This window comes from Coregonus clupeaformis, chromosome 24, assembly GCF_020615455.1.
Source record: "Coregonus clupeaformis isolate EN_2021a chromosome 24, ASM2061545v1, whole genome shotgun sequence".
Taxonomy (NCBI): domain Eukaryota; kingdom Metazoa; phylum Chordata; class Actinopteri; order Salmoniformes; family Salmonidae; genus Coregonus; species Coregonus clupeaformis.
Genome location: NC_059215.1, coordinates 42312925 through 42383399, shown reverse-complemented (window position 1 = coordinate 42383399; position 70475 = coordinate 42312925). Strand labels below are relative to the sequence as shown.

Genomic DNA, 70475 nt, shown 5'->3' with positions numbered 1-70475 from the left:
ACAGGGCCTTCAGCAACCTGAGGGTTCTGTTCACCTCAGCCCCGGTACTGGCCCATCCCGATCCATCACTACCGTTCGTAGTGGAGGTGGATGCATCCGAAGTAGGGATAGGCGTTGTCCTATCTCAACGCTTGGGCATTCCACCCAAGCTCCGCCCCTATGCCTTCTTCTCCAAGAAGCTCAGCCCGGCAGAGCAGAACTACGACGTTGGTGATCGGGAGCTGTTGGCGGTTGTCCGAGCCCTGACCGTGTGGAGGCACTGGCTCGAGGTGGCGAAACACCCTTTCCTCGTCTGGACGGACCACCGTAACCTGGAGTACATCCGGGCAGCGAGGAGGCTGAACCCTCGCCAGGCCAGGTGGGCCCTATTCTTCACCCGCTTTGATTTTACACTATCATACATCCCGGGTACGAAGATCGTGAAGGCAGACGCACTGTCACGGCTGTACGACACAGAGGAGAGGCCCATAGACAACACCCCCATACTCCCGGCCTCCTGTATTGTGGCGCCAATAGTATGGGCGATGGACGCGGACATAGAGCGGGCGTTACGCACAGAGCCATCTCCACCTCAGTGTCCAACTGGGCTGCAGTACGTGCCGTCTCTTATCCGTGACCGTCTGATCTATTGGGCACACACGTCCCCCTCCTCTGGTCACCCAGGTATCGGTCATACAGTGCGCTGCCTGACCGGAAAGTACTGGTGGCCTACCTTGGCTAAGGACATGAGAGTGTATGTCTCCTCCTGCTCGGTGTGCGCCCAGAGTAAGGCACCTAGGCACCCCCCAGTGGGTAAGTTACAGCCCTTACCAGTTCCACAACGGCCATGGTCCCACATGTGTATTGACTTTCTCACTGATCTTCCCCTCTCTCAGGGTAACACCACCATCCTGGTCATTGTGGACCGCTTTTCAAAAGCCTGCCTCCTCCTTCCTCTGCCCGGTCTCCCCACGGAACGTCTAGGGGTCTCGGTCAGCCTGAGACTAATGGGCAGGTGGAACGGGTGAATCAGGATGTGGGTAGGTTCCTGCGGTCCTACTGCCAGGACCGGCCGGGGGAGCGGTCGGTGTTCTTGCTTTACCCTCCTGCACCTGACTCCTTCGACATCACCTCATCACACACCCACACCACTCCATGTGCATCTATGCACCATATGTATCTTCAACGGTTCTAGTCTCCCAGAGACAGTGGTCCCAGAACACATAGACAATTCAGAAATGCCTATAGACTGCTACTTCCTATACATATAAAACAACACCGTGTTCAATAACACCACGTGCTATTATTAGTAGCCCAGACTATGATGGATGGTGGTGGACGGAACACATAGATAACGTTATAGATGGAAAAACTATCTCACACAGAACTAGTCCCCTGACAGCTCTCATTCACTCAGTACGTTATAGCTAAATTTCAATTTCCTATTATCCAAATTTCAATCAGCTTAATCTTCAAATTTCAATGACTTATTATCAAAATGTCTTAATAGTAATAATTTAAATGTAACGATCCCGGCAGTCTGAGTCGGGTCCTGTCTGTGGACTAGTTTTTCTGCTCGTGATCTCCAGTTTCCCGAGGGTTCTGGAACGCTCCGGGGAGCTCTCTTGATTTCCGCACCTGCATCCCATCAGCAATCTGCACACCTGGTCCTGATCATCACCCTTCTTAGGCTCTGGCCTAACATCCATTCCCTGCCGGATCGTTAGCCATGAACAGTAGGTTTACCAGAGTATCAGTCTTAGAGCTTCTAGCGTTAGTTTTGTTGTTTTGCACCTTGTTGGTTTGTTGTTTACTTACCTCCGTTTTGTTCCATCTGCAGTCACTCGTCCGGAACCTTCATCCAACCTCTGCCTGGTGGTCGGCGGCTGCCGAGCCATGATTGGATCAACCACTGCACCCCTAACAACTAATCAACGCCGCCCGCTCTGTTCCCTGGATTATTCAGCATCACTCTTGAATTTGTAAATAAACACTCACCTTCGTTTCAACTTACCTTGTCCTGGTCTGCTTCTGGGTTCTGGCTTAGTAACTCGTGACAGAACGATCCGGCCAGTAATGAACCCAGCGGACCTGGACTCTGTTCGCCATGCCATTACCCATCAGGAGAAGATGTTGGGCCATCATAGCACGGAGCTACAGGAGATCGCGTTGGCAGTTCGAACCTTTCTACCGGTCTGACGGAGGTCCAGAACCAGCGCAAGTTTCCGGTGGAGGATCCACTACCGGTTTCACCCATCTCGCCTGCCGCGTCTGGAGCGGTGTCCTTCCGTGAGCCCAAGGTTCCGACGCCGGATAAATATGAGGGGGAGCTGGGAAGATGCCGTTCTTTCCTTATGCAGTGTGGGTTAGTGTTCGATCTACAGCCCTACTCTTATGCCACAGACAAGGCTAGGATAGCCTTTGTGATTGAGTTGCTGCGTGGTCGAGCGCTGGAGTGGGCTTCAGCCGTTTGGGAACGACAAGACCCCTGCATGGCTTCATACCAGGGGTTCACGGCCGAGATGAGGAAGCTTTTCGACCATTCCGTCCGAGGGAGGGACGCAGCTAGGCGCCTGTTTTCGCTTCACCAAGGAACTCGCAGCGTGGCCGACTTCGTGATCGAGTTCAAGACGTTGGCTGTGGAGAGTGGGTGGAATGAGGAGTCTCTGCAAGCGGCCTTTTACCAGGGTCTGTCGGAGCAGCTCAAGGATGAGTTGATCTCCTATCCGGAGCCTAGTGACCTGGACAGCTTGGTAGCCTTGTCTATTCGGGTGGATAATCGAGTCCGAGAGCGAAGGAGGGAGAAGCAATGGGGTCCGTCCAATCGATCAGCTTCTCAGGTTCCAGTCGGGTCGGGATTGGACCAGAATACGTCGATCATCGTCCACCACACAGGATTAGTGGAGAGGTCCTGTCTCCCGATTCGGAACCAATGCAAGTAGGGCGGCACGGGTTAACCAAGGAGGAACGCCAACTCAGACGTAGGACTAACTGTTGCCTCTACTGTGGTGGTTCGGGACATTACCTCGCCACCTGTTCCCGGCGGTCGTCAAACTGCGCGGCTCGCTAAAGTTGGGAGGACTTTTAGCGAGCCAGTTTCGACCTCTCAATACCTCTGTCAGACCCCGTTTCCCGGCTACCCTTGTGAACAGGAATCAGAGCTTAGCGATTAACGCTTTTATCGATTCAGGTGCCGATGGAAGCTTTCTTGATGCCGAAGTTGGTGGAACAGCTGGGGCTTTCCAAGGAGCAATTGCCGGAAGCCATTGAAGCGACCACTCTGAACGGCAGTAGTCTGGCACGTATCACGATGAGGACTGAACCGGTTAAGATGCTGTTGTCGGGGAATCATTCGGAGATGATTTCATTCTTCATTCTGCCGTCTTCCCATGTTCCTCTGGTCCTTGGATACCCCTGGCTGAAGGAACACAATCCCACGTTCGATTGGGTGACGGGCAAGGTAACGAGTTGGAGCCTTGATTGTCATGCTAACTGTCTCAAGACTGCCTGTCCCCATTCGGTTCCCAGTCAGGTGATTGAGGCTAAACCCCCCAGATTTGTCCCTGGTTCCCGAGACATATCACGATTTGGGGGAAGTGTTCAGTAAGCAGAAGGCTCTGTCACTCCCTCCCCACCGACCATATGATTGTGCCATCAACCTGTTCCCTGGAGCGGTCTACCCCAAGGGAAGGTTATACAGTATCTCCCGCCCTGAACGTGAGGGCTTTGGAGACCTACATCAAGGAGTCCCTAGCTGCTGGTCTCGTTCGTCCCTCGTCATCACCCCCTGGGGGCAGGATTCTTCTTTGTGGGTAAGAAGGATGGCTCTCTTCGACCGTGTATTGATTATCGGGGGTTGAATGACATCACGGTCAAGAACAAGTATCCCCTGCCCTTGATGAGTTCTGCCTTCGACTCCTTACAGGGTGCTACGGTGTTCACCAAGCTAGACCTACGCAATGCGTATCACATGGTCCGGATCAGAGAGGGAGACGAGTGGTTGACGGGTTTCAATACACCGATGGGTCACTTCGAGTATCAGGTGATGCCGTTTGGACTGACCAATGCTCCAGCGGTATTCCAGAGTATGGTGAACGACGTCCTGAGAGATATGATCGGTCTCTTTGTGTTTGTTTATCTGGATGACATTCTGATCTTCTCGAAGGAACCTTCCGACCACGTCCAGCATGTCCGGCAGGTTCTGCAGCGATTGTTGGAGAATCGCCTGTTCGTGAAGGCCGAGAAGTGCGAGTTTCACGCCCACACGACATCCTTTCTCGGGTACATCATCTCCAGGGGAGAGATTAGGATGGACCAGGAGAAGGTTAGAGCGGTTCTGGAATGGGCCCAGCCCGGTACGAGATTGCAGCTCCAGAGATTTTTGGGGTTTGCGAATTTCTACCGCAGATTCATCCGGGATTACAGCCGTGTGGCCGCTCCGTTAACTGCCTTGACTTCCAGTATCAGGAGCTTCAAGTGGAATCCGGAGGCGGATCGAGCGTTTCTGGATTTGAAGAGGCGATTCACCAACGCACCAATTCTCTCTCAACCGGACACGGCCCGTCAGTTCGCTCGTTGAAGTGGACGCGTCTGATGTGGGAGTTGGCGCCATCCTGTCGCAGCGATGCTCCACGGACAGTAAACTCCATCCCTGCGCCTACTACTCTTGCCGCCTTTCGCCTGCGGAGAGGAATTACGATGTGGGTAACCGGGAGCTTCTCGCGGTGAAACTTGCCTTGGAGGAGTGGCGCCACTGGTTGGAGGGGGGCGGAGCAACCGTTTATTGTCTGGACTGACCACAAGAATCTTGCTTACGTGCAATCGGCTAGACGTCTCAACTCCCGTCCAGGCCAGGTGGTCGTTGTTTTTCGGACGATTCAATTTTTCCCTGACGTTCCGACCTGGATCTAAGAACGGCAAGGCGGACGCCTTGTCTCGGATGTTCTCCAAGACGGAGGAGAGTGGGTCCAAGACCGAGACAATTCTCCCCCGGAACTGCGTCGTGGGAGCTGTTAGGTGGAAGATTGAGGAGGAGGTGATGGCGGCCCTTCGGACGCAGCCCGGTCCCGGTAACGGTCCACCCGGTCGGTTGTTTGTGCCTGAGTCGGTTCGTCCTGCGGTCCTCAAATGGTCCCACGCCAGCAAGATGGCTTGTCACCCTGGCGTGGCTCGGACGATGGCGTTTCTTCGCAGACGTTTTTGGTGGCCTGCCATGGCCGAGGATACTCGGGGTTATGTTGCTGCCTGTCCAGTGTGTGCGCAGAATAAGAGTACCAATCGGCCCAGCTCTGGACTACTTCACCCCCTTCCTATTCCCCGGCGACCATGGTCGCATCTGGCCCTGGACTTTGTCACTGGGTTGCCCGCTTCTGAGGGGAACACGGTCGTTCTGCAAGATTCAGCAAGTTCGCCCACTTTGTGCCAATTGCCAAGCTTCCCTCTGCCTCGGAGACGTCCGAGATCCTGGTTAGGGAGGTTTTCAGGGTCCACGGTTTGCCCAGTGATATCGTTTCCGACCGTGGCCCTCAGTTTACCTCTGCTGTCTGGAAGTCCTTCTGTTTGGCCATTGGAGCTACAGTCAGTCTCACATCTGGTTTTCACCCCCAATCTAATGGTCAGGCGGAGAGAGCCAACCAGAAGATGGAATCCACGCTACGCTGCCTGGCCTCTTCCAACCCCACCTCCTGGGTCTCTCAGTTGCCTTGGGTTGAGTATGCCCACAATACTCTCCCCTACATCTGCCACTGGGATGTCTCCCTTCCAGTGCCTGTATGGCTACCAACCTCCCTTGTTCCCTTCTCAGGAGAAGGAGCTCTCAGTGCCTTCTGTTCAGGCCCATATTCGTCGTTGCCACCGGACCTGGCATCGGGCCAGAAAGGCACTCCTTAGAGTTTCGGACCGGTATCAGCTCCAGGCGAATCGTCGCCGGATCCCCGCTCCCACCTATACCATCGGAGATAGGGTCTGGTTGGCCACACGGGATCTTCCTTTACGGACTGAGTCTAGGAAGTTGTTACCGAAGTTCATTGGTCCGTTTGTGGTGGAGAAGGTGATCAATCCGGTGGCAGTTCGACTCAAACTCCCGAGGACGCTCAGTGTCCACCCCACCTTTCATGTCTCCTGCCTCAAGCCTGTTTTCCTCAGTCCTCTGTTGCCTCCTCCGCCTCCTCCTCCTCCTCCTCGGATGATCGGAGGTGGTCCTGCCTACACGGTGCGACGCATCATGGATTCCAGACGGCGGGGCCGGGGTTTCCAGTATCTCGTGGACTGGGAGGGGTATGGTCCTGAAGAGAGGAGTTGGATTCCGCGGCGACAGATCCTAGATGCTGACCTCATCCGTGACTTCTACCGCCTCCATCCTGGCGCTCCGGGAGTCCGCCCGGTGGCGTTCGGCCGGAGGGGGGTACTGTAACGATCCCGGCAGTCTGAGTCGGGTCCTGTCTGTGGACTAGTTTTTCTGCTCGTGATCTCCAGTTTCCCGAGGGTTCTGGAACGCTCCGGGGAGCTCTCTTGATTTCCGCACCTGCATCCCATCAGCAATCTGCACACCTGGTCCTGATCATCACCCTTCTTAGGCTCTGGCCTAACATCCATTCCCTGCCGGATCGTTAGCCATGAACAGTAGGTTTACCAGAGTATCAGTCTTAGAGCTTCTAGCGTTAGTTTTGTTGTTTTGCACCTTGTTGGTTTGTTGTTTACTTACCTCCGTTTTGTTCCATCTGCAGTCACTCGTCCGGAACCTTCATCCAACCTCTGCCTGGTGGTCGGGCGGCTGCCGAGCCATGATTGGATCAACCACTGCACCCCTAACAACTAATCAACGCCGCCCGCTCTGTTCCCTGGATTATTCAGCATCACTCTTGAATTTGTAAATAAACACTCACCTTCGTTTCAACTTACCTTGTCCTGGTCTGCTTCTGGGTTCTGGCTTAGTAACTCGTGACATTAAATCCATTTATTATCCAAATTTCAATCAGCCAAATTTCAATCAGCTTAATATGTCAAATCTCACAATCACACAACTTTCACATCCACATTCACTTAGTACTATTCCCAAACACACTCGGTAATCTCCTCATTACCCCATGTGCATCTTCAACGATTCTCTTGTCGTTACTTGCTATGCAACATATGGATCTTCAACGGTTCTCTTGCCGCTACTTCCTATACATATAAATAACACCCTGTATTCAAAAATACCTTGTGTTATTTTGTAGTGGCTGCAGACCATGTAGACATTTCTTATAAATGCCTACAGACAGCTGTCAGTGGGGCTTTCCATGGTACCATTACGCCCTCAGTCTAGTTTTCTCATAAAACTAATGAATAGTCTTCTCTCTATAAGACTATGGGTAACTTTTTATGCGTTACTCGCCTTGATTTTATTTTGTATCATTTATTTTTGATTTATATGGATTCATTTAAATTGACTTACTGAAATCAGTTGCTGTCCCTCAATTGTTTGCGGATGATGTGTCTCCTCCTGGGTAGCTCACAGTATGGGTCTGGTCTGGGCGGGTCTCGTCGTCTTTTGGTCAGACAGGAATTTCCTTCACGCTTCATAAAATGCGCCACCAGTTTTCCTCGCAGACCCCCACTGGAAAGCTCTGCAGGCAGAACCAATCATCCTGTTCATTGACGCCAAATTGTAGTGGAAATTCTTACACAGGGACACCTGATGTCACGACTTCCTCCGAAGCTGCCTCCTCTCCTTATTCGGGCAGGCTTCAGCGTTCGTCGTCACCGGCCTTCTAGCCACTGCCGCTCCATATCTCATCATTCCATTTGTTTAGTCTTGTTTACTACAGACACCTGGTTCATATTCCCCTCATTAGTCCATGTATAAGTGTTCCCTCTACCCCCCTTGTCCTTGTGGGTGATTGTTTAATGTGAGGAGAGAGTAGCTCGGTTGAGCTACGTGTATTTTGTATTGCCGGGGTATATTTTCCCAGTGTGCGTTTTGTTCCAGTGCACCTGTTTTGCGCACTGGACTGTTTGACGCTATCCAGCGTAACGCTGTACTATGGAATGAACTCTGTATTCTGTGATTTACCCTCCTGCGCCTGACTCCTTCAAATCACCTATCACACCCGAAGTAAATCTTAAATGAATCATTGTTTGTTGTCAGCGTGCTGGAGAGGTTCCAACAAACTTAATGCACCATAGTGAATGTCTGTCAGAAGCTCAAACGGGGCAGTCCCGTTAGTTCTCTTATATACTGCAGACAAGTCATATTTGCATGATTTAGCTTATTCATAATTAATTCATCATTAACGTTTGCTTCATTCATGTGACCGACCAATACTGGGTCATGCATGTGACAGACCAATACCTCACGAAACTTCTTCGCTAAGCTGAGAACTTGAAACTGAGATATCAAAACAAGGGTCTGGGCGTACTGCCAAATTGCAGATACTGATAGTGAGGGTTCATTCAATCAGTCACTTGCATGAACACAGAAAACGGTTATTAGAAAAACACAACATAGAACACAGAAATGTATAAAATAGAAAAGCACTGCAATGATCTCTGTTGGGACCCGCAGGTCCTGCAGGCATCCCGCGGGAATGCAACACTTTAGTACACAACACTGCTCATCATGTCTTAGCAGGATCAGATGGTGATAGGGGTCCCAGCAGGGTCAGACAGCCAGGGAAGACCAGTCTACGGAGCTCAGGTGAATTTTGCAGTACATTAACAATATCAGTGAATGATACAAAGTTCCATCTTTAATTAATGGGTAGACCTACAGTAGCTACAGGACAGCAGCTTAAGCTTAAAGCTACAGTCTGGGATCTGGGAATAATGGTCATTTCAATTATTGAACCATTGATTCTATTCCTGGATAATATACAGTGAGGGAAAAAAGTATTTGATCCCCTACTGATTTTGTACGTTTGCCCACTGACAAAGACATGATCAGTCTATAATTTTAATGATAGGTTTATTTGAACAGTGAGAGACAGAATAATAACAAAAAAATCCAGAAAAACGCATGTCAGAAATTTTATAAATTAATTTGCATTTTAATGAGGGAAATAAGTATTTGATCCCTCTGCAAACATGACTTAGTACTTGGTGGCAAAACCCTTGTTGGCAATCACAGAGGTCAGACGTTTCTTGTAGTTGGCCACCAGGTTTGCACACATCTCAGGAGGGATTTTGTCCCACTCCTCTTTGCAGATCTTCTCCAAGTCATTAAGGTTTCGAGGCTAACGTTTGGCAACTCAAACCTTCAGCTCCCTCCACAGATTTTCTATGGGATTAAGGTCTGGAGACTGGCTAGGCCACTCCAGGACCTTAATGTGCTTCTTCTTGAGCCACTCCTTTGCTGCCTTTGACGTGTGTTTTGGGTCATTGTCATGCTGGAATACCCATCCACGACCCATTTTCAATGCCCTGGCTGAGGGAAGGAGGTTCTCACCCAAGATTTGATGGTACATGGCCCTGTCCATTGTCCCTTTGATGCGGTGAAGCTGTCCTGTCCCCTTAGCAGAAAAACACCCCCAAAGCATAATGTTTCCACCTCCATGTTTGACGGTGGGGATGGTGTTCTTGGGGTCATAGGCAGCATTCCTCCTCCTCCAAACACGGCGAGTTAAGTTGATGCCAAAGAGCTCCATTTTGGTCTCATCTGACCACAACACTTTCACCCAGTTCTCCTCTGAATCATTCAGATGTTCATTGGCAAACTTCAGATGGCCCTGTATATGTGGTTTCTTGAGCAGGGGGACCTTGCGGGCGCTGCAGGATTTCAGTCCTTCACGGCGTAGTGTGTTACCAATTGTTTTCTTGGTGACTATGGTCCCAGCTGCCTTGAGATTATTGACAAGATCCTCCCGTGTAGTTCTGGGCTGATTCCTCACCGTTCTCATGATCATTGCAACTCCACGAGGTGAGATCTTGCATGGAGCCCCATGCCGAGGGAGATTGACAGTTATTTTGTGTTTCTTCCATTTGCGAATAATCGCACCAACTGTTGTCACCTTCTGACGAAGCTGCTTGGCGATGGTCTTGTAGCCCATTCGAGCCTTGTGTAGGTCTACAATCTTGTCCCTGGCATCCTTGGAGAGCTCTTTGGTCTTGGCCATGGTGGAGAGTTTGGAATCTGATTGATTGATTGCTTCTGTGGACAGGTGTCTTTAGACAGGTAACAAACTGAGATTAGGAGCACTCCCTTTAAGAGTGTGCTCCTAATCTCAGCTCGTTACCTGTGTAAAAGACACCTGGGAGCCAGAAATCTTTCTGATTGAGAGGGGGTCAAATACTTATTTCCCTCATTAAAATGCAAATCAATTTTTAACATTTTTGACATGGATTTCTCTGGATTATTTTGTTGTTATTCTGTCTCTCACTGTTCAAATAAACCTACCATTACAATTATAGACTGATCATGTCTTTGTCAGTGGGCAAACGTACAAAATCAGCAGGGGATCAAATACTTTTTTCCCTCACTGTAATGTATAAATGTACACCAAGGTAATTCTTTGTCATGCCTGAATCAGATGGTGGCGACAGTGGTCTCAGCAGGGTCAGGCAGCCAGGGAAGACCAGTCTGTGACGGAGCTGAGGTTAATTTTTGCAGATACATCACTTTATTTGCATATGTTATGGTCTTGTGAAGGCTGGCTGAATTCTGGCAAAGAGTATGTTATTTTATCTCAGCATGTGTACAGATTCTCCCTTCTCCCTGTTTTTGTTTGCTTGGAAATGTTGATACTGGAGACTTATCTGAAGGAACTGTGTAACCAAGCATTTAAAGCGGCTAAGAAATGCATTGCCATTCATTGGAAGGTTGGTTATCCTCCCACAATGTCAAGTTATGTATCACTAGATTTGATTTATTACAAGATTAAGGGTATACTGGGCAACTTTCATAAGGTCAGGATGCCTTATATGGAATACAGTACGACTAAAGGAGTCTGTATTGAAAACATGCCCACGTCAGGGGAGATACAGTACCAGTCAAAAGTTTGGACACACCTACTCATTCAAGTTATTATTATTATTAATTTTTTTGGGACTATTTTCTACATTGTAAAATAATAGTGAAGACATCAAAACTATGAAATAACACATATGTAACATATGGAATCGTGTAGTAACCAAAAAAGTGTTAATAACATATTTTATATTTGAGATTCTTCAAAGTAGCCACCGTTTGCCTTGATGACAGCTTTGCACACTCGTGTTTCTGTATATTACATTTTGCATTCCATTATTTTTCATGAGGTGTTTGTATTGAAGAAACATTGAGTTTGCCCCATAACATTGAGTTTGCCCCATAACTGAATAAGTATATGAGAAGTGCTTTTGCATTGCTTTTTCTTTATATTTTCTTTGAGCCCATGGTACATTTTGGCTTTTGACAATGTTGTTTTGAATTTGAATTTGCCTGTGCTTTTCAAGATGAAACTGTTGAGGGGAAAATACCTTCAGGTCATTTTTGTGTTCCAGGTATTGTAAATATTACTTATTCATATCATTATAAATAACTTAATTTCAGACCAAATGTCTGCCAGAACTAATGAATCCCTATGTATTGGTTTGTTTTCTATCATTCTTAGCAAATTAAGTGATGTTAAATTGTTACAAATGTAATAAACATGGAAAATTGCTGATTCACTTGTTCTTGTTAATTTTCTCTGTCAAATTATAGTAACTGAAAGTTGTAGTTTAAATACAGATATTTATTCATTGCAAGAATAAGGTAAAGTCTTACGTTTGCATATGGTCGATTAGGGCAGCAGTGTTTCTCAATCCATTTCATTGGGACTCCCAGGGTGGGAGTAGTTTTGTTTTAGCCCAACGCTAGTCTCGGCACCCAGAACAGTCTATCCCAGCACTACCATATCCTACCTGATTCAGCCAAACAAGAGCCTGGTGATTAGTCGAATCAGGTGTGGTAGTGCTGGGCTAGAACAAAAATATGCACTCCTTAGGAGTCCCTCCAGCATTGGATAGAGAAACAATGAGATAATTAATGTAAACAATGAGATTCCTGATGCAATATTTAAGATGGATGAAGGCATGTTTGGTTATGACTTCAATCAAAAAGAGTATTCATGTTTTCTTCTTTTGTTTCTCTGCTTCCTCCTTTTCCTTTTCAATAGCCGTGACATATTCCTCAATTTCCTCTTGGACCAGAATCTATTTACAGTAGAAAAGAGGTCGTTAGGGGAGCATTTAAGTTGCATCATTACACAGGTGAGATCCTCTGACGGATTTGCGGAGGTGTCATGATTTCAAACCTTCATTGATTCATCCCGCTTCATAATGGCCAGCTCAATGTTCTTTCCCCCTGACTGGACAACCTGTGAACACATGGAGCAAACCTTGTGACAAGAATATCTGAGATTTCAACCATTAATAGCAGGTGCTCATGCAATATCGTTGCTGCCAATCAAAAGGTTGGATCTAGACCGGCATAAGCCTCACCTCAAGTAGCGCTCTGACGGCCAGTTTAATGGTGTCTGTATCGGACTCCATATCCTCCTCTTTATAGTTCTTCTCTAGAAACTCACGTACAGTCTTGGCAGATCTTCCAATGGCATTTGCCTATGTACACAACCACATTTAGGTTTTCATATTATGCTCATATTTGATCACATTCCAACTTGAGGTACATTAGGTAATTCATTGGGGTGATGACAAACATGTCAAAGCACCTTTTAATGATTCAGATGTATGGGTCAGAATTACACCCCTACCTTCCAGGCATGATATGTTCCTGAAGGGTCAGTTTGGTACAGATGGGGTGTTCCATCAAAATCAAACCCCACAAGAAGGGAGGAGATGCCAAAGGGCCTTCGCCCATTGCTTTGCGTGTAGCGCTGAAAGTGGGAATATGTAGAAATGATATATCTGCACGTGTATTGTACTGTAGTGTGTGTGTGTGTGTGTGTGTGGTACCTGTTTGATGCTGGAGATGAAGCGTGTGATGTACTCCACAGTCACAGGGTCTTCCACTGTAAGCCTGTGACTCTGACACTCCACCCTAGCCCTGTTAACAACTATCCTGGCATCTGCTGTCAACCCTGCAGGCCATGGGATAAGGAGATAAAGTATGTTACACCAATTAAACACCTCACCCAACAAGGTGAACAAACAATCAAATTGCTCGATTTCAGCAGTAAAATGTAATGTATCATTCAAAGTAGGCCTACATCAACAAATGTTGATGACATAAATTATACCATTCAAATGGTAAGCTAATTACATACTTGCAATCAACCACTTCATACCATCTGTGGCTTGGGTGTGTACTGTGCCTTATTGGTCCTATGTTGGTCTTATTGCCTTATTGGTCATGTCCTAAATTACCTGCAAAGGCCATGAAGACGTTATCGTCCAAGGCGCAGATTTTGCGCACTGTTCTGTCATCTTGGAGCTTGGCCACAGTTTTCTTCTCCACTCCTAGCACAACAACGTTTTTTCCTCGTACTCCAACCTGTAAATGAATTAGGCCCAAGTGATACAGTTGCGCCCGTCCTGATAGGTTACATTTAGCATCGGCACAGTGCTTGACCCATTGTTTTGACCTCAATCAACATTGATATAAATGATAGGCTTACTTACAGCCGTTGAACCTTTTTTGACCGCCTCCTGTGCATAATCCACCTGGAATAAGTGGCCATCAGGTGAGAACACTGTGATGGCACGATCGTAGCTCATCTTCCAAGCACTTCACCTGTACAGAAAAGCTGATTTATTTGTGTCCTCGACTTGCCGACGCTCTTTAACAAAAGTGAAAGTAATCAGACTGAATGAAACAGCAAATTGAAGTTGAACACAGCGCCTCATCCGGACTTTTGTGTGCAACAGCCTTGATTTATTGCGGCCATCATCGGTTTACGTTGGAGAGCGAGCGCATTGGCTGTCGTGAATCAAAGAACACCCCTACTACTGTGAGAAATTCTACTGTAGCCTATAGGTGACTGCATGGGTTATACCAACAAATTACTGAGTGAGAGTCTCGACAAAGACGATATTTTCATAGACATGATGGAATTCTGATCAACTCTCGATTTTACAACAGAACCAAATGAAGAGTATCAATTTGTATCCAGGGGAATAGTGGTTTACTGATAATTTATTTTCATTTTGGAGTAATCCAGGGGTTCACACACCCCTACTATTTTCTGAAAATGGAAAACCTAACTATGTCATACTGTACGCAAGATAATAGGCTAAATATTATAATAAAAGGAGCGTTTCTTACCATTTCCTTATATCACAATGTCGGTGGCATTTTCATCGGCGCGCCCAAGGAGCAAAGGGGAGGTGACACAACAAACGATACAAAAGGTATGTCTTTCTCCATTACGTTGTCTAATAGGAAATATTTTATTCTGGTCGATTTGAGAGCGTGCACAGAGTCAGTCAGTGCCAATGGTGGGAAAGTAGTCAACATCAGCACATAACTGGTACAGTAGAGCGAGCCAAACAAAGCGAGGTGATCATAGGACGCTAATGAAAACAGATTGACATTCATCAAAGGCTACTTTTTATTGCGATGTTACTGTTGTCCTCTACACTGCACAGTGTGGCTTTTCATGGAAGCCTACATAACGGCTACTACGTTATGCGTTAGAACAACAACACATGTTGTCTAATAATAGCCTATAGCATCCGATAAAAAAAAAATCAAGTTTGTCCCGAGTCTGACTGAATGTTTGCTTATTCTGGTGCATGCACTTCATGAGATTTTTTGTTAACTGTTATTTGAGTGATTTCTTTTTCTTCTTGAAGCAACATTTTATCCTTTACAAAATACACTCCATATGATAGGCTATTGTTACCAAAAATAGCCAAAGATGTGAGTAGACTAGTGAGAATTATTTAGACAGCCAGTGATAAGAGGCAGGTACACTCGATGAATGGATAGTCTGACATTGGCGGAGATGATGGAAGGTGTGTGGATCACCGGACAGTCTGAGCCTACGTGCAACATCATTGGACCTTTGTTTATTCTCGAAGGAACGGGGAAGACTCTTATTGGTGCTTGTCAAATTGTTGAGGGCATATAATATATATATATATATATATATATATATATATATATATATATATATATATATATATATATATATATATACATATATTTGTTTTTTACACGGTTAGAGAGCCTTCTTTGGATCGTAGTATCCTATAGAGGACAGGTTCCCCTTTCTTGTTCACACTCGCTTTTTGTCACTGATGTCAGAATGTTGTGATTGGTTGAAGATAATGGAGGCTTTTAGAGTTGCAGGAAAAAAGGAAAAACCATGGCTCTGTCCGACTTAAACAGTCTCTTCTGCCCTAGGCTCTTTCTGGCAACGTTAAATATACTCCAAGAAAAACAGCTGACCCAGATAATTTTGTTCAGAGAGTTGGAATGTAGGAAGGGGGGGGTCGCAAGTCCCGAGAATTCAGGACACTTTATTATAGTGTCATAACACTGTTATAATAAGCTGCTTGCCTAACATGATTATTTTTTTTATCTCCCCAAGATGTTGGATGAAAATCACCATCTGATACAATGCATAATGGATTACCAAAGCAAAGGAAAAACAGCAGAATGCACACAGTAGGAGTCACACCTGTCCTCATAGTGTTGTCACAGATGCATGTTATGTAGGTTACTATAGCAGATGTGTACTTGTATGAAGATGTGTTTTAAGCATGAATATAGTATATCACAGTTTAATGAAAGTCATTATGTTGAAGGCTCCAAGTCTTGATGATCGACTTGTGATTAACCTGTCTTTCTGTGCTTTGACAGGTATCAGCAGATCCTTCACAGAAACCTAGTCTATCTGGCCACGATAGCAGATTCTAATCAGAACATGCAGTCACTGTTACCTGCAGTAAGTCTGTGTGGAATTACGCAACACAATAGAGCCCCATGTTGGTCTTCTTCACTCTCTCTCTCTCTTCCTTACCCGGCCTCAATAGCTGTTCTTTCCTGTAATACAATTCCCAGAGCTGTAAATTCACGTCTCTCCTCTCCTCCTGTTCTCCCAGCCTCCTACCCCTAACATGGGGAGTATGGGTCCTGGAGGAATAGGGCAGAGCGGAGGCAGCGGGCCTCTACACTCCCAGAGTAACCTCAACGACACCATGGCCCCTGGCCTGCCCCCTACCTCTATGATGCAGAGTCAGATGAGCAATGGTGAGACCTCCATCTCCACACGCACGCACGCACGCACGCACGCACACACACACACACACACACACACACACACTCACACACAATATCCACTGTACCTGTACGTGTGTACTATCTAACTGCTTGCCTCTCTGCCCAACTGACTGTCTGCTGCATGTATGTATGTCGTCTGTCTGTCTACCTCTCCTATGGCAGCATATTTGATCTCGTCCTCTGCTCTGTCCAGACATCATTCTATGGGTGCATCTCAATATTTTAAAGTGGCTTCCTCTTCTGCACTGATCACTTAAGACAGGATACTGTAAGTGGATGCTAACTGCACATTAAGTAATGGAGACGAGGAAAGAAAGCCACGTTAGACTATTGAGATACACCTCTTTGTATCCATACAGGTCTTTGTCCATTTGTCGCTCCACTAATTCTTCTCTCGTAGTCTCTCCTCATAATATACACACCCTTGATTCAAAACTTCATTCTAGTCCTCCACAAGCCTCCTGTGGTGTAGCGATGAACTGAATGTGTTGCGTTTCCGTGGCGCCTGTGACCATGCTGGCGCTGCGTGTGCCTGAGTGGCTGGCTGCTCTGACTGCTCTGTGTGTCGTCAGGCCCCAGCCACGCTCCCATGCAGCAGCAGGCGGGTCAGACACAGTCGGCTGGGACCTCATCCACGTCCCTCAGCCTGCCAGCCACCACCCATGGCTCAGCCTCCGGCTACAGCCACCCCATGCCCCCCTCCTCCCAGGGCAGCATGATCCAGGGCCCTGGCCCAGGCTACGGTTCCTCCTCTTCCTCTTCTACCTCCTCCCGCAGCAACCTCAACATGCAGTCCAACACAGGTGAGCCAGCCAGGTGCAGAGGAACCAGCGACAAGGGATAAGCGGCATAGCAATACACCATCAAAGCCAATTAAATGAAATCGTTATTGGAAACACTATTCCTTTGGGAATACCTAATTGCTAATTCCGCTATTCTATTTTGTTTTCTCCAGCGAGTCTTGTTGCTAAGTGCATTGGTAACGAATGTTGAGTCCACTCATAGCGTATTGTGATTGGCAGGAAGTGAGCAGGGAGGGTGAGAGGCCAGCCCCCACTTGAGTAAATGTCAGAGCTCTGGAAGGGAAGGGGGGGTGATCAGGGAGGAAGGGAAGCAAAGAGGTTGAACAATAGAGGATGAAATCATAGAGCAGGGATCATCAACTTGATTCAGCCGTGGGCCAATTTTTCTTCTTGAGCGGATGGTCGTGGGGCCGGAACATGACCGCAAGAAGGCCAAACAGATATAATATTTTGACTAAAACATAATAATTTTAAACCGTACTTATATTTGTATATGATCACGTCTCTCGCTATTATGCGTGGGAATACTTGGGAACAAATTTCCAAAATTAAAATCACTTGGAGCTGATTTCCTGGTGTTTTTACAGTCTTTTTTTGTCCCCCAAAAAAACAATAATAAAAAAACTACGATATACTGGATACTGAACAAAAATATAAATGCAACATGTAAAGTGTTGGTCCCATGTTTCATGAGCTGAAATAAAATATCCCAGAAGTTCTCTAAAATGTTGTGCACAAATTTGTTTACATCCCTGTTAGTGAGCATTTCTCCTTTGCCAAGATAATCCATCTACTTGACAGGTGTGGCATATCAAGAAGCTGATTAAACATCATGATCATTACACAGGTGCACCTTGTTCTGGGGACAATAAAAGGCCACTCTAAAATGTGCCGTTTTGTCACACAATACAATGCCACAGATGTCTCAAGTTTTTGAGAGAGTGTGCAATTGGCATGCTGACTGTAGGAATGTCCATCAGAGCTGTTGCATGATAATTGAATGTTAATTTCTCTACCATAAGCTGCGTCCAATGTTGTTTTAGAGAATTTGGCAGTACGTCCAACCGGCCTAACAACCGCAGACCACGTGTAACCACGCCAGCCCAGGACCTCCACATCATGCTTCTTCACCTGCGGGATGGTCTGAGACAAGCCACCCGGACAGCTGATTAAACTGCGAGTTTGCACAACCAAATAATTTATTTACAAACTGTCAGAAACCGTCTCAGGGAAGCAGTTCTGTGTGCTCGTCATCTACACCAGGGACCTGACTGCAGTTCAGCGTCGTAACCGACTTCAGTGGGCAAATCCTCACCTTCGATGGCCACTGGCATGCTGGAGAAGTGTGCTCTTCACGGATGAATCCCAGTTTCACCTTTACTGGGCAGATGGCAGACAGTGTGTGTATGGCGTTGTGTGGGCGAACAGTTTACTGATGTCAATGTTGTGAATAGAGTGCCCCATGGTGGCGGTTGGGTTATGGTATGGGCAGGCATAAGCTACGGACAAAGAACACAATTGCATTTTATCACAGATATACCGTGACGAGATCCTGGGGCCCAATGTCGTGCCATTCATCCGCCGCCATCACCTCATGTTTCAGCATGCACGGCCCCAAGGATCTGTACACAATTCCTGGAAGCTGAACATTTCCCAGTTCTTCCATGGTCTGCATACTCACCAGACATGTCACCCATTGAGCATGTTTGGGATGCTCTGGATCAACGTGTATGACAGCGTGTTCCAGTTACCGCCAATATCAAGCAACTTCGCACAGCCATTGAAGAGGAGTGGGACAATATTCCACAGGCCACAATCAACAGCCTGATCAACTCTATGCGAAGGAGATGTGTCGCGCTGCATGAGGCAAATGGTGGTCACACCAGATACTGACTGGTTTCCTGATCCATGCCCCTACTAGGTATCTGTGATCAACAGATGCATATCTGTATTCCCAGTCATGAAATCCATAGATTAGGGCCTAATTAATTTATTTCAATTGACCGATTTCCTTATATGAACTGTAACTCAGTTAAAATCTTTGAAATTGTTGCATTTATATTTTTGTTGAGTGTATAATTCATTATTTTTGCTCAGAAAACTTGGGGGGCCAAATAAAACCGCCAGTTTGCGAACCCTTTCTTAGAGTGATACATGTGTATCTGAGAGTGTAGTGTGGAGGTTGGGATTGAGGGTGTACTGTCATTTTCCCTGTATCAGTAGGGCCAAGAGAGGGAGGGAGAGATAGGGAGGGAGTTCTGCTCTCCGAGGATTCTAGAAAATGAGGATTGTATTGATTTAGACAGGAGACAGGACACCGGTGGATGATTCACTGATCCAAGGAACCCCTGAAGGTATTCCACCTCCACAGCTTTTCAACATCATTCTCAATAACCTCCCCTCTGCCCTCTCTGTTAGAAAAACTTCTCTAGTCTTTATACACTTGAACTTCACACTCCAAAACCTGTGAATGTCTGCATTTTCCTGTATGAACGACAAGAAGAACCAAACACATTCAGTTCATCAGACTGGTAGGCAGCCCCATCCTCCCTCTGGAGTCTAGTATCGTCGCTAGTCTAGCCCCAGTCACCTCCCTGCTTCAGGCTCTCCTCTCCTGACATCTAACCCTGACATGCAGCCCTGCAGCCCACCCACGTCTCCCTGGTTGTCCATGTGTATTTATCTCTGTTTTATGCACTGACCCCTCTCTGGCTTCTTTTCCATTTACTCCAGAGCATTTTAAAGCCTCTCTCTCTCCCAGATTCTTTGAGTTTTGAAACAGACCCCCTCCCTTCCTGGCTACTCTCTGACTGTCATGGCCCCTCCCTTTTGGCTTAATTTTTCTCTTTTGATTCTGCCTATTGATGACAATGATGAAGATGTTGACATTGTGTGTGTGTTAATGTATAAGATCCCTCCCCATAACGCCCCTTCCCCCACACCCCCTTTTAGTCTCCATGATGCACCAGCAGTCGGCCACACCTCATTACCCGTCATCCCAGACTGGGGGCGGACAGCAGCAGTACCAGGGCCAGCAGGCTGCTATGGGCATGTTGGGGCAGAGTGGACAAGGCAACAGCATGATGAGCCAGAGGCCCATGGGGACCTACCGACCCACACAGCAAGGTAGGTGACCGTGGCTTTCTCTGTCTTTCTCCAGGCTGCTGCGGTTTGGTTATGGGCTGCAGATGAATGCTACGTCTGCAGGGATGCATGGGGCTCACTGTGGTCTAAATGTGGAGAAAATTGCTATATGGTTCTGGGTGAAGAAGGTGACTAGGTTTTAGGTGGAGATGATTACTAGAGGAACTCCTGAAGATATAGCCACAGCGGATGCAGACGACATGGATGTTGGCTGAAACGTGGAGATGTTAATGGTTAGCAGGTGTTTAGGAGGTGTGAGCCTAAAAATCAGACTATGATATTTATGGTGGATATAATCTGTCACGGATACGCATACGTTACCATGGTATCGCAGGTGTGTAGCCCAGATGATCTGACCCATAGTAATGGCCTGCCTGTGACTTTAAGAGGCAGACTGAAGATTTATGGCTGTTGTCACATGGAGTCCCAGTCACTGTAAATCACTTTACCCATGCTGTGTCAGCATGTGCCTAAAACTAGTCCCTCAACGTCCCCTTGTGTTTGGTGTGGGACGTGGGCTAGGCACGTACCTCACAGAGACTAATCAGTAGCTCGTCTGTAGGATGTCTGAGAAAATGTCTCCAGGGCAACAGAGGTCACTTGCCCTGGGTTGTATGTTGTGGCTTGGTCTTATCCCAGCTTGTCCAGGTACAATCACTAGATATTGTCTACAAGGAGTCTATTGTTCCAGTGTATAGTTCATCACTGACAATGGATATTTTTCAATGGGAAATTGAATCGTTTATTTTTTTTGCCATGGAAGGTTATTTGTTCACTAGCCGTTGACTGCTGTGATAATGGTCCTTTTTGCATTACGTTATAAGATCAATATGTTGTAGAATATTTATATTTAGCGAGACTGTGAGTTGCTGTCTTGCAGATACAGCGATATTTCTAGCAATACTTCTGGCAACGGAAATACATATATTTGGTTTCTGATTCAATTGTTTGTGAAGGAATGGCATCTGGAGTTTCTGCACACCACCACCACAGCGTCTCCCATATGATTGGCCCACTGGGATTTCTAAAACCACTTTGTCATTGGTCCTTTCAGAAAGTCATATTTCATTTAATTCTCATAGGATTCTATATTTTTTCAGATCATGGTTTGGATAGGGCTGAACATTCTGAAATTAGATTGATTGGACTCAAATGGAAGCCAAAATGATGAATTTTCTTCCCATGACAAACATTACCAATTCCCATTTCAGATACAGTAGGGAATAGTAGTAGTAGTAGAATAGTAGAATAGAACAAAGTAACTGAAATACCGATTACGTAGGTTTCCACAAGAGACTTCAATCTACTCTACTAATAGGACCTCTTGAACTTGAGTCATTCAACTACAAAAAAGCTTCTCATTACGTAATTAGCACCCATGAGACACCACTTCTCTCTCTCTCTCTCTCTCTCTCTCTCTCTCTCTCTATCTTACACACACACACACACACACACACACACACACACACACATATACACACACACACACACACACACACACACACACACACACACACACACACACACACACACACACACACACTCCCCTCCAACTGCCAAAGCGCCCTGCCCCAGCCCACTTTAGTCACCAACACAGAGGCCCATTGGTCCGACCAGCTGATTAACCAATCCTGGTGTCGACTGTCTTGCAGGATCTGCACCGCAGTACATGGGACAAGACGATTTCTACGGAGAGCAGTACGGACACACTCAGAGCTCCAGCGAGCCCATAAACCAGCAGTATTACCCTGATGGTAATCATTTAGAGCCTTGACCCTCACACACACAACCCCTCCAAAACACACACACACCCATACATGCCATACCGTCTCAGTGTTATCCCACTGCCCTGTCTTCAAGTTATACTGCAGTGCTGAACTCCATATTCCAATCCTCTGGCTTCTTGTCTTTCCTTTCCCTTTATGTGGGAGTTCAATTGGAGTCTTTTGTACGGTGGATTTTTGTGGATGGATTATGATTGTTATGGCAAAGTGCTGAGGTTGGTCTTAGAACTGTTTCCTCCCGGTGTGTCTCTGTCAATAGTGTTCCCCTTTGGTGTGCCGAAATGTGAGATTTCCCATTTTTGAAAATCGTTCAGGGCAGAGCTCCAACTGATTCTAGGGTGTTTTTGTGTGCTTTGTGTCTGCAAATGTCTGTTTGTGCTCTTGCCATCTTATGGGTGCACACCTATGTATGTAAGCTTTTTACAAACTGTGAGAGGACCAAGCTCTCTACTGTAACTGTGTGAGGAGCCACATTGTTTTTGGTAGATTGGTTTTGTCATGTGCTCATTCCTGCCCCCTCCAGGTCATGGCGAGTACTCCTACCAACAGTCGTCCTACGGTGAACAGGGCTATGAGAGGTCCTTTGACGAGTCCTCACAACACTACTACGAAGGAGGTATGTTCCCAAAACACACAGACTCATGCCTAATAAGCATAAAGGTTGTGAACTTGTGATAGTATTGTAGCTGCTAGCTATGTGCCACAGTAGGCCTAATCTCGGACACCCAGAACTAAAATCTTGCGTAATTGCGTCAGATGCTCGATTACTATTTATGTTACATGCATCTGTCCACGAGAGATTACAGTATGAAGTTAAGCCTTGATGTGGTTAAATTACTACTCCCGACCCCCAGGCAACTCCCAGTACAGTCAGCAGCAGCCTCAGTACCAGCAGGGGTCAGGCCAGCAGCAGCCCTTCAGCCAACAACAGTACCCCTCACAGCAGGGCTACAGTGGACAGCCACAGGGCTACGGTAAGGAACACACACATAGGCGCACACACACACACATGCTTGCATGAACGCACAGACATACAGTGGCTTACGAAATGATTCACCCCCCTTGGTATTTTTCCTATTTTGGTGCCTTACAACCTGGAATTAAAATGGAATTTTAGGGAGTTTGTATCATTTTGATTTACACAACATGCCTACCACTTTGAAGATGCAAAATATTTTTGATTGTGAAACAAACAAGAAATAAGACAAGAAAACAGAACTTGAGCGTGCATAACTATTCACCGCCCCAAAGTCAATACTTTGTAGAGCCACCTTTTGCAGCAATTACAGCTGCAAGTCTCTTGGGGTATGTCTCTATAAGCTTGGCACATCTAGCCACTGGGATTTTTGCCCATTCTTCAAGGCAACACTGCTCTAGCTCCTTCAAGTTGGATGGGTTCCGCTGGTGTACAGCAATCTTTAAGTCATACCACAGATTCTCAATTGGATTGAGGTCTGGGCTTTGACTAGGCCATTCCAAGACATTTAAATGTTTCCCCTTAAACCACTCGAGTGTTGCTTTAGCAGTATGCTTAGGGTCATTGTCCTGCTGGAAGGTGAACCTCCGTCCCAGTCTCAAATCTCTGGAAGACTGAAACAGGTTTCCCTCAAGAATTTCCCTGTATTTAGCGCCATCCATCATTCCTTCAATTCTGACCAGTTTCCCAGTCCCTGCCGATGAGAAATATCCCCACAGCATGATGCTGCCACCACCATGCTTCACTGTGGGGATGGTGTTCTCAGGATGATGAGAGGTGTTGGGTTTGCGCCAGACATTGCATTTTTCTTGATGGTCAAAAAGCTCAATTTTAGTCTCATCTGACCAGAGTACCTTCTTCCATATGTTTGGGGAGTCTCCCACATGCCTTTTGGCGAACACCAAACGTGCTTGCTTATTAAAAGCAGTGGCTTTTTTCTGGCCATTCCTCCGTAAAGCCCAGCTCTGTGGAGTGTACAGCTTAAAGTGGTCCTATGGACAGATACTCCAATCTCCAATGTGAAGCTTTGCAGCTCCTTCAGGGTTATGTTTGGTCTCTTTGTTGCCTCTGATTAATGCCCTCCTTGCCTGGTCCATGAGTTTTGGTGGGCGGCCCTCTCTTGGCAGGTTTGTTGTGGTGCCATATTCTATCCATTTTTAAATAATGAATTTAATGGTGCTCCGTGGGATGTTCAAAGTTTCTGATATTTTTTTATAACCAAACCCTGATCTGTACTTCTCCACAACTTTGTCCCTGACCTGTTTGGAGAGCTCCTTGGTCTTCATGGTGCCGCTTGCTTGGTGGTGCCCCTTGCTTAGTGGTGTTGTAGACTCTGGGGCCTTTCAGAACAGGTGTATACAGTGGGGGAAAATAGTATTTAGTCAGCCACCAATTGTGCAAGTTCTCCCACTTAAAAAGATGAGAGAGGCCTGTAATTTTCATCATAGGTACACGTCAACTATGACAGAAAAAATGAGAGAGAAAAAATCCAGAAAATCACATTGTAGGATTTTTTATGAATTTATTTGCAAATTATGGTGGAAAATAAGTATTTGGTCAATAACAAAAGTTTCTCAATACTTTGTTGTATACCCTTTGTTGGCAATGACACAGGTCAAACGTTTTCTGTAACTCTTCACAAGGTTTTCACACACTGTTGCTGGTATTTTGGCCCATTCCTCCATGCAGATCTCCTCTAGAGCAGTGATGTTTTGGGACTGTCGCTGGGCAACACAGACTTTCAACTCCCTCCAAAGATTTTCTATGGGGTTGAGATCTGGAGACTGGCTAAGCCACTCCAGGACCTTGAAATGCTTCTTACGAAGCCACTCCTTCGTTGCCCGGGCGGTGTGTTTGGGATCATTGTCATGCTGAAAGACCCAGCCACGTTTCATCTTCAATGCCCTTGCTGATGGAAGGAGGTTTTCACTCAAAATCTCACGATACATGGCCCCATTCATTCTTTCCTTTACACGGATCAGTCGTCCTGGTCCCTTTGCAGAAAAACAGCCCCAAAGCATGATGTTTCCACCCCCATGCTTCACAGTAGGTATGGTGTTCTTTGGATGCAACTCAGCATTCTTTGTCCTCCAAACACGACGAGTTGAGTTTTTACCAAAAAGTTATATTTTGGTTTCATCTGACCATATGACATTCTCCCAATCCTCTTCTGGATCATCCAAATGCACTCTAGCAAACTTCAGACGGGCCTGGACATGTATTGGCTTAAGCAGGGGGACACGTCTGGCACTGCAGGATTTGAGTCCCTGGCGGCGTAGTGTGTTACTGATGGTAGGCTTTGTTACTTTGGTCCCAGCTCTCTGCAGGTCATTCACTAGGTCCCCCCCGTGTGGTTCTGGGATTTTTGCTCACCGTTTTTGTGATCATTTTGACCCCACGGGGTGAGATCTTGCGTGGAGCTCCAGATCGAGGGAGATTATCAGTGGTCTTGTATGTCTTCCATTTCCTAATAATTGCTCCCACAGTTGATTTCTTCAAACCAAGCTGCTTACCTATTGCAGATTCAGTCTTCCCAGCCTGGTGCAGGTCTACAATTTTGTTTCTGGTGTCCTTTGACAGCTCTTTGGTCTTGGCCATAGTGGAGTTTGGAGTGTGACTGTTTGAGGTTGTGGACAGGTGTCTTTTATACTGATAACAAGTTCAAACAGGTGCCATTAATACAGGTAACGAGTGGAGGACAGAGGAGCCTCTGAAAGAAGAAGTTACAGGTCTGTGAGAGCCAGAAATCTTGCTTGTTTGTAGGTGACCAAATACTTATTTCCCACCATAATTTGCAAATAAATTCATTAAAAATCCTACAATGTGATTTTCTGGATTTTTTTTCCTCAATTTGTCTGTCATAGTTGACGTGTACCTATCATGAAAATTACAGTCCTCTCTCGTCTTTTTAAGTGGGAGAACTTGCACAATTGGTGGCTGACTAAATACTTTTTTTCCCCACTGTATATACTGAGGTCATGTGACAGATCATGTGGCACTTATATTGCACACAGGTGGACTTTATTTAACTAATTATGTGACTTCTGAAGGTAATTGGTTGCACCAGATCTTATTTAGGGGCTTCATAGCAAAGGGTGTGAATACATATGCACGTACCACTTATCCGTTATTTATTTTTTGTAATTTTTTGAAACAAGTTATTTTTTCATTCCACTATTTTGTGTATGTCCATTACATGAAATGCAAATAAAAATCCATTTAAATTACAGGTTGTAATGCAAAAAAATAGGAAAAACGCCAAGGGGATGAATACTTTTGCAAGGCACTGTACGTTGACAGACACACAGACAGACACACACATGCCTATGTTTTGCTATGGACATTTTGATGTTGCTCATTAAATGCTGATAGTCTGGATGGTTGGGAATTGAACATTAAATCAGTACATTTCTTTTGAAAGATGATGATTGTTTCACTGTGACATCCGTCAGTGTGATTCAAGACTTTGTTGATTGACTGATTTGGTCTCCAGGTCCAGGTCAGGGTGCATCGTCCCAGTACTCCCAGTACCAGCAGGATCAGGGCCAGCAGTACAGCTCCTACCGCTCCTCCCAGGCTGCCTCTGGGGCACAGACACAGAGGCCCTACGCCTACCAACAGGTACAGCTACAGCTAACCCCAACCCCACGTTTTGAGGAGGACCATGCTGTCCAACAAAACATTGGGTAAATTGGGCAACTCACACCGCAAATTACCACAGTGGCGATGCCCATGGGTTGCTTTGAATCATGAGAAAGTATTCATGAACAAAAGTATTCCCCATCTCATGTTGACCTGAAATGACTAAAGATGTTTATCTTCTACCTCCCTTTCTCTTAGGGTCAATACGGAAACTACCAGCAGTAAGGCACCACCTCCTGGGAAAAGTGGTGGACAAGTTAGGCAAGGGAACAGTTCTGTGAATACCCCCCAACAGTCGTGTGTAAACCAGTCTCTGAGTAAATGAGTTAGATTTATCTCTGAATCCTTTCAGTTTGCTGAGACACAGATTAGCAGGCTAGACTAAGTCAGATCCATGTTCTGCTGGTTCATTATTTTCTAACTGAGTAGAGGTGAACTGGTTCAGGAGATCCTGTATGAAGCACCTCTCATCTCTGCTTTTTCTCCTTCTCCTCACCCTCGAAGAGGATTTGAATTATGGGGGTATCTGGTAACAAATCGGGGCACCCCCAAAAGCATTATTAAATTAACGGGGGCACCCTCATAAGTGTTGAAAAGACTCATATGTTTAATTCGAACCTTGCCTCTAAATGTCTTCCTTTCTTGGTCTCTCTCCTCTCTATCACTCTCTCATCCTCCTTTTCTGTCTTTGTCTTTCACAGGGTGCACAATACAAGTGCTGTCCTCTGTCTTTAAGATTGTAATTTATAATGTGCCCAGGTCACGAAAATAACGTTTGGTAACATTTACTTAAGATTGAGCTAATATAATACGTTCAGCATCTTTTATTCAGTGTAAAGAATAACTTGATTAAGGTGAAAATGGGACTTGTCAGTATAGTTCAACCTGAAGTGTTCAGGTTGTGTTTGAAACTGTGAAGTTGTGTAGGTCGGTGTGTGGTGTTACCGACTGTTCAGTGTTACCACTCTGTCTGTGTATGAAGAACCAATGTTTGAGTAAGGTTATAGACACAATAGCTGGTAGATTGACAAGAGTGTGCAACTATCAACAACCATCATAATATTACAACTAATATATACAATCCATTTCCTTGATCAATCCCTTTTGTTAATTCTTTAATTTTGTTTGATATTTTTTAACTAAGCCTTTTTTTTTTATTAATCAAAATTATTTGTAACGTTTTATATGTTGGGACTTTTTCCATGCTATATTTACACAGAACAAAAATATAAATGCAACATTCAACAATTTAAAAGATTTTACTGAGTTACAGTTCATATAAGGAAATCAGTCAATTTAAATGAATTCATTAGGCCCTAATCTACGGATTTCACATGACTGGGAATAGAGATATGCATCTGTTGGTCACAGACACCTTTTTAAAAAGGTAGGGGCGTGGATCAATTGTGTTCATTGTTCATAGCTTATGCCTGCCCATACCATAACCCCACCGCCACCATGGGGCACTCTGTTCACAACGCTGCCATCAGCAAACACCTTGCCCACACGACGCCATACACACTGTCTGCCATTAGCCCGGTACAGTTGAAACCGGGATTCATCCGTGAAGAGCACACTTCTACAGCATGCCAATGGCCATTGAAAGGTGAGCATTTGCCCACCGAAGTCGGTTATGACGCCGAACTGTCCCTGAGACAGTTTCTGACAGTTTGTGCAGAAATTATTTGGTTGTGCAAACCCACAGTTTCATCAGCTGTCCATGTTGTTGGTATCGGACGATCCCGCAGGCGAAGAAGCCAGATGTGGAGGTCCTGGGCTGGCATAGTTATATGTGGTCTTCCGTTGAGAGACCTGTTGGACGTACTGCCAAATTCTCTAAAATGATGTTGGAGGCAGTTTATGGTAGAGAAATGAACATTAAATTCTCTGCAAATAGTTCTGGTGGACATTCCTGCAGTCAGCATGCCAATTGCACGCTCCCTCAAAACTTGAGACATCTGTGGCATTGTGTTATGTGACAAAATGGCACATTTTAGAGTGGCATTTTATTGTCCCCAGCACAAGGTGCACCTGTGTAATAATCATGCTGTTTAATCAGCTTCTTGATATGCCACACCTGCCAGGTGGATGGATTATCTTGGCAAAGGAGAAATGCTCACTAACAGGGATGTAACAAATTTGTGCACAACATTTGACAGAAATAAGCTTTTTGTGCGTATGGAACATTTATGGGATCTTTAATTTCAGCTCATGAAACATGGGGCCAACACTTTACATGTGGCGTTTATATTTTTGTTCAGTATATTTATTTATCAAAATACAATTTGTTTTATTTAATTATCATATGTTTAAGTTTTTATTTTTCTGTCTCATTCTCTGTAATGCACTTTTACGTATAGTAGTTGTTTCTAAGAAATGATTTCCAAACAGCTAAAGTAAAGTAACACACAGGGAGAGGATTTTAGAATGTTTTTAGCAATCGTGCAATACAGTTAGTCACTGGAGCAGAGGATAAGATTATCAGTAGGCTTGATAATGGACATTAATGACTTTCTGTGTGCTACCACACACTATTGAGTCTATAGCCTATTAGGGTACAAAAATGAAAAGTCTTAGCCTTGTGTCTAGTTGATTACATAATCCAAAGTATTATTTTTGCCAATTGTGTTTGGGGTTTGCTTCAACTGTCTTAACCCATTTTTAGGGATATTTTGTAAAGTATTACGTTCTAACCAATGTGATGTAGTCGTAGCCTATGTGTGTGAGTGCATATGGCATACATGTTTGGTGTATGTTTACAGAAACAAAAAAAGTTTACCATTTGTCTTACTCAATTTACTTTATTCGAAGTGATCATAGATCAAGTGTTGGTTGGTAAGTCCTTAGGAGTGTTATAGAAGACAAGTGTCAAATCGGTTTGTCCCACAAACACACTTGCCTTATAATTTCTATGACAATGTACAATATGTGGTTGTTTTTATTTACATCAAAAGATTTGATCATTTAATGAAAATCATGGTTTGGTTTGTGGTATAGGCCACCATATAGGTATATGTATATCCCCTGTAATAATCCTAGTAATGTCAGACTGGAACTTAACTATAAAATGCTGAAAAGGGGACAGCACAACTCATTACACTTGTATGTTGCCAAGGCAGTGGGAATAAACAGCAGGATACCTGAGGTACCTGGCTGTCAAACAGCTCAATGACTGTATGTCAACTCTACAGTGACAATCATAGGCTTCTTTAGACTGAATAATATATCATTGCATTCATTTCCTGTGAATTGGATATTTACTGTAGTGTTTTGCTTATAATGCAATACCTTGCGCGTGTGTGTGACAGAATAAATGGTTTGTTTGTGCATAACCAAATATGAATGTTTAATTGCTTCTTCATATTCGTTTTTTGTTACTGTTTAATATGTAAAATAAATTGACTTTCACCTTGTTTTGTATCTGTCTTGTATGAAGCAAAGTTCCATTACACGACCCATGCTTTGACTTCATGTGCTTTTTGACCTTCGGTAGCTACCGTAGCTAGCGCTCACAACATGCTGCTGAAGTGAAGTTGTCGTTCCAAACAGTTAGCTTGATCTAAAAGCTTCATTTTTGGTAGCGTTGTAGATTGCGAGGTTTTGTGAAATATCTAGAGATAGATAGATGGACATAGTTTTTTTTATTGCCGATTAAATTAGTAGGCTTGTTGAAAGTGACTTGGCTAGCTAACGTTAGCTCATTGCCACAGTCACAGAGCTAGCTAGCTAGCTAACTAACACATCCTGCTAACGTTACTGTTAGCTAGTTAACGAGGTCAGGGCGACACTTCTGACTGTCTCCCTTTGACATGACATTTATTATTTTGCAATGTTAACTATATTGACAAAGGTTCAGAGCCGAGGATGGTTTGTCCAAGAGATAAGCCGAATATTTGCACACGTTTGCTTTAGGAACGAGGTGAATTGCAGCTGGTTGATAGGGCTCAGAAGCCACTTGGCAGCACAGAGGAAAACAACTGGAATCAGGAATGTCACCACGTCCTCTGCACTGTGCGCCAAACCTAGAGGAAATTCCCAAAAGAAAGAACTGTCAGAAAAAAAATTGGTATGTATTAGTGTGATGAAGCTAACTAGCTAGATTAGCTATCCCCTGTCCTCGGCAGAACATGGTTGTTTATATTGCCAAGCAATGTGCATTCGTTAAGTATTCAGACCCTTTGACTTTTTCCACATTTTATTACGTTATAGCCTTATTCTAAAATGGATTAAATAAAACAGGTTTAGACATTTTGTAAATGTATAACAAATAAAAAACAGATACTTTACATAAGTATTCAGACCCTTTGCTATGAGACGAGAAATTGAGCTCAGGTGCATCCTGTTTCCATTGATAATCCTTGAGATGCTTCTACAACTTGATTTGAGTCCACCTGTGGTAAATCCAATTGATTGGACATGATTATATAAGGTCCAACAGTTGACAGTGCATGTCGGAGCAAAAACCAAGCCATGAGGTCGAAGGAATTGTCCGTAGAGCTCCGAGAAAGGATTGTGCAGAGGCACAGATCTGGGGAAGGGTACCAAAACATTTCTGCAGCATTGAAGGACCCCAAGAACACAGTGGCCTCCATCATTCTGAAATGGAAGAAGTTTGGAATCACCAAGACTCTTCCTAGAGCTGGCCGCTCGGCCAAAATGAGCACTCGGGGAAGAAGGGCCTTGGTCAGGGAGGTGACCAAGAACCCGATGGTCACTCTGACAGAGCTCCAGAGTTCTTCTGTGGAGATGGGAGAACCTTCCAGACGGACAGTCATCTCTGCAGCACTCCACCAATCAGGCCTTTATGGTAGAGTGGCTAGACAGAAGCCACTCCTCAGTAAAAGGCACGACAGCCCACTTGGAGTTTGCCAAAAGGCACTTAAAGGACTCTCAGATGATTTTTTTAATTTTATTTTTTAATTTCACCTTTATTTAACCAGGTAAGCCAGTTGAGAACAAGTTCTCATTTACAACTGCGACCTGGCCAAAATAAAGCAAAGCAGTGCGATAAAAACAACAACACAGAGTTACATATGGGGTAAAACAAAACATAAAGTCAAAAATGCGACAGAAAATATATATATACAGTGTGTGCAAATGTAGCAAGTTATGGAGGTAAGGCAATAAATAGGCCGTAGTGTAAAATAATTATGATTAGTATTAACACTGGAAGATAGATGTGCAAGAGATGATGTGCAAATAGAGATACTGGGGTGCAAATGAGCAAAATAAATAACAATATGGGGATGAGGTAGTTGGGTGGGCTAATTTCAGATGGGCTGTGTACAGGTGCAGTGATCGGTAAGGTGCTCTGACAACTGATGCTTAAAGTTTAGTGAGGGAGATAAGTCTCCAGCTTCAGAGATTTTTGCAGTTTGTTCCAGTCATTGGCAGCAGAGAACTGGAAGGAATGGCGGCCAAAGGAGGTGTTGGCTTTGGGGATGACCAGTGAGATATACCTGCTGGAGCGCATACTACGGGTTGGTGTTGCTATGGTGACCAATGAGCTAAGATAAGGTGGGGATTTGCCTAGCAGTGATTTATAGATGGCTTGGAGCCAGTGGGTTTGGCAACGAATATGTAGTGAGGACCAGCCAACAAGAGCGTACAGGTCACAGTGGTGGGTAGTATATGGGGCTTTGGTGACAAAATGAATGGCACTGTGATAGACTACATCCAATTTGCTGAGTAGAGTGTTGGAGGCTATTTTGTAAATGACATCGCCAAAGTCAAGGATCGGTAGGATAGTCAGTTTTACGAGGGCATGTTTGGCAGCATGAGTGAAGGAGGCTTTGTTGCGAAATAAGAAGCCGATTCTAGATTTAACTTTGGATTGGAGATGCTTAATGTGAGTCTGGAAGGAGAGTTTACAGTCTAACCAGACACCTAGGTATTTGTAGTTGTCCACATACTCTAGGTCAGACCCGTCGAGAATAGTGATTCTAGTCGGGTGGGCGGGTGCCAGCAGCATTTGATTGAAGAGCATGCATTTAGTTTTACTTGTGTTTAAGAGAAGGTGGAGGCTACGGAAGGAGTGTTGTATGGCATTGAAGCTCGTTTGGAGGTTTGTTAACACTGTCCAATGAACGGCCAGATGTATACAAAATGGTGTCGTCTGCGTAGAGGTGGATCTGAGAATCACCACAGCAAGAGTGACATCATTGATACACAGAGAAAAGAGTCGGCCCAAGAATTGAACCCTGTGGCACCCCCATAGAGACTGCCATAGATCCAGACAACAGGCCCTCCGATTTGACACATTGAACTCTATCTGAGAAATAGTTGGTCAACCAGGCGAGGCAGTCATTTGAGAAACCAAGGCTATTTAGTCTGCCAATAAGAATGCGGTGGTTGACAGAGTCGAAAGCCTTGGCCAGGTCGATGAAGAGAGCTGCACAGTACTGTCTATTATCGATCGCGGTTATAATATCGTTTAGGACCTTGAGGGTGGCTGAGGTGCACCCATGACCAGCTCGGAAACCGGATTGCATAGCGGAGAAGGTACGGTGGGATTCGAAATGGTCGGTGATCTGTTTGTTAACTTGGCTTTCAAAAACTTTCGGGCAGGATTGATGTAGGTCTGTAACAGTTTGGATCTAGAGTGTCACACCCTTTGAAGAGGGGGATGACCGTGGCAGCTTTCCAATCTCTGGAGATCTTAGACGTTACGAAAGAGAGGTTGAACAGGCTAGTAATAGGGGTTGCAACAATTTCGGCGGCTAATTTTAGAAAGGAAGGGTCCAGATTGTCTAGCCCAGATGATTTGTAGGGGTCCATATTTTGCAGCTCTTTCAGAACATCAGCTGTCTGTTTGTGTGAAGGAGAAGCGGGGGGGGCATGGGCAAGTTGCAGCGGAGGGGTAGTGGTAGCCAGGTGGAAAGCATGGCCAGCCGTAGCAAAATGCTTGTTGAAATTCTTGATTATTGTAGATTTATCGGTAGTGACAGTGTTTCCTAGCCTCAGTGCAGTGGGCAGCTGGGAGGAGGTGCTCTTAATCTCCATGGACTTTACAGATTCTCTTGTCAGATGAAACTAAGATTGAATTATTTGGCCTGAATGCCAAGCGTCACGTCTGGAGGAAACCTGGCACCATCCCTATGGTGAAGCATGGTGGTGGCAGCATCATGCTGTGGGAATACTTTTCAGTGTTTTATTTGTAATACATTTGCAAAAATTTCTAAACCTGTTTTTGCTTTGTCATGTTGGGGTATTGTGTGTAGATTGATGAGGGAAAAACAATTTAATCAATTTTAGAATAATGCTGTAACCTAACCAAATGTAGAAAAGTCAATGGGTCTGAATACTTTCCGAATGCACTGTAGCTACTTAACTTACAATGCCTATCCTCTAGTCTTTGTGCACTTTGGGGAATTCTGGACAAGGCTTACTTGTTCCATCATGCATTCAACCAGTTTTAGTTTTTGCACTATTTTTTTTGTTGAGTTAGTCTAGTCTTAGTCATTTTGACTAAAATATCATTAAGTCTTAGTCGCATTTGTAGTTTGAATATTGATTTAGTCTAGTTAATGTCAATGACAAACAATGGGCCATTTTAGTAAACTAAATGCCCTTTCATTTTAGTCACATTTTAGTCATCACATTTGTATTGCCTCATTAACCTATAGTAAAAATAAATCACTGACTTCCATGTGCACAAATATACATACCCTTGTCCTACCAACATATTCTGCATAACATCCTATTCTCTTCCCAACAGCAGAAATATGACAAACATATATAAGAATTATCTGGTCATGTAAATTACTAATTCAGCCTGATATTGCACATTACATGCAAAATAGACACACACACAAACGCAGAGAGAGTAGCACAATCATCAATCAACGGGAGCTAATGACTGTTTCACCCAGTGATGTAGTCAACTCACTAAACCTCAAGTCCGAATCAAGTGTCAAGTCCCCTGTGCTCGAGTCAAAGTCTGAGTCACCAATGGTCGAGTCCCCATGGCTGAAGTCCCCGTGCTCGAGTCCAGGTTGCAGATAGAAATCCCATGAATAGAGCCAACGTTATTCCTTATTCAACACGTCAGAGGGGCATGTTTGTTCTACATAGCATATTTCTATCTGAACGTTCCATAACGTTGCATCCTGCTGAACGTGCCCCAGGTTTTTAGCAACAGCTAGCTAATGAGGTAACAAGATTGAACAAGGTGTAGCCTAAACAAATGGTTAACGGTCCGGACGGCAAATAGCCTAGTTTTAGAAGGGCCCGTGATATGCTTTATGAATGTAAAATGCGGCGCGCCAATGCACCATAGAAAGAAAAAAAAGAGAGTGCTGGTATTATGGGTCATATCCCTTGAACGGTAATGGCTAGAATCTAGCCGTTTTCTCTGAGGAAAAGAGGGAGACTTGGCTAGTACGTTGGCTACAGAACCTGGCTATGAAATGCAGTGGGGAAAGTGTGAGGGTTGAGCGAGACTACAAATTCAAAAACTTTTCTATACTCAAGGGAGAAAAAAACATAGCTAGACTGTTGTTTTACTATTAAACGTAATGCTGCTGTTGTGTTTAATTTCATAAAGCAGCGTACGTTTCTTAACTAGGCAAAGGGTATCTAACTAGAAGGCTGGTGGTGACTGGTTAGGTACGGGGAAGCAGGAGAGTTGCCTGCACGATGTGTATAATCGGAGGCGGAGCAGAGCCGGTCTGCCCACCCACACTCATCGCTTGCTCCCCCGCAGCTCACCAGCTGATGTAGGCTAAGCTGTGTGTGGCGGGTTCTTCACACTGCTGATCAGAACTGCGCTGTGCTTCTGTGCTGCTAATATTAATTGTGCGTATCACTCAAAAGCTCTCATTCTCTCCAAAAACGATTGTCTAGTCCATTTAGTAGTCAGATTTTAGTCACAGATAATTTCGTCTTGTCTCGTTTTAGTCAACTGAAATATATTATTTTCTGGGTCTATTTAGTCAGTTATAGTCTTGTCAATTGCCACTGAAAAATAGGTGTGTGATTAATATTTTAGGCACTATTTTTGTTGACAAAATGAACACTGACTCAAATAAGGATAAGCAAATATTGATTAGACAATAAGATGTGACAATGATATTAGCTAAGTTAAGTTTTCAAGAGGGTGAATGTTAGTTCTGCTTCACTTTCTGGCTCTCGCTCTGTTGCTTAGACTCGCCACTTTGTGGACCACCGCAATGTGAAGCTACTGGCTGGAGCAGGTGGGAAAGGAGCCTGCACCTTCCATAGTGAGCCCCGGAAAGAGTGGGGTGGACCGGACGGAGGGAATGGAGGAGACGGGGGGAACATAATCATCAAAGGTGGGTGAGAAACACTGTCACTCTCTCAACGATGTTGCACTATTCCCAAACAGACCTGGTTATACATTGTTTATAATCTGGTTAAACAGTATTGGTCTTCTGAGAAGCTTTCATTTACCTATTCAGATAAACGTTGTGATCATGCCAAAATCCACAATTGGCCTAGAATTTGAAACAACAACATATTCATTGACTACAGCTCAGCGTTCATCCCCATAGTGCCCTCAAAGCTCATCACTAAGCTAAGGACCCTTGGACTAAACACCTCCCTCTGCAACTGGATCCTGGACTTCCTAACGGGCCGCCCCCGGGTGATAAGGGTAGGTAACAACACATCCGCCACGCTGATCCTCAACACGGGGGCCCCTCAGGGGTGCGTGCTCAGTTCCCTCCTGTACCTCCCTGTTCACTCATGATTGCATGGCCAGGCACGACTCCAACACAATCATTAAGTTTGCCGACGACACAACAGTGGTAGGCCTGATCAACGACGAGACAGCCTATAGGGAGGAGGTCAGAGACGTGGCCGTGTGGTGCCAGGACAACAACCTCTCCCTCAACATGATCAAGACAAAGGAGATGATTGTGGACTACAGGAAAAAGAAGAGGACTGAGCACGCCCCCATTCTCATCGACGGGCTGTAGTGGAGCAGGTTGAGAGCTTCAAGTTCCTTGGTGTCCACATCACCAACAAACTAACACGGTCCAAGCACACCAAGACAGTTTTGAAGAGGGCACAACAAAACCTATTCCCCTTAAGGAGACTGAACAAATATTTGGCATGAGTCCTCAGATCCTAAAAAGGTTCTACAGCTGCACCATCGAGAGTATCCTGACTGGTTGCATCCCCGCCTGTTATGGCAACTGCTGGGCCTACGACCGCAAGGCACTACAGAGGGTAGTGCGTACGGCCCAGTACCACACTGGGGCCAAGCTTCCTGCCATCCAGGACCTCTATACCAGGCTGTGTCAGAGGAAGGCCCTAAAAATTGTCAAGGACTCCAGCCACCCTAGTCATAGACTGTTCTCTCTGCTACCGCACGGTAAGCAGTACCGGAGCGCCAAGTTTAGGTCCTAGAGGCTTCTTAACAGCTTCTACCCCTAATCCATAAGACTCTTGAACATCTAATTAAATGGCTACCCAGACTATTTGCATTGCCCCCTCTCTCTTTTACGCTGCTGCTACTCTCTCTACCTACATGTACCTATTACCTCAATTACCTCGACTAACCGGTGCTCCCACACATTGACTCGGTACCGGTACCCCCTGTATATAGCCCTGCTATTGTTATTTTACTGCTGCTCTTTAAATATTTGTTATTATTTTTGTATTAAATGTTGTTGTTTTTTGTTTTTTTTGGGGGGGGGGTATTCTTTCTTAAAATTGCATTGTTTGTTAAGGGCTTGTAAGTAAGCATTTCACTGTAAGGTCTACACCTGTTGTATTCGGCACATGTGTCAAATAAAATGTGATTTGATTTGATCAGGCTGAAGAACATTTTGAATTGGTAGGGATATTTTAACCAGGACATTGGAGAAAGGTTTCGTATGCATACATCAAGTCCTATTCCCGTCTATCTGTTATTTGCGTGCCTCCAGTCGAACGGCAGGTGAAGTCCCTGGCGCAGGTCACCCCCGTTTACAAAGGAGACGATGGCGACTCAGGAGGCAGTAAGAACTGCTACGGACGCAACGCCAGCACAACCTACATCGCTGTGAGTTAGTGCCCATGGCTACGGCCCGGGGTGTTGCTTTGAATTAGGGGCTCTTGTATGTACATAGATTTGTAATTACTTTAATTTAGCGATGTAATTACTAAGTAAATACCAGATACCAAAATGCTGACTGTAAAATAAAGTGAAGGCCAAACTGAATGTTGTGTGTGGTGTTTTGGGACCGTGCAGGTGCCAGTGGGCACGGTGGTGAAGGAGCATGGGAAGACGGTGGCAGACCTCTCCCAGCACGGCCAGGAGTACGTGGCTGTGTTTGGAGGGGCGGGGGGAAAGGGGAACCGCTTCTTCCTGTCCAATGAGAACCGTGCCCCCATGACGGCCACCCCGGGAGAGAGAGGCCAGGAGAGGGTCCTCCAGCTGGAGCTGCGTACCATGGCCCACGCCGGACTGGTGAGACACAGGAGTGGACCTCTCTCTCCACTGACCAGGCCTATCTTATGATAATGTGGGCTGGTCACAATAATATTGTAGACATATACATGGGATACACTTGATCCCGCAAAAATGTGTAACATTTTCTTAGATTTACATGTTAGTGTGTGTTCTTCCACTTCAGGTTGGGTTTCCTAATGCAGGGAAGTCTTCTCTTCTAAGGGCCATCTCCAATGCCAGGCCTGCTGTGGCTGCCTACCCCTTCACCACCCTCAACCCCCACGTGGGCATTGTTAAGTACAGGGACCATGAGCAAGTGGCAGGTAATGGAGTTTATCTAACTGTTGTATATTATGTTGGGTTGATCATGCAGTTTACCATCCCTCCCGTTCCCTGTGTCTAGTGGCTGACATCCCTGGTATCATCCGTGGGGCACATCTGAACCGAGGCCTGGGGATCTCCTTCCTGCGCCACATTGAGCGCTGTCGCTTCCTGCTCTTCGTCCTGGACCTGTCCTCCCCAGAACCCTGGACCCAGCTCCAGCACCTGCGTTTCGAGCTGGACCAGTACGAACCCGGACTCTCCCACCGGCCCCACGCTATTGTGGCCAACAAAATGGACCTGCCTGGGGCACGGGGGAACATAGAGGCCCTCAGGGGCCACGTGGCCCAGAGGGTGATCCCTGTGTCAGCCCTCACAGGCCAGAACACAGAGGAGCTGATCATCCACCTCAGGGAGCTGTATGATGTCTACCTGCAGACCCAGGGACAGGGCAGTGGGGAGGACAAGCCCACCAGGTGGTAGGTCAGCCGGGGAAAAGGAGTGAAAGACTTCCATGCCTTTTCCTTTTCCTCACTGTTTAGCACCTACCAAATGTAGTTTGTTCAAATTATAGGACTAAATAAATATTTATATAACTATGGTATTTATTTATGATTTAATAAATGTGTTTAATTAAACTTGATTCTGCATTGTTTTATTTACACAATGCACTATACTCATACTTATCATTAATTATCACAACTGTACAGGGGTCAGTGCTGATGACATCAGGTAGTTATTGTGATGTCATATTTACTTGTTCAGTGTTTTCCCTTATAATATCAACATTACACATTTAACCTTTAGGATATCTCGAGAAACACTCGTATGAAAAATGCAGGTACTGGTACACCTTAAACATTGGACAAGTCTTAAGTGGAATCCTTGGGACGTCCAACTCTGACGTGTCCCCATTGAAGATTACATTTAAAACGGTTAAGGTAAGGGTTAAGAGTAAGGTCATTTGGTCACAGCTATCAACTTCTATTTTAACAAAATGTTCAGAGCAGGAATCTCTGGAATTCTCAGTGACACGTCACCCTCGCTAAAGGATTTTTCTATGTATTTCTTGGTCAAAAAACAACAGTGTGTTTAGGCTGACCTTTGACCTCTGTGCCCGAGATCACACCATGTGTCACACACAGTGGTGGTTGTTTGCTGCTGCTGACTGGACTTTCAGAGGGGAGTGAGCAGGGTCAGCTCAGGCAGTTCGATGAGCAGTCAGGGCTGGTACACCATGGCTGCGTTTCATTCCACAAAACTGTTTCCTTCCCTCTGTCCTCATTTACTCCCCTCCACTGATCGGATAGGACTGGGCAGGTGATAGCAATATGACAGAAACTCAACCTGGTCTTAAAGCATTTCGTAGTATTATGTGCTTAATTCCGAGACACTACATTAAGTATGACACAGTATGTTACGTTTCATATGGTATGTATTAATTTATGGATGTCCATGACCCATTTCATATTATATTTCGTATTATATGTTATGAATTACAATTGATATTATATGTTACGAATTTGCAAAATGTACCATCTGTTACAAATTTGCAAAAGGTATGGCATGTTACGAATTCTAGCTAGGTGGCTAATGTTAGAGAGGCTGGGGTTAAGTTTAGGAGTTAGGTTAAAGGGTTAAGGTTAGGGGAAGGGTTAGCTAACATGCTAAGTAGTTGCAAAGTATAAAAAAAATTGTAATTAGTTGAAAAGTTGGTAAAATGCTAAAGTTGTCTGAGATGAGATTCGAACTCATAACCTGACTTTTGCATTATACGCCCGACGAACCACCCTACTTTAGTTTTTTGCATTAACTAGCCATCTGTCTTATGTAACCAAACATAACATATCATACTAATTTGAGTGTCCTGGATTTACATTTGCTATGTTACTTCTAGTCTATGAGACCAGGCTGAGAAACTAGGTGGAGCTAATGTCTGGGAATACCTACCCACTTGTCTCATATTTGTAACGTATGTAAAGGAGAATGAATGAAAGAGGAATTAAATGTAGTTAATGTATTGTGGAAGGGGTTGGGTCCAGTCTGAACAAAAACAAAACACCCAATCTAAACCAGAGTGTGTGTGCAAGCAGGTTAGCAGGAAAAAGCTTGGTGTTAACAGTACAGTTGTAGAGGCCAATTGAATACGTTTTTTCTTTCACTGGGACCTTTCAGATCAGGTGTCTGCTTCTTTTTACTTCACATAGAAACAATATCATCAGCCTACACTCAGAGACCAGCCAATCAGAGTCAAATAAAAATGGACAAGGCCAATTATACAGTAAGGGAGGGGGCTGACAGCAGCTACAGGAACACAAAATGTACAGGAGACTCACCAACCAATCGAATAAGAGACAGGAGGCCTAATCAGCCAGTCGGATAAAGAAGAGTGAAATGTACATTAGCCAATGAGAGTTACACTGAGACAGTAACTGGATAGAATTTAGAATAGCCATTCACAATGATGCCAGAGTGTGGAATATGCCAGAACACTGGCAGTGCATCCTGGGTAAAGGATGAACATTGCTTAATTCATTAATCAAACATTGAGAGAAGGAGGAGAAAAGAGAGACCGTTGGGAGAGAGAGACGCTGGGGTGTGCCAAGCTTTTACCCTTGGGACAAACGAGAAATAGAAAGTCAACGGTAACTGCTTCTAAATGATCTTATGGGTATAAACGAGTTGAACACTGGTGTAGTGCAGCATGTTGAGCCTGGCCACTGCTACTGCAGTCTTTAACGGATGACCCACGTCACCTTCCCTCAGGGCTCTGTTATTGTCTACTGCTGCTGTGTCAACGGAGCGGACCTCCACTACAGCTCTGTTTGTGCTCGCCTGAGGTGAAGTGGAGTGCCTCCTGTCTCCACACGTGTATTTAATGATGACATTGTTGACCTGTGAATAAGTATCGTTTAAGTATTGTTATTGATTCATTCAGTAGCATAATTGTTGTGTTGGTTATTTTATTTGGTTCTGCTTTTGAAGTGTGTGTGTTCTCTCCCACAGGCCAGCATGTGAGAGGAATGGACAATGAGAGTGAGAAGTGGGCCAGAGTTCTGTGGGACTACCTTTGTCTGCACCAATCTCTGGAAAAGGCAAGCCTTCATATCTGACTGTACATACACATAAGATACATTTTGACAGGATACATTTTAAATGGGCTTCAATCTGAATTTTAAGTAGTGTAATGCTACACTCTTTTGGGAAGTCATGATTAGCTTGTCTGGCTTTACCCAAAATAACATCATAATGATCTATCCTCTCTTAGGATGATTATCATACCATGTCATACTCATAGATTTTCTCTCAGGTTTTTGTAATAATCAATGCTGTCTCTTCTGTTGAAACTATGTCATAATTATGTATGTTCTCTCAGAGTGATGTCATAATAGGCCTGGGTTGCCATGATGTGCGTGTGGCGGAGAGGTCAGCTGATCTCTTCCTGGAAGGATTGGCTCCTTGGCTGCTTTTCACTGGTTACCTAGGTAACCAGACTGCAGGTCAGCAAGACACTGGGCATCTTTCTCGCTATTTCTCTCTTTCTCTGTCCCTCTTTCTGCCCATGCAAGGAAACACACACGCACAAACACAAGCATACCGTGTTTCTATGTTTCTATCCAATGTCTCTAGTGTGTGTGTCGTGTGTTCCAGGTGTGTGGACGAGGCCAGAGGCTGACGTGTTCTTGGATGTGGCTCTGAGGATGGGAGTGCCCAGGGGGAACATACTGCTGGAGACAGAGGCCACCAACACTGGAGAGAACATCCGCTTCTCCTACAGGCTCCTCAAGGAGAATAACATCCCAGGTGAGACTCTCCTCATTACAGACACACATGCCTACTACGGGGAACCTTTCACATGAAAGGCGTCTGTTATTGTTGTGGTATTATTCGACAGCTATGGGGCAGGAGAGCACAACTGAATCACTGGACCACATTCTGGCCAAGCCAGAATTGTGTTCCTATGGATATACAAAAGACCTACAGTGGCATGCGAAAGTATTCACCCCCCTTGGCATTTTTCCTATTTTGTTGCCTTACAACCTGGAATTAAAATTTATTTTTTATTGTGAAACAAACAAGAAATAAGACAAACAAACAGAAAACTTGAGCGTGCATAACTATTCACCCCCCCGAAGTCAATACTTTGTAGAGTCACCTTTTGCAGCAATTACAGCTGCAAGTCTCTTGGGGTATGTCTCTATAAGCTTGGCACATCTAGCCACTGGGATTTTTGCCCATTCTTCAAGGCAAAACTGCTTCAGCTCCTTCAAGTTGGATGGGTTCCACTGGTGTATAGCAATCTTTAAGTCATACCACAGATTCTCAATTGGATTGAGGTCTGGCCTTTGACTAGGCCATTCCAAGACATTTAAATGTTTCCCTTAAACCTCTCGAGTGTTGCTTTAGCAGTATGCTTAGGGTCATTGTCCTGCTGGAAGGTGAACCTCTGTCCCAGTCTCAAATCTCTGGAAGACTGAAACAGGTTTCCCTCAAGAATGTCCCTGTATTTAGCGCCATCCATCATTCCTTCAATTCTGACCAGTTTCCCAGTCCCTGCCGATGAAAAACATCCCCACAGATGCTGCCACCACCATGCTTCACTGTGGGGATGGTGTTCTCGGGGTGATGAGAGGTGTTGGGTTTGCGCTAGACATAGCGTTTTCCTTGATGGCCAAAAAGCTACATTTGAGTCTCATCTGACCAGAGTACCTTCTTCCATATGTTTTTTTTCTTTAAGCAATGGCTTTTTTCTAGCCACTCTTCCGTAAAGCCCAGCTCTGTGGAGTGTACGGCTTAAAGTGGTCCTATGGACAGATACTCCAATCTCCGCTGTGGAGCTTTGCAGCTCCTTCAGGGTTATCTTTGGTGTCTTTGTTGCCTCGCTGATTAATGCCCTCCTTGCCTGTTCCATGAGTTTTGGTGGGCGGCCCTCTCTTGGCAGGTTTGTTATTGTGCCATATTCTTTCAATTTTTTTATAATGGATTTAATGGTGCTCCGTGGGATGTTCAAAGTTTCTTGCTTGGTGGTGCCCCTTGCTTAGTGGTGTTGCAGACTCTGGGGCCTTTCAGAACAGGTGTATATATACTGAGATCATGTGACAGATCATGTGACACTTAGATTGCACATAGGTGGACTTTATTTAACTAATTTTGTGACTTCTGAAGGTAATTGGTTGCACCAGATCTTATTTAGGGGCTTCATAGCAAAGGGTGTGAATACATATGCACGCACCACTTTTCCGTTATTATTTTTTTTGAATTTTTGAAACAAGTTATTTTTTTCATTCCACTTCACCAATTTGGATTTTTTTGTGTATGTCCATTACATGAAATCCAAATAAAAATCCATTTAAATTACAGGTTGTAATGCAACTATTTTTGTCAACTACCCATTAGTGATTGTGTTTGTCATATGTCTACCCCAGCCAGCAGGGTGATCCTGGTCCAGCAGCCTTTTATGGAGCGCAGGGTTTTTGCCACTTTCCTGCGCCAGTGGCCTGACCAGGGGGAACACACGCATGCCATCGTCACCTCCCCACAGATGGGAATCTCTGCCTACCCCCACCCCACTGTGGGTACTGCCACAGACCTCATCACATACATGCTAGGTACCATAATCTCAAGACTTGTGTGTTGTCTTTAGACCATGTAAGATAAATATGTCTATGGTAAGGCCACCTATCATCTTTCTAGTGCCGGAGTGTATCAATGCATTCAGAATGAAATATTCTGAAAGTCAGTATTGTCCCATTGCCAACCATTTCACTTAACACTGTGTAGGAATAACAGACATGAGTATGATGCTATGTGTGAGGTGTAAACTTTGTGTTTGTGTATTCCAGGAGTTTTAGAGAGGATCCGTGACTACCCACAGAAAGGCTTCCAGGTGGAACAGGAGATCACACCCAGTGTTCTCTCTGCCTACCAATGGCTCTTGTACGCTGGCTACATTCCCAAGTGAACCAGAACACACACGCCCATGCATGAACGCGTGCACACATTTCCACGCACAAACACTTGTACCTATGTTTTGCTATGTTGATGCTGCTGATAGTTGGGATGGTTGGGAATTGAACATTAAATCACAGTAAATTTATATTTGGAAAATATGTTTGTTTCATTGAAACTGTGACTTGAGATGTATGAACATATACCACAGAACTCTGCATTATTACATAAGTAAAACTAAATGAATGTAAAACAATTACCTTTATTTACATACCAATAAACACATATAGAATATACATTCAAAGCCAACACCAATACAGTGCCTTGTAAAAGTATTCACCCCCTTGGCATTTTTCCTATTTTGTTGCCTTACAACCTGGAATTAAAATTTATTTTTGGGGGGTTTGTATAATTTGATTTACACAACATGTCTACCACTTTGAAGATGCAAAATATTTTTTCTTGTGAAACAAACAAGAAATAAGACAAAAAAACAGAAAACTTGAGCGTGCATAACTATTCACCCCTCCAAAGTCAATACTTTGTAGAGCCACCTTTTGCAGCAATTACAGCTGCAAGTCTCTTGAGGTATGTCTCTATAAGCTTGGCACATCTAGCCACTGGGATTTTTGGTGTTGGGTTTGCGCCAGACTTAAATAATTACATTTACATATTTACATTTTAGTCATTTAGCAGACGCTCTTATCCAGAGCGACTTACATTATATATTTCAACCCACAACCCTGGCGTTGCAAACGCCATGCTCTACCAACTGAGCTACATCCCTGCCGGCCATTCCCTCCCCTACCCTAGACGACGCTGGGCCAATTGTGCGCCGCCCCATGGGTCTCCCGGTCACGGCCGGCTACGACAGAGCCTGGATTCGAACCAGGATCTCTAGTGGCACAGCTTAGACCACTGCGCCACTCGGGAGGATAATGGATTTAATGGTGGTCCGCGGGATGTTCAAAGTTTCTGATATTTTTTATAACCCAACCCTGATCTGTACTTCTCCACAACTTTGTCCTTGACCTGTTTGGAGAGCTCCTTGGTCTTCATGGTGCCACTTTCTTGGTGGTGCCCCTTGCTTAGTGGTGTTGCAGACTCTGGGGCCTTTCAGAACAGGTGTATATATACTGAGATCGTGTGACAGATCATGTGACACTTAGATTGCACACAGGTGGACTTTATTTAACTAATTATGTGACTTCTGAAGGTAATTGGTTGCACCAGATGTTATTTAGGGGCTTCATAGCAGTGTATGTCCATTACATGAAATCCAAATAAAAATCAATTTAAATTACAGGTTTTAATGCAACAAAATAGGAAAAAATGCCAAGGGGATGAATACTTTTGCAAGTCGGAAGAATACAGTTGAAGTCGGAAGTTTACATACACCTTAGCCAAATACATTTAAACTCAGTCTTTCACAATTCGTGACATTTAATCCTAGTAAAAAATCCCTGTCTTAGGTCAGTTAGATCACCACTTTATTTTAAGAATGTGAAATGTCCGAATAATAGTAGAAAGGGATTTATTTCAGCTTTTATTTCTTTTATCACATTCCCAGTGGGTCAGAAGTTTACATACACTCAATTAGTATTTGGTAGCATTGCCTTTAAATTGTTTAACTTGGGTCAAACGTTTCAGGTAGCCTTCCACAAGCTTCCCACAATAAGTTGGGTGAATTTTGGCCCATTCCTCCTGACAGAGCTGGTGTAACTGAGTCAGGTTTGTAGGCCTCCTTGCTCACACACGCTTTTTCAGTTCTGCCCACACATTTTCTATAGGATTGAGGTCAGGGCTTTGTGATGGCCACTCCAATACCTTGACTTTGTTGTCCTTAAGCCATTTTGCTACAACTTTGGAAGTATGCTTGGGGTCATTGTCTATTTGGAAGACCTATTTGCGACCAAGCTTTAACTTCCTGACTGATGTCTTGAGATGTTGCTTCAATATATCCACATAATTTTCCTTCCTCATGATGCAATCTATTTTGTGAAGTGCACCAGTCCCTCCTGCAGCAAAGCACCCCCACAGCATGATGTTGCCACCCCCGTGCTTCACGGTTGGGATGGTGTTCTTCGGCTTACAAGGTACCCCCTTTTTCTTCCAAACATAACGATGGTCATTATGGCCAAACAGTTCTATTTTTGTATCATCAGAGGACATTTCTCCAAAAAGTACGATCTTTGTCCCCATGTGCAGTTGCAAACCGTAGTCCTTGCTTTTTTATGGCGGTTTTGGAGCAGTGGCTTCTTCCTTGCTGAGCGGCCTTTCAGGTTATGTCGATATAGGACTCGTTTTACTGTGGATATAGATACTTTTCGCACCAAAGTATGTTCATCTCTAGGAGACAGAACGCGTCTCCTTCCTGAGCGGTATGACGGCTGCGTGGTCCCATGGTGTTTATACTTGCGTACTATTGTTTGTACAGATGAACGGGGTACCTTCAGGTGTTTGGAAATTGCTCCCTAGGATGAACCAGACTTGTGGAGGTCTTGATTGATTTCTTTTGATTTTCCCATGATGTCAAGCAAAGAGACACTGAGTTTGAAGGTAGGCCTTGAAATACATCCACAGGTACACCTCCAATTGACTCAAATAATGTCAATTAGCCTATCAGAAGCTTCTAAAGCCATTTCTTGAATTTTACAAGCTGTTTAAAGGCACAGTCAACTTAGTATATGTAAACTTCTGATCCACTGGAATTGTGATACAATGAATTATAAGTGAAATAATCTGTCTGTAAACAATTGTTGGAAAAATTACTTGTGTCATGCACAAAGTAGATGTCCTAACCGACTTGCCAAAACTATAGTGGTTGAAAAACAAGTTTTAATGACTCCAACCTAAGTGTACTGTATGTAAACTTCCAACTTCAACTGTAAATCAGACTTCAGCGCAAAACTTTCAACCCAAGCTTTCACTGGTAATCCGAGCATGCCCCCATGTACATCGATGGGGCTGTTTTGGAACAGGTTGACAGCTTCAAGTTCCTCTGTGTCCACACCACTAAGGAACTATCATGGTCCACACACATCAACATAGCCGTGAAGAGGGCACGACAACACCTCTACCCCCTCAGGAGACTGAAAATATTTGGCATGGCATAGGCCCTCAGATCCTCAAAAATGTATACAGCTGCACCATTGAGACGGGGTGTATCACCACTTGGTATGGCAACTGTTTGGCATCCGACCACAAGGTGCTACAGGGGGTAGTGCGTACGGACCAGTACATCACTGGGGCTGAGATCCCTGCCATCCATGAGCTCTATACCAGGTGGTGTCAGAGGAAGACCCTAAAAACTGTCAAAGACTCCAGCCACCGAAGTCATAGACTGTTCTCTCTGCTACCGCACTGCAAGCATTACCGATGCATCAAGTCTGGAACCAACAGGACCCTGAACAGCTTCTACCCCCAAGCTATAAGACTTCTAAATAGTTAGTTAAATAGTTAATCTATAGCTACCCGGAATAGCTGCATTTAACTTTATTGCGCTAATCTCTTTTGACTCACCACATACGCAGCTGTTAGTTACTGTTTATTATCTATCCTGTTTCCTAGTCACTTTATCCCTACCTGTATGTACTTATCTTCCTCAATTACTTCGTACCCTTGCACATCTACTCTGTACTGATAACCCGTGTATATGGCCAAGTTGTCGTTACTTGTGTATTTATTCCTTGTGTTATTATTGTTCTATTTATTCCTTGTGTTATTGTTTTTATGCTTTTTCTTTCTAATTTTTTCTACTATTTATATTTTTCTCTGCATTGTTGGGAAGGGCCCATAAGTAAGTTAGTCTACACCTGTTGTTTATGAAGCATGTGATAAATAACATTTGGTTTGATAATCATCATCATAACCATCATAGGAAACAATATTAGACCATTCTGACTCAATTTATTTTGTGAAGAATAAAGTGGTAAGAAATGGTGTGGTATGTTCACTGTCATAGCACTTCACTGCAGCCATCACATTCATAAAAGCACAGAGCAAGTCAGTGACATGCAAGTATTTTCCACTACATGTCTCTCTCTATGTGTGTTCTCAGTGCAGAAATCCTGTGTTGGTTTGTGGTGGCTGGTCAATGCTGCAAGAGTGGCCACTGGCCAGTGTACTGTAGATCAGACTGTAGCCTGATATGTACAACCAGGCTCCCAACAGCACAGTTGTCCATTGGTAGATTTCATTGTTCTCCTTTCAGCACTGAGTTCCATCTTGGTCTTTGTATTGATTGATCATTGATCTTCATAGTCCTGTGTGCGTTTGATGGTTTTTGTAAAAAATGACACTGCTTGTTCTTATCCAGATTTTGCAAGAGCAAGTTTGCTGTTCTACCTCATTTGAAGAATGAGTGATCCAGTCCAGTTTATAATCCAGGAACGCGATCGGTGACCTAGCCTGTTATGCCTATGCTAACTAGCCAGTCCTGGCAGACCCTCTTGCCCCAGAGGGTGAGGGCGAGATGGGCTTAGGATGCGCTGAGGTCTGGGGTGTTGCAGATGGAGGCCAGGGTGTTGAACCTGGGGCCCAGGTAGAGGAGCGTGTCCTGGTCGAAGGGGGTCTCAGGGATGGAGATAGCATCCAGCTGGAGGTCTGTCTCTAGGTCCCCCTCTTCAGCATAGGGGTGCGGGGCATAGTCCCCTAGCTCCTCTCCTGGAACCTGCAGGGTGTACATCCTCTGGAGAAGGTGGGGGGATGGATGGAAGGAGGGTGGGAGGGAGAGATTGAAGTGAATGGAGGAGAGTGGTAGTCACAATAAGGTTAATCGACAATGAATCAAACAGTTCAACTAGTACATACAAAAAATCACAATTAGAATGTTTTTTCATTGATTACAGCCATGATTGTTTGTGACTCCTGCACATTGTTACCTGATTCATTAGAGTCATCAAGTGCCCGGATTTGTTGAGATAATGATCTTCTTCCAATGAGGAGTATCTTATTCTTGTCTTCATTGATCTGCTCACCATTGACTCCTGAGTGATCAGAAACATAATATCACTACACAGAACACACATACACACACATACAACCAACACAATGCAACATTTGTCAAGTGAAAGTCTCAGAAAAAATTGTTTGCATAAGTTAAATTGAAATATTCGATTTTGAAATACCTGTCCACAATAGCCATTGGAGCGTAATTTTGTGGGCGCACTCTGAAACAAAATGTTAAATGTTGCCACTGAGAATTTAATTGACAGGTCAAAAATTGATAAAGGTAGTAGATTTATTTGATTTCTATAGCCTACCTTGCGCAGAGAGGTTCCTCGTTGAAACTGTCCATGTTGTTGCTCTTGGTAGGAGGAGGAATACTGGGAATATCCTGAACGTACCGGTGCTCGCATACTGGCTGACTTTTGTACAGCCTGGGAAAATATATACTTGTCATGGATAAACAGTTTTCAAATATGCCCAGAATGAACCAAAAGAATAACGGTGATTGAATATTGCATGTTTCCTAACCGACATCGTCTTGACTGTTTGAAAAGCAGCTTTTGTTTCCATCTGACTGTCCACTTGGACTATGGTAGCCATAGGCACCTAGGATCAAAAACAGCATATTGTATGATGGAAAAAAGCAATGTCCAGAGAAGAACATGTGATTGTAGTGATAGTAATGTTGTCTGTGGTTACCTTGCAATCAGTTCCTGGAATCTCAATGTTAGATTTGATCAGATGTTCTCCAGAGACTTCTATAGGGATCAGCTTCAGTTCTCTCTTACAGGTCATCAGGAGGGCCAACAGTAGAAAACCTAGGAGGGACACACACACGTTTTGATTAGATACAAATCTTCCTTCAAACTAACCTGTGCTGTGCTCTTCTGTGAAGTTCTACTGTAAGTATTTAGTGGGAGCCAGTATGCCAAATCAACACTAGGTGGCGATGTAGGCCAGTTTGTATTTTCACCCAAACACAAGACTCAAAAGACTATGGTCTACCTAGTAGTAGCAGCATGGCAGCGATGACAATCCCTACAGCACTCTCTCCAATCTTGGATCCAGTGGCCCTGCGCATGCGGCAGTTGGCCACGCCTGAGCAGTCACACACAGTGACGGACAGGTTGTGGAGGGCACCCTGACCCTGCAGGTCAAACACCTTCAGCAGCAGCTCGTGGTGACCTGCGTACACTGTGTTCTCCTTCACCAGGTTCACTGTGTAGCCTGGAGGGATGTGTAGTGAGAAAGAGAGATAATAGCATTCGTTTAGCTAGTTGATGACTGCATGAAGTATAGGCCTATACTATTGAGAGACTTATGCCGCGTTCACGTGCTAGTCGGAACTAGGAAACTCTGAAATGTCCACCTTGCTAACTCGTTGTAGAAAGATGATCCTGAGTTTCCCACTTGGGAAGTATCAGAATCAACCAATAGGAAGCTCTATGCAAATAACTTACATTGATTTTAACTCTGAGGTTCCGAGCACTTGAACGTGGGTACAATAGTGGGTATGTAGAGGGTCAAAGAGCCCATATGGAATAATGTATTAGGAATGAGAGGCCAGATAGTGTGTACGAGACATTTATGAGGAGGAAAGCCTCACCATTGTTAGGGTCAATCCTCCACTTGCCCTTGACATCATTCCCTTGGAGCTGGAAGTAGAAGGGTCCGCTGTAGGGGTCTCCATCCAGGTCGTAGGCTGTGATGTTGACCTCGGAGGGCTCATCTGAGAGACACATGTCCATGGTGGCCATCTCAAGCTCTGGAAGGTTGTCATTCTGGTCCTTTAGGTGGATGTTGAGCGTTCCAGTTCCAGTCATGGGAGGCTGGCCTGTCAATCAGAGAAACTCTCAACTGACACATACTGGTGGTACTGTGAATGATATGCAGATACATTGTTATTTCACTGATATTGGTTTAATTTACTGTATTGGAATAGTACTTTTTATAGTTCTTACCATCATCAATGGCAAACAGTGTCACTTGATAGACATTGTCCTTAACGTAAGGTGACTCTCGGTCTAAGATCTTGGTTGTGGTTATTTTGCCAGTCTTTGGGTCTATTGCCACACAGTCACAAGGGTCCTTTCCTTTCACGTACCTACAAGACATGGTTTGGGCCTGTAAGCTGTATTTTCGGCTACAGGTCTAGCAAACAAAGTTGTATTCATCATCACAACATAGGATCGAAGTATGACACTTTAAGTTTAATTTTTATAAAAATCAAGAATGATCTGTGGTTCTTGCTGAGGTCAAATTAATTATAGTTATAAACTGGTAATAAACTGTAAGAACATTGTCATGGAGAACTGGCTAAATTCCCAGTCTAGCATGATGAACAAAAGGAGGTGCTGCAAAACTGTAGGAGATGCTATAGAACAGAAGTCCCACTGAAGGGCGGGTTAAATGCATCCCCAGTCTTACGTGAAGGTGTTGGCATGCTTCCTGTCCAGATCGATGGCAGTGAACGTTTCCAGGTACCAGCCCACCTCCACATTCTCCTCCACCGTCACGTTTTTGATGGCAGGGGTGAAGATGGGCGGGTCGTTGACATCCTCCACCGTGACCGTCACCTGGCGGGTGGGAAGCAGGGGTGGCGTGAGGCCTGTCAAAGATACCCCCCTTGTGGTGACCACATCCCACAGGCCCGTGGCAGAACGACCTTTGACCTTACAAGAGAAGTAGGGTGCCTCGTTCTCTACACTGACTGACAGGTTCCTCAGAGAGCCGTCTTCGTAGTCCAGAGGCTACCAGGAGACAGAGGGAGAACGTGGGTTACGGAAGGATGATTTAGTGTTTAGTCAAACAAATGAATACAGGGATATGATTATTGCAACCACATCTACAAGCCCAGTTCATCAGCTACTACTACAGGTCTGCTATTAATTTGATTGCAACAACAACAAAAATATGATTAATAGAACAACTTTAGAAAGTAATTGGCAGAAAATTAGAAAGTCTCACATGACATACATTATCTTATTTAGGTAGCATTGACTTATTTGAAAGGTAACAGACCTTTTGAACAAACAAGACTCCTTCGTTGGTCTCTGGGTCAGTGGTGATTCTGAAGTTCTGGTCCTTGTCTCCGTGGATAGTGTATTTGGCCTTCCAGGCTTCAGTACCTTTGGTATCTTGGTCTGAAACCTGGAGCCGAAGAACTGGTACATCACCGCTGTCTCTCTCCTTGATGCTTCCTGCACCCTGAAATAACATAATATCCCAGGAGGATGGACATTATAAGAGGGATATAGTTGTGGTTCCGGAGATTCATTAGTATATTTGAACAAATACCTCCACCACATCTTGTGATAAAGAGAAGAGGATAGAATTATGTTGCCCACCGTTTGCCCAGTGAAGACAGGCAGATGGTTGTTTCCATCATTTATATTGATGATGGTTGTACAGGTGCTGGAGAGCTGAACCACTTCTCCACGGTCTTTAGCCTCCACCAGGATGGTGTATTTCTCTGATTTCTGAAGTGGATGATTGAAACAGTCACAATATAGTTAACAGTTCATGAAAGAAAGATTATAGACATAAGTAGAGGCCCCTCTTACCTCATGGTCCAGACACCCTTTGAATTTGATGCCTTCAGTTTCACCAGTTTGCTGAAGGAAAAATTCCAGGTCGTCTGGGGGTGTAGGGGTGATGGAGACAATCTTCAGGTCAAAGGTGCCATTGTTTGTGTTCTTTTTATCTTTATCTTTTGCATTAACAGTTGCCAGGAAATATCCTGATTTGAGAGGAAACAGAGAGTTATGGTTTCAGAGGCCCCAATTCAACCAATCATAGATAAAGGACAACCACACCGCAGGTTCACTCAAAATGTTTACTCTGTGTGTTTCACAGCAAAATCTGTTGTCAATGTCTGCAATTTGTGTCGATTTTAAAGTAACTGTCCATTGAAAATCTCACTTTTAAAAGTGTATATTCTGTTAACTCATACCCAAATAATGTTGTTGACTCATTCTATACTCATATTTGTGGCCAAAGCATAAATTGTAGAAAGAAACACTTTTTAAAAAACCATCTAAAAACAGACCGCTTCAAAAATGCTTGCTATTTCCTTATAGAGGATGATGTCATCCTCCTGAGGAGGATTAGCTGGCCAATCACTCACATTAATATATTTAATGACCGGTACACGCCCACACCATTCTGTTGTTGGGGTGTGCCCACACCATTCCAACACAGAACAGCTGTTTTTTAACATACTTAATTAAACATTTTTGGAAGGAAAACTATTTCACTCATATTATAAATAATTATTATAACTATTATAGAAATTTGGAAACACTTGACAGTTACTTTAACAACACATCATAAACATTCTGAGTGAACCCACCGTGTGGTTTTTCTTGATCTGCAATAAATAAAAGTAAGAAAGCAAGACAGTAAGAATAAAATAAAGAAAGATACAAACAAATAAAGCATATTACCTTGTGAAGCAGACTCATTCAGGTTGATGATGTGGAGGTTGTTCTCGAAAACAGGTGGGTTGTCATTGATGTCTAGAATCTCAATCTCTACTCCCAGTCGGGTGTCCACTACATTATTGGTTGCATCTCTGGCCTCAAATGTCAGCTGTAGTCCCATGTGATAAGGAAGATGTGAATCAATTCACCAATCAATCAACCAACCAACCAACCAATCAATACATCAACCAATCAAGCAAACTATCAAACAATCAAGCAACACATTTAATAAAAACTAAAAGTAAAACATGGAATAATAAAAGTAATGATAAATACACAATGAGTAACGATAAGAGCCATTTATGTTTCATCCGAAAATGTGGTCTGAAGTTCCGTATGGAGGGTGTGACGCAACTGCGGAGCCTCCGGAGGCATGCATAGGCCAAGTTTAGCTGCGTACCGCATCACTGTGTACCTCCCAAATGTTTTAACAATGCGGAGGGCTCCGTATAGCTTCGTATTGACATGATTGGTTGATGGTAGGTGGGGGCGGGAGGTCCTGTATGAACACAAACTCACTTCCTTGACAACTTCCATCACAACAGCGCTGCGCTGCTCCACGAAGCGCAAGAAGTATGAATGCCCTGACTTCTGCAGAGGCCTTATCACCGTAAATGCTGCATGGCCAATGCAGATGTCGGATTGGCCATGCAACGCCTTTAACTTGGTTATATTCACGGAGTACCAGGAATAAAGTGACAGATTGTAAACAGTAGCAGCATTGTATGTGATGTGTCAAAAAAGTGAGTGTAAAAAGGGTTAATGCTGATAGTCCAGGTAGCTATTTGATTAAATATTTAACTAACTATTTAGCTGTCTTATGGCTTGGGGGGTAGAAGCAGTTCAGGGTCCTGTTGGTTTCAGACTTGGTGCATCGGTACCACTTGCTGTGCGGTAGTAGAGAAAACAGTCTATGACGTGGGTGGCTGGAGTCTTTTTAAGGCCGAGCTCCCTGCCATCCAGGACCTCTCTACCAGGCGGTATCAGAGGTCCTGGATGGCAGTGAGCTCGGCCCCAGTGATCTACTGGGCTGTACACACTACCCTCTGTATCGCCTTGCAGTCGTATGCCAAGCAGTTGCCATACCAAGCAGTGATGCAGTCAGTTAAGATGCTCTCAATGAAGCAGCTGTAGAATTTTTGAGGATCTGAGGGCCCGAGCCAAATCTTTCAGCCTGCTGAGGGGGAAGAGGCATTGTAGTGTCCTATTCACGACTGTGTTGGCGTGTGTGGACCATGATAGATCCTTAGTGATGTGGACATCGAGGACCCGCTCCACTACAGCCCCGTCGATTTGAATGGGGGCGTGCTCGGCCCTCAGTTTCCTGAAGTCTACGATCAGCTCCTTTGTCTTACAGACGTTGAGGGAGACGTTGTTGTCCTGGTACCACACTGCCAGGTCTCTGACCTCCTCCCTATAGGCTTTCATTGTTGTCGGTGATCAGGCCTACCACCTTTGTGTCGTCGGCAAACTATTGGAGTCGAGTGCAGCCATGCAGTCGTCAGTGACCAGGGTGTACAGGAGGGGACTAAGCACGCACCCCTGAGGGGCCCCCATGTTGAGGTTCAGCATGCCAGATGTGTTGTTGCCTACCCTCACCACCTGGGAGTGGCCTGTCAGGAAGTCCAGGATACAGTTGTAGAGGGAGGTGTTTAGTCCCAGGGTCCTTAGCTTAGTGATGAGCTTGGATGGCACTAAGATTTTGAATGCTGAGCTGTAGTCAATGAACAGCATTCTCACATACGTAGATGTTCCTCTTGTCTATGTGGGGAAAGAACAACCCCATGTCATGACTATATATAGTGAAAAAACACACCAATCTCTTTCCTAATTTCTTTAAACAATAAAAGCTAATTTATTATACAGCTGTACAGTGGATTGTTAGCGGTGTTGTGGTGTGGTGTGTTCGTAACCAAGTGGGAAAAATCTACTTGAACGGCCCTCCAACTGGTATTTACTATTTAAATCACCCATGAATCACCTTGTGATAGGGGGAATGGAAACTTGTTGTGTGCAACAGGGAGGGGCAATTGAATGGAAAATTCAATTGTTAAAACATTTTTAGCCTGTCTATGGGTTAGAGGTTTGACGTGTTATGTTCGACCCGGTCAGTTTTTCACTACAAAGCACCAGAAAATGGCCAAAAAAAATAAGCTCACCTGCTTTTACACTATGGTTTGACTGTTAGATGTTCAATGTCTCTTTTGAAATACATATTTAAAAACTAATAGTTTCACCATATTAAAATGATAGATCAGTTCACGTAACAGGTTGACCTTAAAATGAAGGACAGATGTAAACTAATCACTAATGCTTCCAAGATGGCGTAGCAGTGCGGTCGCGGTTTTATTCATTGTCCTAGTGTAAATATCCCGTTTCTTGTTTTTTTGGTCTATTTTGTATATATTTCTCAATTTTTACTTTTCATTCTTTAAATAAATATACTTTCCTGCAACCCGCCTCACCCAACGTGGAAAGGATTCTATTATTTCTTTATAACTTTCATCAAGAACCTTAAGCTGAAACTAGTGTAGCTGCAACTGAATGGCTACTTGCTATTAGTCACCGTTAGCGTCTTCACCATTGTCCGTGGCCTACACTATCCACCAGCCAGCTCTAGCTCTAGCCTGGACAATTCGTCGGCCAGTCTGCACAGCGTGCTATCGACCCAGAGCTTATCGGACTTTCTGCCGGAATCACTGGACCCTAGCGCCGGATCATCGCAACCAGCTAGCTAGCTGCAACCTGTTGTTGGCTAATTACCATTGCCCTATAGCAAGCACCAGTTAGCCTTGAGCTAGCCTCAGGCCCATCTCCCGGCTATCTACCTCTCTGTCAACTGGACGGGACCTCCTAGTGTTGACACTGAGCCCCGCCGATCCAACATGACTGGTTTGCCGACGAAATCGTCTAATGTGGTTTCAACAGGCTTCCCGTTGCGACGACCACGAAGATCCATCTGCTAGCCCCGGCCCGCTAGCACACGCAAACTACAACTGTGCTCCCTGCTAGCTGTGCTGAAGCACCAATTTGAACTGCTCTCGGACTCACATATTGCTGTTCACTGGACCTTATGATCACTCAGCTGCACAGCTGATGCCTGCTGGACTGTTCCTTTACACGGTACCCTGTTTATTCTGTTTAGCCTCAGCCCAAACTTTATCGCTATTACCAGTTGTTGTCTTAGCTCTCTCTAATAACACCTGTGATTGCTTTATGCCTCTCTCCCTTGTCAATATGCCTTGCCTATTGCTGTTTGGGTTAGTTCTTATTATACAATTTCACTGTAGAACCCCTAGTCCCTTTCAAACTGCCTCAAATAGTTCCTTTCTTCCACCCCACATACACGCCGAGACCGGCTCAATCGGTGCCTCCAGTGATGCTATCTCTTTCATTGTTACCCAACGCATAGGTTTACCTCCACTGTACTCATATCCTTCCATATCCTTTTCTGTACATAATGCCCTGAATCTTTTCTACAACGCCCGGAGAACTGCCCCCTTTATTCTATGTACCCAACGCACTAGAAGACCAGTTCTTAAAGCCTTTAGTCGTATCCTTATTCTAGTCCTCCTCTGTTCCTCTGGTGATGTAGAGGCTAACCCAGGCCCTGCAGCCCCCAGTATCACTCCTACTCCCCAGGAGCTATCATTTGTTGACTTCTGTAACCGTAAAAGCTTTGGTTTTCTGCACGTAAATATCAGAAGCCTCCTTCTTAAGTTTGAGTTATTCACTGCGTTAGCACACTCCGCCAACCCTGATGTTCTAGCAGTGTCTGAATCCTGGCTTAGGAAGGCCACCAAAAATTCTGAAATTTCCATCCCCAACTATAACATTTTCCGTATAGATAGAACTGCCAAAGGGGGTGGAGTTGCAATCTACTGTAGAGATAGCCTGCAGAGCTCTATCATACTATCCAGGTCTGTGCCCAAACAGTTTGAGCTTCTACTTCTAAAAATCCACCTTTCCAGAAATAAATCTCTCACTGTTGCCGCTTGCTACAGACCCTCCTCAGCCCCCAGCTGTGCCCTGGACACCATATGTGAATTGATTGCCCCCCCATCTATCCTCAGAGTTCGTACTGCTTGGTGACCTAAATTGGGATATGCTTAACACCCCGGCCATCCTACAATCTAAACTAGATGCCCTCAATCTCACACAAATTATCAAAGAACCTACCAGGTACAACCCTAAATCCGTAAACATGGGTACCCTCATAGATATCATCCTGACTAACTTACCCTCTAAATACACCTCCGCTGTCTTCAACCAGGATCTCAGAGATCACTGCCTTATTGCCTGCGTCCGTAACGGGTCCGCGGTCAAACAACCACCCCTCATCACTGTCAAACGCTCCCTAAAACACTTCAGCGAGCAGGCCTTCCTAATTGACCTGGCCCAGGTATCCTGGATGGATATAGATCTCATTCCGTCAGTAGAGGATGCCTGGTTGTTCTTTAAAAGTAATTTCCTCTCAATCTTAAATAAACATGCCCCATTCAAAAAATACAGAACTAAGAACAGATATAGCCCCTGGTTCTCCTCAGACTTGACTGCCCTTGACCAGCACAAAAACATCCTGTGGCGTACTGCATTAGCATCAAATAGCCCCCGCGATATGCAACTTTTCAGGGAAGTTAGGAACCAATATACACAAGCAGTTAGGAAAGCAAAGGCTAACTTTTTTCAAACAGAAATTTGCATCCTGTAGCACTAACTCCAAAACGTTTTGGGACACTGTAAAGTCCATGGAAAATAAGAGCACTTCCTCCCAGCTGCCCACTGCACTGAGGCTAGGAAACACTATCACCACCGATAAATCTACAATAATCGAGAATTTCAACAAGCATTTTGATACGGCTGGCCATGCTTTCCACCTGGCTACCACTACCCCGGCCACCAGCTCTGCACCCTCCGCTGCAACTTGCCCATGCCCCCCCGCTTCTCCTTCACACAAATCCAGACAGCTGATGTTCTGAAAGAGCTGCAAAATCTGGACCCCTACAAATCATCTGGGCTAGACAATCTGGACCCTTTCTTTCTAAAACTAGCCGCCAAAATTGTCGCAACCCCTATTACTAGCCTGTTCAACCTCTCTTTCGTAACGTCTGAGATCCCCAGAGATTGGAAAGCTGCCGCGGTCATCCCCCTCTTCAAAGCGGGTGACACTCTAGATCCAAACTGTTACAGACCCATATCCATCCTGCCCTACCTTTCAAAAGTTTTGAAAGCCAAGTTAACAAACAGATCACCGACCATTTCGAATCCCACCGTACCTTCTCCGCTATGCAATCTGGTTTCCGAGCTGGTCATGGGTGCACTTCAGCCACGCTCAAGGTCCTAAACGATATTATAACCGCGATCGATAATAGACAGTACTGTGCAGCCGTTTTCATTGACCTGGCCAAGGCTTTCGACTCTGTCAACCACCGCATTCTTATTGGCAGACTAAATAGCCTTGGTTTCTCAAATGACTGCCTCGCCTGGTTCACCAACTACTTCTCTGATAGAGTTCAATGTGTCAAATCGGAGGGCCTGTTGTCTGGATCTATGGGAGTCTCTATGGGGGTGCCACAGGGTTCAATTCTTGGGCCGACTCTTTTCTCTGTGTATCAATGATGTCACTCTTGCTGTGGTGATTCTCAGATCCACCTCTACGCAGACGACACCATTTTGTATACATCTGGCCGTTCATTGGACAGTGTTAACAAACCTCCAAACGAGCTTCAATGCCATACAACACTCCTTCAGTAGCCTCCAACTGCTCTTAAACACTAGTAAATGCATGCTCTTCAACCGAACGCTGCTTGCACCCGCCCACCCGACTAGAATCACTACTCTCGACGGGTCTGACCTAGAGTATGTGGACAACTACAAATACCTAGGTGTCTGGTTAGACTGTAAACTCTCCTTCCAGACTCACATTAAGAATCTCCAATCCAAAGTTAAATCTAGAATCGGTTTCCTATTTCGCAACAAAGCCTCCTTCACTCATGCTGCCAAACATGCCCTCGTAAAACTGACTATCCTACCGATCCTTGACTTCGGCGATGTCATTTACAAAATAGCCTCCAACACTCTACTCAGCAAATTGGATGTAGTCTATCACAGTGCCATCCGTTTTGTCTCCAAAGCCCCATATACTACCCACCACTGTGACCTGTACGCTCTTATTGGCTGGTCCTCACTACATATTTGTCGCCAAACCCACTGGCTCCAGGCCATCTATAAATCACTGCTAGGCAAATCCCCGCCTTATCTTCGCTCATTGGTCACCATAGCAACACCCACCCGTAGTATGCGCTCCAGCAGGTATATCTCACTGGTCATCCCCAAAGCCAACACCTCCTTTGGCCGCCATTCCTTCCAGTTCTCTGCTGCCAATGACTGGAACAAATTGCAAAAATCTCTGAAGCTGGAGACACTTATCTCCCTCACTAACTTTAAGCATCAGTTGTCAGAGCACCTTACCGATCACTATACCTGTACACAGCCCATCTGAAATTAGCCCGCCCAACTACCTCATCCCTATATTGTTATTTATTTTGCTCATTTGTACCCCAGTATCTCTATTTGCACATCATCTCTTGCACATCTATCATTCCAGTGTTAATACTAATTGTAATTATTTTGCACTATAGCCTATTTATTGCCTTACCTCCATAACTTGCTACATTTGCACACACTGTATTTATACTTATTTCTGTTGTATGTTTGACTTTGTTTTGTTTTACCCCATATGTAACTCTGTGTTGTTGTTTTTATCGCACTGCTTTGCTTTATCTTGGCCAGGTCGTAGTTGTAAATGAGAACTTGTTCTCAACTGGCTTACCTGGTTAAATAAAGGTGAAATAAAAATAAAAATAAAACTAATCACATGAAATAATCTTCAGAAATAACTTTGTCAAAGCAACACAGTAACTAGGGCTTTACAATGATGGTGAAAACGTTTAGTATTTTGGGAGGTTAGTGGGGTAAATTCTTCCTAGAAGTCACAGTGGGTGTGCAGAGGGATGTCAAAATTCAGAATTTTTATACTTTAGCAAGTCTTTATTTGTATTGAAAATATGATTTATTTAATTATTCATGTGGTATATATTAAAGGGCACTTCATTTAACATAACATAAAATTCAATATTGTTGCAGTATTTCTATGTAACATATTAAAGGGACGCAAAGGGCACTCATTTCGTAGAAAGACCCAGTACATGTTAAGTTCTGCCAGTTGGACGTTGGTTGCAATGCTCTCGTCAAGTTTGTTTGTTTATTTGTCATATGCACATGAAAGATATGGAGTCACTACATGACCGATAATGTATCATGTTTGTAATAATTTCGTAGTCATTTTGAACAAATATATTGTAGTGGCGGTAACCTATTAATAGATTTGGAGGTGTGGCTGGTTGGGGGGCGTGGCTTTGTCTTCATGCCTTTTGACCTCCCATGAGTCCGGATTGTCATGCCTGTTAATGTGTTATGTTGTGGTCTGCAATTATAATAGCCTACTAAAGTTTAATTGTGAAGACAGTCACCATTTTGTTACAATATGATTTGGCAAAAGAAATAAAAATATATTGCTACACATTTGAAGAAAAAAATATATTTCTTACAACTACATTTAAATGCATGTTGGAATATATGTAAAATATATCGCTAAGAATGTATTTTGAAATACATTAAATAAATGTTCCAATGCATTTAACATATATTGTGATATACATTTGACATACATTTATATATACACTACCGATCAAAAGTTTGGGGTCATTTAGAATTGTCCTTATTTACGAAAGAAACGCAATTATTTTGTCCATTAAAATAACATCAAATTGATTAGTGTAGACATTGTTAATGTTGTAAATGGCTATTGTAGCTGGAAACTGCTGATTTTTTATGGAATATCTACATAGGCGTACAGAGGCCCATTATCAGCAACCATCAGTCCTGTGTTCCAATGGCACGTTGTGTTTGCTTATCCAAGTTTATCATTTTAAAAGGCTAATTGATCATTAGAAAACCCTTTTACAATTATGTTAGAACAGCTGAAAACTGTTGTGCTGATTAAAGAAGCAATAAAACTGGCCAATACATTCCGTAATATACGTTGGAATGTACACTGAACAAAAATATAAACGCAACATGCAACAATTTCAAAGATTTTACTGAGTTACAGTTCATATAAGGAAATCAGCCAATTGAAATAAATTCATTAGGCCCTAATCTATTTCTGGGAATACAGATATGTGTTACAGGAGGGGGTCGCAGTTCCGGAGCGACCCACTAGGTGTCATCCTCCGACAACCTTAGGCACCTTCTCACTCACAGTCTGGACTAATCATTATCTTATTGGTGTCACCTGTGTCTACCTGTTCACCTGTGTATTTATGCCCTCACTTCCCTGTGTTCCCTTGCTCTGTTTTCTCTGCTAGTTCTCGATGCCAAACAGTACTAATCAGTGTCTGATCGCGAGACGTATGTACAGGTACTTGAGAAGTGTTCTCCCTCTTTCATTGTTATTGTCAGTCTTAGTTAGTATTACATATGTTTGCTGTCAGCCTCTTTTTGGAGACCAATTTGCCCCTCCTTTATTTTTTCGTGACAAGTCTGTTATTTTGTATCCTGGTTTTGGGACCACCAGTAAAGATCCTTGTTTCACCATCTCTGCCTACTGCCTACTGTCTATCCTGCACCACACCTGGGTCACACCTCTCACCAACCCTTACAGATATGCATCTGTTGGTCACAGACACTGTACCTTAAAAAAAAAGTTGTGCCGTGGATCAGAAAACCAGTCAGTATCTGGTGTGACCACCATTTGCCTCATGCAGCGTGACACATCTCCTTCGCATAGAGTTTATCAGGCTGTTGATTGTGGCCTGTTGAATGTTTTCCCACTCCTCTTCAATGGCTGTGCGAAGTTGCTAGATATTGGTGGGAACTGGAACACGCTGTCGTACACGTCGATTCAGAGCATCCCAAACATGCTCAATGGGTGACATGTCTGATGAGTATGCAGGCCATGGAACAACTGGGACATTTTCAGCTTTCAGGAATCGTGTACAGACATGGGGCCGTGCATTATCATGCTGAAACATGAGGTGATGGTGGCGGATGAATGGCACAACAATGGGCCTCAGGATCACGTCACGGTATCTCTGTGCATTCAAATTGCCATTGGTAAAATGCAATTGTGTTCATTGCCTGTAGCTTATGCCTGCCCATACCATAACCCCACCGCTACCATGGGGCACTCTGTTCACAACGTTGACATCAGCAAACCGCTCGCCCACACGACACCATACACACACTGTCTGCCATCTGCCCAGTACAGGTGAAACTGGGATTCATCCGTGAAGAGCACACTTCTCCAGTGTGCCAGTGGCCATTCAAGGCGAGCATTTGCCCACTGAAGTCGGTTATGACGCTGAATTGCAGTCAGGTCAAGACCCTGGTGAGGACGACGAGCACTCAGATGAGCTTCCCTGAGACAGTTTCTGACAGTTTGTGCAGAAATTATTCGGTAGTGCAAACCCACAGTTTCATCAGCTGTCCGGGTAGTTGGTCTCAGACAAAAAAAATTCAGTGTATTTAAAATGTATAGAATTATAATTTTTTCAAATAAAATATTTGGCCAATTGTAAATATGTCACATGTATCCTGAAATGTTTTTTAAATGTTTTTTTTATTTTTATTTATTTAATTTTATGGGTAATGAGTGCCATTCTCTCCCACCTTAAGTTTATTGTGATCCTCGTAGTTTAGTTTTCCATGAACTAAGATCTCTCCGGTGTTTGTATTGACGGACAGTATTCCTTTGGGGTCCAGATCAACACCTTGGCCATGTAGATGGAAACCCACACGGAAATTCTTCTCTACGTTAATCTGAAACAAAACATCCATTCAGTGCATGACCTTGTTTGTGTGCATGTGCACACTTGTCCGTCCGCCCGCCTGTCCGACCATGTATGTTTGTGCGGGCATGTGGGTGTGTTTGGGTGATATGTGATTACATGGAAAAAGGAGGTGTTTCCCTCTCGACAAAAGAGTTTGTGATCTTTACTTACATTCCCCAGTACATGAGGATAAGGTCCGGGCCTCTCCTCCTCGATCTTAAAAGAGTCTATGATCCAGACTCTCTTCTGCCGATGCAGTAACTCTTCACAGGACACACTGACAATCCCCAGACACTACAGAGCAAACCAGACAAGAATAGATACATTGGTTAGAAAAAAGGTATTCCCCTGAAAGGTGAGCCTGTCTCTATTGTGAGTAGTGCCCCAATAATGTACGGTTAAAGTGTACATAAGAATGAATGGGGCTGAATGTGAGTCCCTCTGTCTGTGGGACTGAAAGCCATGGGAACATAAAGACTCTTAGCTGAGCTCATCTCACCACAATCTTAATCGCCATCTTACTGGTCACACCTGTAAAGGGGACCGGTCTCATGATTCTCTCATTATGTAAACGTGTCAACGTACACTTTACTATACTTTGACCATGAGAGAGAAGGCAAATGATAGCATGAAGTATTTTGGTTGCCTTAGTGTTAGTTATTAGACCCTGTGAGGTCCTGTTACTTGGTTGTTTAGGTCTTCCCTCACACATTGTCATGAGATAATTACATACCTTGAAGCATCAATATAAGTGCATTTCCTTATACAGTATATTGACTTGACCTACTGGTTATTGCAATTCAGGTTTTGATGAAAATAACATGAATTATTAAGGTACTAAACACTGCAAAAAAATTTGATGATTCCAGATTTTACCCACCTTCCAGACCCAAAGATCTAAAGCACTATATATTCAACAAGAAATGCTTTAACTCTGGTTGCTTAATCAGTATGATAAATTAGATTTAAATATGCTATTTAAATCCTGGTCTGAAAGAACACAGAAAGTCCCATTCCAAACTGTATCCAAATGAATGGTTGAGCATGATAAGCCACTGTGTCTGCCCATCAGTCCATGGACCCTCTATTCAGCAGATTGATCTCAAACATCAAACCTTACCAGTGTCATGAGCAGACAGGTAGTTCTAATCTCCATATTGTATCCAGATGTGTGAGCTGATCTGGTACTCCAATGCCACAGAGTGTGGTCTTGTCCCTAAATACAGTACAGATACAGTCCACCTGAGGTGAAAACACAGCTGAAGAGACGTGTCCTGGCTTCGGCTACAGTATTTATGGGCGGGAGGGCAGACTGAAATGGGTGATGTCATACACTTCTGCACAATTCAAAAACCCTGCAGTAGCTGGGTGTAAGCTGAAACCTGGTTTTAGGAAGAAAGATGTGTATAATAAGAATTTGGTGTGTGCTTATAATTGTCCTGTTTCACACATGTTCAACTGTGCTATACGCATATCCCAACTCCACCTGAGACACCCTAAGAGAGCAGGGTCATGGCCAGCCATTATCAACAGCGACCCTGGATCAATTATGGTCAAGTGCCATGCTCAAGGGCACATCGACAGTTTTTTCACTTTGTCTGCTCGAGGATTCAAGCTAGTGACCTTTCGGTTACTGGCCCCAACGCTCTAACAGCTAGGCTACCTGCTGCCCTACCTGCCGTGTGTGTGTGTGTGTATGTGTATTTGTATTTGTATTTGTATTTGTATTTGTATTTATTATGGATCCCCATTAGCTGCTACCAAGGCAGCAGTTACTCTTCCTGGGGTCCAGCAAAATTAAGGCAGTTATACAATTAAAAACATCACAATACATTCACAACAGATTTCACAACACATTAAGTATGTGCCGTCAGGCCACTACTTTACTACCACATATCTATAACACAAAATCCATGTGTACGTGTGTGTATAGTGCGTATGTTATCGTGTGTGTGTATGTATGTGTCTGTGCCTGTGTTTGTGTCTCTTCACAGTCCCCGCTGTTCCATAAGGTGTATGTGTGTGTGTGTGTGTGTACGTTTTACTAAACTTGTGAGTACCAGAAGTCCTCACAAATATACTAAACCAACAAAAATTCAGAAAAGTGAATCGGTCCTCACTTCAAAAAAGGCTATTTTAGGCTTAGGGGTTAGGTTTAGGGTTACAGAAGGGACCAGAAGTCCCCACAAGAATAGTTAACACACACACACACACACACACACACACACACATACACACACACACACACACACACACACACACACACACACACACACACACACACACACATTCCAGCCATTACAATGAGCCCATCTTCCTATAGCTCCTCCCACCAGCCTCCACTGACACACACACACACACAAATAAAATCAAATTATTTGTCACATGCTTTGTAAACAGCAGGTGGAGACTAACAGTGAAATGCTAGTTGTTGTGTTACCGCCTTAATTCAAAATTGATTAAATAGACTTTCTCAACCATCTACACACAATACCCCATAAGGACAAAGTGAAAACATGTTTTTAGAAATGTTTGCAAATGAAACCATAAATATCTAATTTACATACGTTTTCACACCCCTGAGTCAATACATGTTAGAATCACCTTTGGCAGCGATTACAGCTGTGTGTCATTCTGGGTAAGTCTCTAAGAGCTTTGCATACCTGAATTGTACAATATTTGCCCATTATTCTTTAAAAATTCTTCAAGCTCTGCCAAATTGGTTGTTGATCATTGATAGACAACCATTATAAAGTCTTGCCTTAGATTTTCAAACAGATTTAAGTCAAAACTGTAACTCAGGAATATTCACTGTCTTCTTGGTAAGCAACTCCAGTGTAGATTTGGCCTTGTGTTTTAGGTTATTGTCCTGCTGAATGGTGAATTAATCTCCCTGTGTCTGGTGGAAAGCAGACTGAGCAAAGCTTTGCCTGTGCTTAGCTACATTCCATTTATTTTTCATCCTGAAAAACTCCCCAGTCCTTAACAATTACAAGCATACAGATAACGTGATTCAGCCACCACTATGCTTGAAAATATGGAGAGTGGTACTCAGTAATGTGTTGCCCCAAATACAACACTTTTGTATTCAGGAACGTTTTTGCGGAATTAATTTAGTGCCTTGATGCAAACAAAGATGCATGTTTTGGAATATTTTTATTCTGTACAGGCTTCCTTCTTTTCAATCTGTCAATTAGGTTAGTAATATGGAGTAACTACAATGTTGTTGATCCATCCTCAGTTTTCTTCTATCACAGCCATAACTGTTTTTACGTCACCATTGTTTTCATGGTGAAATCCCTGAGCTTCCTCTCAGGCAACTGAGTTAGGAAGGACACCTGTATCTTTGCAGTGTCTGGGTGTATTGATACACCATCCAAAGTGTAATTAATAACTTTACCATGCTCAAAGGGATATTCAATGTCTGCTTTTTTTTACCCATCTACCATGGGTGAAAGGCATTGGAAAACCTCCCTGGTCTTTGTGGTTGAATCTGTGTTCGAAATTCACTGCTCGACTGAGGGACCATACAGATCATTGTATGTGTGGGGTACAGATATGAGGTAGTCATTCAAAAATCATGTTAAACACTATTATTGCACATAGAGTGAGTCCATGCAACTTATTATGTGACTTGTTAGGCACATTTTTAAGCCTGAACTTATTTAGGCTTGCCAGAATAAAGGGGTTGAATTATTATTGACTCAAGACATTTCAGCTTTGAAAATATAATTCCTGTCATTTATACGCAGGGAGTCAAGAAGAAGGTGAAGAAGGTGAGTTTAATAATAAGAAAAATTAAGATAAAAAGTTGTGTACTGAACATAAACAAAACCAATACTGCCTGAAGACTGAGGCTACTGAGGGCTAAATAAAGGGAGAGTAATCAGGGTGATGATGCTGTCTAGGTGTGCATAACGATGGGGAGCAGGTGTGCGCAATGATGGTTGCCAGGTGTGCGATGGTTAGTAGACCGGCAACGTCGAGTGCCGGAGCGGGATAGCGGGAGTAGGCATGACAGTACCCCCCTCCTGATGCGCGGCCAGGGGGACGGCCCCGAGGGCGAGGAACGGGCCGGTCCGGAAGGATTAGGTGGAAATCCCGGACGATGTTGGGATCCAGGATGTCGTCCACTGGGACCCAACAGCGCTCCTCTGGACCATAACCCTCCCAGTCCACCAGGTACAGGAGCCGATCCCCACAACGTCGGGAGTCCAGGAGAGACCTGACTGCATAGGCAGGGCTCCTATCAATGTCCAGGGGAGGTGGAGGGGTGTCGCCGGGGACGGCACCAGCCAGGGGACCAGGAACCACCGGCCTGAGAAGGGAAACATGAAAAGAGGGTGAGATTCTGTCATTAGTGGGGAGTTGTAATCTAAAGGTTACCTCGTTGAACGTCCAGAGGACCTTAAAGGGCAGGCTTCCTACAGGGCAGGCGGAGCGAGAGGTTCCTGGTAGAGAGCCAGACGTGATCAGCAGGATGGAATATGGGAGCCTCACTGCGGAGGTGGTCTGCCTGCTCCTTCTGTAGACGGACAGCGTGCTGGAGCCTCACGTGGGCATCGTTCCAAACCCCCTTTACGCACCTGAACCACTCGTCCACCGCAGGAGCTTTGGTCTGGCTCGGGTCCATGGAGCCATGGCTGGCTGATATCCCGGGACACTATGGAAGGGGGTCAGCCCGGTGGAGGAGTGACGCAGTGAATTCTGGGCGTACTCCGCTCAGGGAAGGAACCGGGCCTACTGGTCCTGGCAGTGACTCCTAAGGAACCTACCCAGCTCCTGGTTCATCCTCTCCACCTGCCCATTGGACTGAGGCCAGTACCTGGAAGTGAGGCTGACCGTGACCCCCAGCTTCTCCATGAAGGCTTTCCTTGGGGGCCAAGGTCAGAGACGATGTCCTCCGTTAGGCCATTGTGCCGGAAGACCTGCTGGAACAGTGCCTCAGTGACCAGGAGAGCGGTAGGGAGACCATAGAGAGGTATACATGTCAGGATTGAGAGAATCTGTCCACAACAACCATAATAGTAGTGAAACCATCAGAAGAGGGGAGATCAGTGACGAACTCAATGGACAGATGAGACCAAGGCCGCTGAGGCACGGGAAGGGGAAGGGGTTTCCCTGCTGGAGCGTGCTGGGAGCAGGAGTTGACATAGCGAGCAATGTACTGCGCCAAGGTGGGCCTCCAGTACATTCCGTAGATACTGTAGATTGAATAGTGCGGGTGATACCTGAGTGTCCAGCGACGAGAGATGTGTGCGCCCAGGTCAACAGCTGATCCCCGTCGGAACGTAGGTGCGCTCTGGAAGACAGATAGCAGGCACGGGTTCCCTCTCCAGAGCCTGGCGAATGACCACATCTACATCCCAAAGGACGGGGGCAATGACTCGGGAGGGCGGAAAGATGGGTGCACTCAGGACAGGAACCTCTCCCGAATTGTAGAGATGGGACAGGGCATCGGCTTTGATGTTCTTTGAACCTGGGCGATATGACAAGGTGAAGTCGAATCTAGTGAAGAAAAGGGCCCACCTTGCTTGGCGTGGGTTCAGCCGCCTCGCTGTCTGTGTCTACTCCAGGTTCCGATGGTCGGTGAGGATGAGAAATGGGTCCTTGGCGCTCTCCAGCCAGTGTCTCCACTCCTCTAACGCCAACTTCACCGCTAAGAGCTCCCGGTCGCCGGCATCATAGTTCCTCTCTGCAGGAGACAGTTTTATCGAGTATTATGCACATGGATACAATTTCTGTGGATTACCTTGTCCTTGGGGACAGGACAGCCCCCACACCCACTTCTGATGTTTCCACCTCCACCACGAAGGGCAGCATAGGATCTGGGTGATTCAGCAACGGGCAGAGGTGAAATGCCCCTTCAGTAGGCGGAAGGCCTCATCGGCTGCAGGACTCCACACCAACTTACGGGGACCGCCCTTGAGGAGAGAGGTGAGAGGAGAGGCGATGGACTGAAGTTCCTAAAGAAGCGGCGGTAGAAGTTGGCAAACGCCAAAATAATGTTGTAGCCCCTTTATGGTGGTTGGGACTGGCCATGACCTGACCTCATCGACCTTCCTCTCCTCCATCATCACTCCCTGTGGACTGATCTGCTGTCCTAAGAAGAAGACAGCAACTGTGGTAGAAATATTTGACTCAAAAGTAGTCAACTCAAAAATATCTCTTAAGAAACTGGAGCTTGTGAATCAAAAAATTTGACTTTATTTTCAAATAACAAAGCAGAGCTTGCTCCATGGAGCAACTGTCTCTCTTTGGCTTAGAGATCCCTTTTATACACACACAAATGCACAGTCATGCTTACATAGCATATACAGTTACTCCCCTTATGGCAAATTCCCAACTTATTTTAGTTCTGCGCCACCCTTATCTTTCAACGTCCAGCTGTCACACATGGTCCACTCCAAAAGGTAATGAATGCTTTTCTATATGAAGCCTCTCATTCTATTGGTGGCATGGCTCAGGCACTTTCTTAAAAAAGAATATACATACATTCATTAAAGTACAGTTACATTCTGCATTGGCTATATTCCTTATTTAAGCATGCATTTGGATTATAAAATATCAAACATGTTTATTATATTTTACCTTTGGCATCTCCCTACATTTGCCTTAATGATACATAAAATATCTCTCTATATAAAATATCTCTATATATTCCCCCCTTTGGGACTCAATAATACAAAGATCAATTTAAAAAATGAATGTAAGCATGTGCATTTACTTATTCTTAGCCTTGCCATATGTGGTTACATTTTACATGCATATATTTAAACCAATATAACTTCCTCATTACTTGACCCATCCTGATGAGGACCCAGAGCCCAGTCAGGTATTGGATACAAGTCTGGAAGGTTTTCCTCTAAATTAACCTCCAACATTTTCTGTTGGGCTTTGTAACCATGGGAAGCCCTTCCACCCCCAAGAACAAGTCCATACAAACATTCAGAATTCCCAAATGGACAGTCC

At 44.5% G+C, this 70475-nt stretch overlaps 5 protein-coding genes across 11 annotated transcripts; 3 read left to right on the top strand and 2 right to left on the bottom strand.

Moving 5' to 3' along the window:
* Positions 1-11290: 11290 nt before the first annotated feature.
* LOC121537544 (proteasome subunit alpha type-7-like) lies at positions 11291-13865 on the bottom strand. Its single transcript, XM_041845152.2, has 7 exons — positions 13558-13865; positions 13303-13429; positions 12892-13016; positions 12690-12812; positions 12418-12537; positions 12231-12293; positions 11291-12129 (listed from the first exon to the last, which is right to left on the bottom strand). The coding sequence occupies exons 1-7, from the start codon at positions 13651-13653 to the stop codon at positions 12043-12045; spliced, it is 741 nt and encodes a 246-aa protein (XP_041701086.2). The 5' UTR covers positions 13654-13865; the 3' UTR covers positions 11291-12042.
* Positions 13866-14167: 302 nt separating this feature from the next.
* Positions 14168-27592, top strand: LOC121538547 (calcium-responsive transactivator). Of its 5 annotated transcripts, none has more exons than XM_041846668.1 (11): positions 14168-14286; positions 15471-15547; positions 15743-15827; positions 15985-16132; positions 16735-16965; positions 19918-20091; positions 21762-21863; positions 22417-22509; positions 22748-22867; positions 26363-26555; positions 26710-27592. In XM_041846668.1, exons 1-11 carry the CDS (start codon positions 14218-14220, stop codon positions 26834-26836), a joined length of 1419 nt encoding a protein of 472 aa, XP_041702602.1. In that variant the 5' UTR covers positions 14168-14217; the 3' UTR covers positions 26837-27592. The 5 variants fall into 5 exon arrangements, with proteins under 5 accessions (XP_041702602.1, XP_041702605.1, XP_041702606.1 ...); XM_041846671.2 differs by having other exon boundaries at positions 26363-26490; positions 26710-26835; XM_041846672.1 differs by lacking the exon at positions 16735-16965.
* Positions 27593-29983: 2391 nt separating this feature from the next.
* Positions 29984-38868, top strand: LOC121538549 (mitochondrial ribosome-associated GTPase 2-like). The gene is made up of 6 exons (XM_041846673.2): positions 29984-30577; positions 35657-35804; positions 37404-37519; positions 37709-37927; positions 38094-38232; positions 38313-38868. Exons 1-6 carry the CDS (start codon positions 30341-30343, stop codon positions 38711-38713), a joined length of 1260 nt encoding a protein of 419 aa, XP_041702607.1. The 5' UTR covers positions 29984-30340; the 3' UTR covers positions 38714-38868.
* A 136-nt stretch (positions 38869-39004) lies between these two features.
* LOC121538550 (uncharacterized protein SCO4629-like) lies at positions 39005-44327 on the top strand. Of its 3 annotated transcripts, XM_041846674.1 has the most exons (7): positions 39965-40875; positions 40997-41070; positions 41237-41325; positions 41607-41730; positions 41882-42034; positions 43657-43839; positions 44074-44327. In XM_041846674.1, exons 3-7 carry the CDS (start codon positions 41254-41256, stop codon positions 44190-44192), a joined length of 651 nt encoding a protein of 216 aa, XP_041702608.1. In that variant the 5' UTR covers positions 39965-40875; positions 40997-41070; positions 41237-41253; the 3' UTR covers positions 44193-44327. The 3 variants fall into 3 exon arrangements, with proteins under 3 accessions (XP_041702611.1, XP_041702609.1, XP_041702608.1); XM_041846677.2 differs by lacking the exons at positions 39965-40875; positions 40997-41070 and adding an exon at positions 39005-39171; XM_041846675.1 differs by lacking the exon at positions 40997-41070 and having other exon boundaries at positions 39964-40875.
* A 3616-nt stretch (positions 44328-47943) lies between these two features.
* LOC121538551 (cadherin-13) lies at positions 47944-64744 on the bottom strand. Its single transcript, XM_041846678.1, has 17 exons — positions 64624-64744; positions 63675-63797; positions 63343-63492; positions 53575-53719; positions 52693-52868; positions 52477-52608; positions 52151-52336; positions 51557-51879; positions 51091-51233; positions 50736-50963; positions 50135-50356; positions 49829-49947; positions 49658-49735; positions 49444-49560; positions 49309-49350; positions 49063-49167; positions 47944-48869 (listed from the first exon to the last, which is right to left on the bottom strand). The coding sequence occupies exons 1-17, from the start codon at positions 64657-64659 to the stop codon at positions 48660-48662; spliced, it is 2535 nt and encodes an 844-aa protein (XP_041702612.1). The 5' UTR covers positions 64660-64744; the 3' UTR covers positions 47944-48659.
* Between the last annotated feature and the right edge of the window lie 5731 nt (positions 64745-70475).

Excerpts from the sequence above, each read along its gene's own strand:
- LOC121537544 (XM_041845152.2), bottom strand. The coding sequence starts at position 13,653 with ATGAGCTACGATCGTGCCATCACAGTGTTCTCACCTGATGGCCACTTA. Across the intron at positions 13,430-13,557 it reads TCAAAAAAGGTTCAACGGCT|GTTGGAGTACGAGGAAAAAA; the intron begins GTAAGTAAGCCT and ends ATTCATTTACAG. Across the intron at positions 12,538-12,689 it reads GAACATATCATGCCTGGAAG|GCAAATGCCATTGGAAGATC; the intron begins GTAGGGGTGTAA and ends TTGTGTACATAG.
- LOC121538549 (XM_041846673.2), top strand. The coding sequence starts at position 30,341 with ATGTTAACTATATTGACAAAGGTTCAGAGCCGAGGATGGTTTGTCCAA. Across the intron at positions 37,520-37,708 it reads CCAGCACAACCTACATCGCT|GTGCCAGTGGGCACGGTGGT; the intron begins GTGAGTTAGTGC and ends GGGACCGTGCAG. Across the intron at positions 37,928-38,093 it reads CCATGGCCCACGCCGGACTG|GTTGGGTTTCCTAATGCAGG; the intron begins GTGAGACACAGG and ends CTTCCACTTCAG.
- LOC121538547 (XM_041846668.1), top strand. The coding sequence starts at position 14,218 with ATGTCGGTGGCATTTTCATCGGCGCGCCCAAGGAGCAAAGGGGAGGTG. Across the intron at positions 14,287-15,470 it reads CACAACAAACGATACAAAAG|ATGTTGGATGAAAATCACCA; the intron begins GTATGTCTTTCT and ends TATCTCCCCAAG. Across the intron at positions 22,510-22,747 it reads ACAACACTACTACGAAGGAG|GCAACTCCCAGTACAGTCAG; the intron begins GTATGTTCCCAA and ends CCCGACCCCCAG.
- LOC121538551 (XM_041846678.1), bottom strand. The coding sequence starts at position 64,659 with ATGGAGATTAGAACTACCTGTCTGCTCATGACACTG. Across the intron at positions 52,609-52,692 it reads AAGGGTGTCTGGACCATGAG|AAATCAGAGAAATACACCAT; the intron begins GTAAGAGGGGCC and ends CATCCACTTCAG. Across the intron at positions 49,948-50,134 it reads TGCCATGCTGCTACTACTAG|GTTTTCTACTGTTGGCCCTC; the intron begins GTAGACCATAGT and ends TGTCCCTCCTAG.
- LOC121538550 (XM_041846677.2), top strand. The coding sequence starts at position 41,254 with ATGGACAATGAGAGTGAGAAGTGGGCCAGAGTTCTGTGGGACTACCTT. Across the intron at positions 41,731-41,881 it reads CCTAGGTAACCAGACTGCAG|GTGTGTGGACGAGGCCAGAG; the intron begins GTCAGCAAGACA and ends CGTGTGTTCCAG. Across the intron at positions 42,035-43,656 it reads CAAGGAGAATAACATCCCAG|CCAGCAGGGTGATCCTGGTC; the intron begins GTGAGACTCTCC and ends TGTCTACCCCAG.